Raw genomic sequence first — 57,074 nt, forward strand, 5'->3', positions numbered from 1 at the left:
ATTATTTTTCACACTACTGTACCGCAGAACAAATGTTGCAAACACAGATTTTAAAAGTCGACTCAATAAGTAACTTGACTTAGTATCTCATCAGATAGCTTGTAGAAACATTTTAAAGTTAAAACTGACCCGTATAGCAGGCCTGTGCCTGTTCCCTAATCAGCAGATAAATTACATCAACCTGCCTGAACGACCGTTGACCACAAGTACGAAGAAAACAGTTTTGAAAAGTTAAACCCCGCTTGACTCGTGACTTCTGTGCTCGCACCCATAGTCTCTTTCATCAAGCACACAATGCTGAGATAAGAAATCCAATTAAGTCGATGCCAGGCAGTCTTACTTCCCATCACCTCATACATTCTTATAAACAATAAGGCATAAAGACTTTAATACATTTCTGTCACAGATATGCAAATGGCGTGTTATTACGGAACAGAACAGCACAAAGCGTGAGTTTTGATCAGCGCTGATCGAGACCGCGGTCCGACCACGAAGAGGCACGGCAGCCATTAGCTGTGAAATGTCTTGTCTGGTGGGTTGAAGTGGAAACAATGAGGGAATGCTGCCTGAATGGCAAGAACAGCAACATAATTATCACAAACAGCTCTGGGAAGTTTCTGAGCAGAGTGGAGTAGCAGTCGTTAAGACTTTCCGGGCTTAGAGGCGTCACGATGAGGTGTTGTATCAGATTACGTCCTTCTGTCTGGTTGAACCTGCGAATCAGACTGAAGTCTTGAGATGCCATTTGAATTCACATGAAGCTCAATCTTTGCTCCCTTTGACTGGACCATTCTAACCTCAACATGCTGAGTCTAACATGTCGTCCTCTGGGATTGTCTTGTATGAACCTCCATCCATCAGCATGTTGCTGCCACCACCGTGTTTCACTGTGGAGACGGTGTGTTCAGGGCCATGCGCAGTGTTAGTTCTTTAGCGATTTGCAAATTTAGCGATTTGCATGTAGGCCCAAAGGTAGTGGTGGGTGATGCTGTAAACATGTGATCTGGATTCGATACTAAGTAACTACAGCGTCGGTTTCACCAATAAAGAGACTTTTAAAGGGGCAGTGTTATGTAAAATGGACTATTTTCAGCTTATGACTGTCATAGCTCATTGTACTAAGGAGGGATATTAAGTTTTTTTTGTAATCTCCACATCATATTTATAAAGTAATGTTTTTCATCTATGACATGATAGTTTCTCTTTTTACAGTCATCATACATTACCATGTAGGCCATTTACATACTTCAGTTTTGGTTTTTTGGCTCCAATGATTTTATTTAATTTATTTCAAATGGTTGGATGCATTATTTCAGAGGTAATGTATCCAACCATTTGGATACAATGCCAAATGTATCCAATTTGTATCCAAATGTAGTCAATGTGGACCACTGACTACAGTTTGGTCATTGTAGTCAATGGACATCAACCACATGAGCAAATGTAATTTAAATGTTGAGAGTAACTTAGATATTAGACACAAATCAAAAACAAAAGTCAGAAACATAACTACCCTCAATATTTTAATTTTAACCAGCTGCAGACTTCTGGTCTTTAAGAGACTGTGAGAGTAAATGAGATGGAAATACCTCTTCTAAAAACTCAAGATGAAATCCTGACCTTTCAACAATAGTAGCACCTTAAAGCCACAGTAAGCAATGCAAAAAAAAAAAAAAAAGTTAAAGTGTTGGAAAAGGTGTAAATAATGATAATATATCTCATTTTAAAGCTTACCAGCTGTACCATGTCTGAGCACAGAAAATGAAAGAAAATCAGTTAATGTTATGATCTGGCATACTCATCAGACTAAAAAAAATGAATTAAAAGATTTAATTAAACTTTGGCTGGCATGCGATTGCAACATTTTTTTACGAGCTGCTACTGAAGAAAGGGAGGTGGACGGGAGGAGAAGAGGAAATGAAAAGTGCAGCAGACAGATGGAACCAAATCTTGACTGGGGAGAAATAGTGGGAGATCGGGCAGATAAGGCGCCAAGTCGATGCGGTTTGTCATTGTTCTGGATTGGGCATTATTCCCTAAAAAAACAAAAAAACACTGAGGACATGGTAAGGCAGATTCAAAACAGAGACCATTTGGACTTAATTAAAAATGCAAAAGTTCCTTTACAGGTGAATAAATGGTAAATATGAACAATAAAGTCCATATTTGAGTCTCTCGTACATAAAACAAGGAGGAAATGGTGTTAAAGCCGTCGCTGTACCTGCTGTTTTCCTCCAGTGGAGCTTGTTCACGTGGTTTGTCTGTGAGAGTTATGCTGTCTAAGAATAGCCTGAGGTGTTCTAATATCTGCACCGGAGAGTGCAGTCATTAATTTTGCTCATTTGCAGCCTCTCGGTACGCTTGCTGTTTTTGTTGTTTTCCACAGCTGTGACACTTTCCGCCCCCTAACGACACTCTGAAGACAAACTTTATTGTTCCAATCGCCGCTTCACAAAGACACGGCGTAGTTTCACTACAACCTCGACGGAAAAAGAAACAAATATTCCCCGTTGTAAGAGTGTGTGTAAGGTGAGGCTTTTTAAAAATAACCTTTAAAGTGAATCCCACTAAGCTCCTTCACTCCTTGTCTTAATTACAGAGGCCAGAACACATTTAATCCCTATTTAATGAACAGGAGTCTTATAGCCACGGGAAAGAAGACACTTGTTTGAGGAAACCCCAATGTATTTTCCCATTGAACCGGTTTTTAATAAATTCGTGCAGTCGGATTATCAGCCAGTAATCAGAATTCCACATTTTCTGCACGCAGATTAATCGGTTTGGTCTGATTTTCTAAGTAGTTTCAATGCACACACGTACACGGATTACAGTGTCTTGTAGTATTCCTACCCTTAAGTTTTCATGACTTTGTCACACTACAAGCACAAATTTGGGACTTAATTTGATACACCAACACAAAGTAATGTGTGATTATGAAGAGGAAGGGATCAGGATTATATTAGTTTTACTTCACTGTGACTTTTTGTTTGTCTAATTCAGTTCTAGTTTCTAGAATGTGTTTGCTAGTTTTTATTTGTTAAATATTGTTTAGTTTTAATTTTATTTGATATAGTCGTAGTTTTTGTTTTTTCATACTTTGACCTTTTTTAATTATGCAGCTAAAATTATCATGATACAATATATATATCACGATATTCAGCAAATTATACGATTCAAGATTTTCTGAAAGATTTTAGATGGACAGAGTGAGTGTGGCTGTTCCATAGACTTGGATTTAATTAATTGAACTGATGGTGTAATACTGGTGTAATAAATGTTGTTCTTGTTATACATTTCTTATATTTTTGCTTTGTTTAAATGTTAATGTTGGCTTTGTGTATTTGTTTCTGCAGAAAAGGAACTTTTTTGTCTTATTCACTTATATTAAATAATGTAATTTATTCATTATCTAATTAATTGTAACTGTTTCATTACACCTCATTTTTAAAGTACATGTGCAACTGGGTAAAAAATGTTATGTGTGAAAGCTGCCATTTAATTCATGTGGATTTGACATAAAACTCAAAGTAAGATTTAATGTATCACAGATGAAAGCGATACTTTCTGAGGAAAAAAATATCAATAAAGATTATAGAATCGCTAAAATTACACACCCCTAAATTTTAGCATGTTTTGCTTTTATAAATGCGTGAAATAGTTCCAGTTATAGTTTACCCTCATTAATTACCATTTTTATTTCTATTACTTTTTGGTATTTTGTGTTAACCATAATAACCTTGGAAGGGATATTTTACATGTTTTTCAAAACTCTTAAAAATCGGAAGAATGTGTAGCTCAGTGTTTCTCAACCCTGGTCTTCAGCGCCACCCTGTCCTGCATGTTTTAGGTATTTCCCTTCTGCCTCACACCTGAATTGTATCTCTGGGTGATTAACAGGCTTGGTGGTCATGCAATCATTTGAATCAGCTGTTCTGGAATAGAGGCACATCTAAAACATGCAGAGCAGGGGGGCGGTGAGGACCAGGATTGAGAAACACTGGTGTAGCCCATTTTTACTGATACTCTAAAACTATAATTAAAATACAGCTGTAAATGTATTTATGAACAACATACTTTCTCCCTGAAATAATTATGTTCCCATCTATTGAAGATCTTTATTTTGCATCGCCCAACCTTTTTGTGTTCGGACCATAAAAGTAAGACATTACCACACATCCACAATTTGTTTACCATACAATTAGTTCTGCCTGCTTTGTTTAACTAATGGGGTAGCTATTTATTTAGGCCACCATAATGCGAGTGGCTTATTTAGTTTACAGGAAATAGTCGAGCCAACAAGCTGGCGCTGGATTGTTTGGGATTTGTGGAGGGTTTGTTCATGTAAGACATTTGGCTAAACGAAGGGACCATTTTGGTTTGTTTCTTTTGTTTGTTATAAGGAAAGTTTCTGACAGTAAATTTGGTTGAAATGTTTTCACTGATTCGTTCCTTTCAACACCTGCATAAAACTGAAATAAAAAGCAGAATGTTGCTGAGTGATTTTCTGATTCCCCACTTCAGGTTTTTATTTAATCCTCAACAGCGTCTTGCCTCCAACCAGTTGCTAGTTTAACTTTGTCCAGGTTGTTGTGAATAACTTTGTTTTTCATTTATTTTTTTTAAATTGAACTCAGTGTATATTTGTCAGATTTTTAAAAAGTCAGTTTGACATCCAAGGAGATGCTTCTGTTTTCTTTAACACATTTTTTTAAATCTATATTTTGCATAATAAGTAGGACAATTTGGTTTGGTCAAAAAATGCTTCTTGGCAGGAAATCCTGTGAAATTAGAAAGCCAGTTCATTAAATGGTGTCACATTTGAAATGAAAATTCATTTATTCATTTTTGGTTCGGTTCAGTCTGTGGGTTGTGCCCATTAAAACTTGGCAAACTCTCTCTGCTAATGCCAAACATATTATTCTGCCACCGACTATTTTTGGTGGTGTTTGTGGTGTTGAATGATCGGAGTTTGAAGAAAAAAGATATATTCATAACTTATAGATTAGTTAATTAAATAAACAAGAGCTTTTGGGAAGTCTCTAGTTGCATTTCCCTTACAAACATGAGCAAAACTTTGACAATATTCCGCTAATGTTGAGAAAAAAACCCCAGAATTTTGCAATTGTGACGTTTCCATTAAATAAGAAACACAATTAAATTCACACGTTAATTAGCTTGTCCGTGCTGCATCATCATCCTCCATCTACTTAAGAAAAACACACTGACTAAAATAAAATCTAGAGATATGGCATCATTTATTATTCGTCTTCTGAAACGTTTATTCGGAGAACACAGAAGACATTCGAGTTGTTGAGCCGTACAATAAATACAGAAAACAACCAGAGCTTGACAGGGTGAAGGGACCCAGTCTGGGACCAATCAGTACAATTAAAATGACCGGACACAATCGGAGAATGTGTAAAAAACTGAAAAACGAATTATTGCTTTGAAAATTTGGGGATCATAACAGTGAAATACAGACATAAACTGGTATAAAATCCCTTTCACTGGGCCTTTTTCAGATGTTTCAGGTGGTACAAAACAATCAGCAGTCTCTAGTTGTATCTTTCATTAAAAGGTTACAATAAGTGATTGAAGAAATGATTTGACATCTTTTGTAAACAGATTTCCAAATGAGAGACGGCAGAGAGCAGCTGCTGTTCCCTCTTGACGCCGTAGCACCACGAACACAGACATGAAGTGCAGCCAAGTAACGCTTCTCTCAGAGTCGACTTTTGTTCAGAACTCGTGTAAATCTGTCCCTGATGCTTCACACATCCCCCGTGCTTTAAAAAAACAAACGAACAAAAACAAAAACATGGTTGCAGTGCTTCATGTTTTGCTTGTAATCTGATTGGTCGGTCAGCTTACACATCACATTTACAGTGAGCTGCAACTCCTAGAGAGAGTGGCTACACACACACACACACAGATACGCACACGTAAACGTACATGGATGTGTGCCAACACGCTCCGTCTCTTTGGCCGGCGTGGTTCACATGTTCCATCCCAGACCGATGTGTGTGGCCAGCAGGTAACACATGGCGACCAGGCATGTCATCACCATCATGGGGAACCCCAGCCTGGAGGACAGGAAGTACAGTGGTTAAAACGCTCCAGAAAATGTACGTCATCACATTTAATAATAAAAAAAAAACAAACACACACTAATAGGCGCTCATACAGCAACACTGAGTGTTTCATATTCAGAATCTGTCAGTAGCTGTGTTTCCATTGCGCAAAAACGTCGATATTCGGCTAACGTCGAAAAAACGCAATGCCGCAGTTGGGAAGTTTCCATTAAATAAAAAATGCAAGTAAAATAAGTGAATAAGTTTGTTCACGTGATTAAAAAACATTTAAAAATTTTGCTCATTTTTACACAATTTCTGGTTTATTTTACATTACCATTGTTACTATTAATAAAGAACATCCTCTTTTAGGAACTGTAATTTGTATTCATGAAGGATCTGTTATTTCTTTTTGTGTGCCAAGACAGCAAAAAAAAAAAAAAAAACATCTGTAAGGTGGCAAATAATTTTTTTTACTGCACTTTACTAGGAAGCGTTGCAAGTTCTCTGACTTGATAGGCGAAAAAGCAGAATAGTCAAAGTCATCAAAGGTCTCAGGAATGTAAAAGCTGCTGATTAAAAGAGACGGGGCCGAGTGCCAGACTGTGTCAGGCTCAGTGTTGTTTAGCCTTCAATGGTGCTTTCCATCCCTAAACATAATGCAGTCAGAGTAGAAATGATGAAAGCAGTCTGAACGCTCCCCTGCTCTCCACCATCTTGTTAAACACAAACATTAACCTGCTCAAAATACATAATTTCAAGTTTTTTTTTCTTTTTTTTCATCCAGCAGCTTCAGGCATAAAGAACTTTCCACATCGCACAACATCTTTAAAAAACTAATCATGTTTTATCCATGCAGTAGGGTAACTTGCAGTTCTTTTATTGCCCAACTGAAGCTGGTGTCAGTTTTTATTCCTGAATTAGCGTCGTCAGTCTCACGCTGCCTCACTCGGCTGCAGATGGTTTCTCATTTGGATGTGAACCATGTCCTAGATGAACACATGGCTGCTCTCAGGGCCAGGAGTCTGGCTGCCTCCAGCCTCTGACACAGATCAGTATTGGAGGACAAAAAAAAACACACAAAAAAACCTCACAAACTTGCATCTTATGTCGGTAATTAAACATCGTGACTTTAAAGAAAAGCTGCCATATTGCAAGTTTCCATAACTAAACTGATGCAGTGGTGAGATGAGGTCTAGTCCATTACTACAGTATTTATACACCTGGAACTTTTCCGCTTTACGTCACCTTGCAACCACTAACTGTATTGGGATTTATTGGGATTTTATGTGATTGACAAACACAAAGTGGTGCATAACTGTTAAGTGGAAGGTAGGTGATTATATATTTCAGTAAAAATAATAATCTGGGAAGTGTGGCACACATTTATATTTATCCCCGGAGTCCAGAATTTTCAAAATCTTCCAGAGCTAAAAGCTGCCAGCCATTACGGTTGTGTTTATCTATTTATCTAGAGACTGATTTTTTTTTTTTTGCACATTCTATACTCATTTTATGTGGACGTCCATGTCTTTGTATGCTTGCAAAGCAAGCATACAAAGACTTGTATGAAAATATATCACTGCCTTTGATATATTTTCAAAGGAAGTGTAGGAAGCAGGAAAACTATGTGGCATTGCTGCTCTGTTGATATTTCTATTGAGCTCTGCAAATTTATGATGTCTGACAGACTTTAAAAATGTGCATCCCTAATTATTCTGATGAAGAATATTTCTGACATGGACCACCTACCAACATAAACACAACTTCGTATTCCATTTGTCCTGTGTGTGGTTAGAACAGCATGAATAGTGGGGGACATGCATAATGTTTATGCAGATTTTAGTCAATTAAAATCTTTACCTGCAGCCCACTTAGTAATGCTAACATGAGGTTATAAAAATAGCAGGAGGCATCTGTGCATGCTCATCTATTGGATGGATATGCCAGCAACAAAACAGAGATGTCCTTAGATTAAATAGAAACAGTAGAAATGTTTTACCAGGAATGAGAAGCAATAAATTAATTTATTGCTTCTCATTCCTGGTTCTTGAAACATAAGATTTAACCCTGATTCCAGTTTGAAACAGCCAGATCTACTGCTGTTTCTTAACATAAAAGTTTATTAAGAAATGCCTATTGTCCAAACTTTGGCAGAGATGCGATTATAAATGTGTTTTAGTGTTAGCATATGATCTTAACGCCACATGCTAACGTTTGAAAGGATCAGTATTATGCGTTTTCCAGGCACACCTGAACCTGATTTTACTGGAGTTTCTTTCCCGTTAAAGGGGAGTTCTTCCTCTCCACTGGCCCCCCGTGCTTATTCAGGATGATGGGAAGTAATGTCTCAATGCAATGTTTATTTTTTTCATATTTTACATGTTGCTGATTATTTGGAATTACCTTTTATCTGTGGGCTTAATGTCTGCTGCGGTTGAAATTAATCAGCTGAATTAGACCTATAGCATGTACAGAAGCATATTTTGCCCCAGAGAATTTTCTTGCTTTCTTTCTACAATTAAAATAATATGCAACATATATTAAAATTGCTTAGAAAGGTTGGAGGTAAAGAATTAAAAAAAAAAAAAAGAAACGTCAGTTGTTACAAAAAGTTAATTAAAGTTAGTAATATCACCCTACTGCTACAGCTATTTTTAAATTCCTATGGATATGGATTTCCCTTTTTAATATGCACATGGAAATGTCAAGTCATCTCATGAATTGAGAGCGGGAGACAACTGACTGGGGCATATTAGCACTGACTGTAGCAGCTGGAGGTTCATTTAAATAGAAAAAGGAAGGCAAACTTTCTCATAAGTCTGGCAAAATAAGTAGAAATACTTAGTGAATATTAATTGATTCAGCATTTGTAGAACTGAGGCAGCAAAGTTGTACAAATATGTGTAACTATTTATAGAACTATGCTGTATCTATCAACGTTCAATAGATACAAAATTTGTTCTGAAAATTCTGGTCCCTTTAAAGGTTTTCTCCAAAATAAAAAAAAATAAAAAAGAGGGAACATTTCGCAACATTTTTGGTTGTTTTTATGAGTTTAAAATGCTGTAAAAGGTCATCTCAGCTTCCTAAAGGTCATTTTAACTGGTTCCCGAGCCACGTTCCCATTGAATCTGTTGGGAAGCTTTAAGGAGCAACTGGCCGCTGTTGCAGGAGAGTCCGCAGTGTGTTTATTGATCCATAGCATAACATATGTCCTTATGCGCAACTTGTTGCTTCCTTCCATATATATATATATACATATATATATATATATATATATATATATATATATATATATATATATATATTTTTTTTTTTTTTTTTTTTTTTTTTTTTTTTTTTTTTTTTCTTCATTACAAAAACAACATGTTGAAGCAGGAGCCTCACAAGGTCAAACCTCGCCGGTTGTGGAACGAGTGTCCAGCTAAGATGGATGGAGGAGGAAATCTAAGCTGGTATCACTGTCAGACACACGAGGGTCACCTCTGCACACTGGATCCTTTTCTGCTGAGCAATAGCCATTTCCTCATCACAGGCACAGCATGAAGGGACAGAGGGCGAGGGGGGGGGGTGGTAGTTGCCACAATACAGGCACAGAGAGGAACACGGTTCACCTTGTCTGAAAACTCTCCTTTCTGCCTTGCGTACTCACATGCTGACTTAATTGCATTTGATGGGAGCTCTTTGAAAGTCCTGATGCAATCTCAAAGACTCTCTTCAGATAAACCCGAGGGATGCACTCGCTTTCACTGCGGAGGCTGCGTGACGGAGAAAAAACAAGAGCGCCGCTGCTTCCCAAAGATAATGGCCGACATGTTCTGCTCAAGAGCCGCTCCTGGTAGAAGCACGGTCCCAGACCGGACTGAGGACATCGGCAAACACGTCCAGATGATGAGAATGGAGCGTTTTAAGACACTCATTATAATTCCACTCCTTGCATTGTTTTCAGTACATTTGTGTATATGATGGAGTATCTCAGCATTACAAGAAAAAAATAAATACAATTATGGAAAGAAAGTCATAAAATTATAAGAATAAAGTCATGATAGTACCAAAATAAAGTCATATTAGAATAAAGTCAGAATATTACAAAAATAAAGTCATATTATTGCATTAATAAAGTTGTAAAATTATGTCTTTATCCTCATAATGCTACGACTTCATTCTCATATTATTCCTACTTTATTGTTGCATTTCTTTTTTATTTTCCAGCATTTATTTTCATTTGGTTGGTCTTGAAGTCATGGTTCCTCTTTGCTTTGCGCTGCACTTGCCTACCAAGATGGCGCGGCTCACTACCGGTTCAGACTGGTGGGATCTATGTATCAGCCAACAGTCCCATGGGTCCAACACACAATATTCAGCTAAATTATTATCTTTGAACTAAATTCTTACAATTATTATTCATTAATAGAATCAAATCAGTCTACGAACATCATTGTGTTGTGCTTTCCTGCAACAGGTAGGAAAGCACCTGTTGCAGTAATTCAAATGTGTTCAATCAATAACTCCACTCATCCATAATTTTCTCGAGTGGTTTTAATACAAGTAAAGCTACTTGTTTTAGTATCAAAATACTACAAGTAGTATTTCGATTAATATAGATAAATATGTTACACTTTGTTGATGTATGTTTTAGGAATAACCCAGAAGTATTTCTTCAGCACATGCGAAGATGTGCTAACGGATCAGATCGTGCCGCGATCAAGTCGTCCATTTAACCTGCCTGACACGTATTTTACTAGATAACCAAACACTTTCAGCAGCTGGACGGCGCTCCGTAGTCACTTCCCTTCCAACTGGAGTATAAGCTACACACACATCTGATGCTTTTACCGTGTTTCGTAGTTTTGAGGAGACCACCTGATACAGCACTAGTTAGTCCCAGCTGTCTGGAGGTTCGGACACACTTCTACCCCTCCCGACCCCTAACCCAAGCAGCTGTGACCCTCACTGCAGACGGCCAATTACAGGCAGCGCTGCAGCCAAGAGCAACGCTTCTATCTCGCCACTGCAAACACGACTATGATGGAGGAGGAAGAAGAACTGACAGCTCCCACGTTTTTATCACTATCAATGAGACAAAGCAGATGGCTGCTCCTATGTGCCTCCAGTAAGGAGGCGTGGGGGGAAATGGATAAAAACAGCAAACCTAAAACAGAGGGGGCACGTGTAGCGCCTGTTGGTTTTACTGCCACTGAAAAACTAAATGAACAGGAAGAAAATCAATGTATAATAAATATGTTCAGCATGAAATGATCTGGGTTACTGAGGGTAACAGTAGTTGTGTTTCCATCATCCATAAAATTGCACAAACTGAAATTATGAAGAAATTGTTTAATGGAAACATGGCAATTTTGAAAAAAAAAAAAAAAAAATTTAAACAAGTTTTTACACTGAGATTAGTTGCTATTTCGGTCGTATCAAAACTGCAATAGAAAAACTTTTTTGCATCATACGTCGTCTCACACAATCCACAGCTGGACGTTACTGCAGTCAAAAACATCGAAGAAGACGACAGGAAGTAGCAGGAGGATGGTTTGTTTTTATTTTTTTCAGCTCCACTGCAGCTCTCACAGAATCAAACTGTTCATCAAAGGTTGTGTGTCATTCAAATGTGTTGAATCCATAATTCTACCCATCCACTATGACCGGTAGAGTAGGCGGGGCTTGTTGCTCCAAAGCCTGAATAAGACACTGACGTCTCCTCTGATTGGCTAATGAGTGCTAGCGTCATGACATGTAACTCTTTACATCCGTCGCTGCCATGATTTTTACGGTCTTATCACGTGAATAAGCTCATTTACATGTGATTTTAATTTCATTCCTTATTGAATGGAAACACGGCAACGGTTAAATTGTGTTTTTTCGACGTTGGAAGAACACAGACAAAAGATTTGCGCACATTTGTAACGGAGACACAGCTGCTGTTACATTTTTCCACGTGCGTAATGATGTTTGATGTGGTTTTCAGGGAGTTAAAGTAAATCCCACTGACAGATACCAAAGTCTCACTCCAGCCACTATATCACTGTCTGTCGCTTTCCATCATTACTCGGAGCATTTTGTGGTCCCATAAGTCAAACTTTTAAAGTATTTCCAGATGGTTGCATGTTAGGCCTATTCAGACTCGTATTTATCGACCTTTCATCATTGTTGACCGCCTCTGTTTCTCTAACAGGCAAACTGCAGGTATGTCTGGCTGTTACATCAGTAGAGTGGAAATTATTAGTGAGCAGGTGGAAACTGGGGAGGCAGCCTGCTTCAGATAAAACGGCATTTTGCTTTTTATTGCAACCGTCAGCGAGCTCTCAAATCAAGCCTTCAGCGAGCCCGGCTTCACATTTTGTGGATTTCTTTTCTAAACAATAATTAGGTTTCATAAACTCCCTGAAGTACAGCAAAGAACCCAGAAGACATCCCCATTCACTCTGCTTGGTAGAAGTACGTCAAAAAGACAATTGTGGTGTTTCCATTAAGTAAGACATTAATAAGCTTGTTCATGCAGTAAGTCAGTAAAAACATGCCCATGTTTCTCCCACTACTTCCTGTCGTCTTCTTCTTCATGGTTTGCACAATGGGAATGTCGGCTTGTTGATCACATGACTCGTATTATGTGAAAAAAAAATTTCCATTGCAGATTTGCAAAATAAACAAATTTCGATACGGCCAAAAAAAAAAAAACTCATCCTAGCGCCAAAACTTTTTAGCGAAAAAAAGAGACTTTGCATATTTTCATGAGGCAAATTTATTTTCAAAATGTCAAATTATATGGTGAATGGAAACGCAGCTAACGAGAAACAGTGTTTACTCCATGCAGAGGAATCCAAAAACATTGTGCAGAAGGTGCAGGTGCTTGTTTTTGTCTTGCTTGGTTCGATCAAATGAAATACCAACACATTACCTTGAAGTTTGGAATTACAATGTGGAAAAAAATTGAAGAAGTTATTTTGTAAAATGTTGAAAATGGGATGACTCTCGGCAGGCTCAGCGATCAAAATATCACATTTTGAAAAAAACTGCAGCTTCTGCACATTGTTGGCACTTCGCACTCCGACATATGACAGATATTAATATGTAAGTACCCCCTTCAGGCAGAGTGGCCCGTGGCACAGCGTTCCCAAACAGAAAAACAAGCAACTTTTCAAGCACGGGATCAGGTTGTTAGAGGAGAAAAGCTTACTTGAAGAACTCCACAAAGGAAAAACCATATCCGTGTTGTTCGGCGATGCCTGCACACACGACGTTGGCTGACGCCCCGATCAACGTACCGTTTCCTGAAAGGATTGTTCAAAAAAATATAATCAAAGGTACATTTAACATATTTCTCCTTGTTAACAAGCATCATGTGCACCATAAGCATAAAAAGCTGGAAAAAGTCAAAGCATAACTCCTTCCATTCAAAGGTTAAAAGGGCAAAGCCAGAAAACAAGACGAGCGTCTCTAAGGTTGCGTTTTTATTAAAGAAAATGGTGCATCCTTTTAAACGTCATTCAGTAATGACACGTGGCTCCGATGCAAAATGTCTCTATTGTTTGGGCTCAACCTGCCATTTTTAAATCTGTTGGAAGTGGATTAACATTATGAAAACGTAATATGACATAAAAAATTTTATCTCCCTTTTTTTTTTGTACCAGATTCTATTTCAAATTTTAACACCAGGAAACAAAACAATTGAAATTAATTATGTGCATCTCAAATATCCAGCTGACTTGCTGGGAGGGGCTTGGAACCCGTTGACAACAGCTTCCAGTTCTGGTTAAGTTTTCCACCGTGTCTACGAAAGAAAACCTTCAATGGCTAATTACTGTTTTTAAAAATCATTGATGTCAAAAACTGATGTTTTTATCAGCACGTGACTCCAGTGTGTTAGTGTCCAAAAGGTGCTAGAGTGGGAGTGGAAGTGGACAGTAGCTCCATCAAAATCTGTCATACTGCAGTTGATTAAACTCAAACACTCTGACAGCTCCTGTTTGTCCTTCCCACCCTAACAGAGCGCCACAGCCACGAAGGGCCCAACGCCTGGCGCAGCAGAGCCTGAAGCTGCTGTACTTTGAGGACCTTGAAGCCTCTCTTTGAAAAATGAAAATAATAATGATAAAAAAAAAATAAAAAAACCAACCCTGCCTTCCCAGGGTAGAGGCACAGCTGCTGAAACTGTGGCTGTCACCTAAAGCGTCTGATGCCGGAGGTCATGCTTATAGATCCACACCTTTGAGGAAGCGGATCAAACTGTAAAGTCCCCCGCTGTCTGGGTGTTGTCACCCCGAACCACATGCGCTCCGTTCCTATTAGAGATTGATAACTCACCACCGAGGCAGGCCCCCATGGCCAAGGCAAAGATGAGAGGCTTCACAGGGAGGTTGACATCCGCATCCTGACTCAGGTTGAGGAGAACTGGGATCTGAAACGTACATTTAAAATCACTAAAACAGAAAAGTACATTTTACTTACTCCCCCTTTAAGTGAAAAAAGATCTTGATAATGTTTCTATTGACATATTTATTTACTTGGGGTTGAACGAAGATTAACATATATTTATGAGTATTTCTATGCAAATCGGTTTATTTGTAGTAGAAATCAGGTATTGCTGGAAAAAAGTTAAAAGTTTAAATGATACAAAATATGTTTCCTTGAGCAGAAATTCATCAACAAAGTTAAAACAGTAACATTAAAGGTTTGTTTTTATTCCAGTTGGCGATCTTAATGTATTGAGGGACATCGAAGGACATCGTTCACATGATGAAAGGTTTCAGAATCTTTTGTTTTCTACCAGGTGTCCTTGGAAATGTTCTGCTTTATTTTTCAACAAAACTGCACGTGACTCCAGTGTGTTAAAAACTTACTTCTGACATTACAGCAAAACACGAGGTGATACGAGAGGAAAAATGGAGACATCTTTATTGTGATTTAGTTTCAGTTTTCAGAAAGCAAAAACCATCTGTAAGATAAAACTAACTTGATTTAATTTTTCTTACAATTTTAAACTAAAGATTCGTTAACGTCAACCATCAAAGACTTATCTTTAAACTGAAACGTTTACTGGTTTTAGCCGATCGGCTGAGGAGTCAGTCTGACCAGGCCTACCATGGTGGCAGTGAAGGGAATGTTGTCGATGAGAGAAGAAGCCAGAGCGGAGACCCACATCACTAAGATGATGGCCACAGCCAGGCGCTGGTCCTCTGGCACCGCCTGGGAGAGGAAACAATCAGAGCGACGCATAACCAGTACGGTACATGGTGTTCCCAGATCAGCCAGTCTGGGAACTAAATAAACCCAGTAGGCTCATTATTTGAGTTGGAGGTCGGTTTGATTTTTGGTCCTGATGGCTCTTCCAGTTGTCTGCATTTAACCTGATGATATTTAATGTTTGAATCCTGAAATGCCAGCAGATTAACCATGAAACATTCACATCTTTCATTGGACAGCAGCTGAATATTACAATGTCAGCTGCAAATTCTGGGTTTTTCCAATGTAAAGTAAACTCGTTTGAGTGCACCGATCAATTTTAGATTGTTAGCAGTTATGCTAATACATGTTAAAAAATAAAAACATCCTGGAGCTTTGAGACACAATGTAAATGAATTTACTGAAACATGAACTTTTCTTGGATTTTGGCTTTGCGTTAAGTATGTTTGGTATCTGCTCTGGTATTTTTTAAAATACATTTAAGAATACTGTTTTTATGAAAACAGGACAAGAATGAGCAAAAAAGCAGCAAAAGTCCAAGGAAAAACTCCTACGGACAATGGGAGGGATGCGTGGTTGCAGTTACTGTGCACAATTTGGTGATGCACGTTCCACTCCCTTCTGTGACTGATTCACTAAACCAAATCAAATCAAAGTTCAAAGTGTTTTGCATAATAAAAGCACAAACCTCAATGACTGAAACATTACAGTTTTCAACGTACCGTCATTACACATCAAAATGTTGGTTAGTGTTTCATTCATCGTTGTACTAAAGCGTCTCTAAACTGGTGGTTTTCAGTCTAGATCTTAAGGAAGTCAGTGTTCCGGCTGTTTCACCATCTTTGTTCCAGATTTGTGGTGCATAGGAGCTGAATGCAGCTTTTAAATAAGTAGAACGAATAGGAATGTTTTTAAATAGCGTTATTTGTGTGGCTGTGATTGCTGTGACATGCCATCACCGCCATGCAATTACATCAAGGAGAAGCAACGAATAGTTCTTATGGTTACTTCTATCTCTATCACAATAGCACTACAAGATATCATGATAAAACTTTAAGTCTACATCGCCCACCCCATACTTCTAGGACTTCAGCAGATGTTCAGGTCTGCAAAAGTCTCTGGTTTGAATCTTCTTGAGCTTCTCTTTTCTCGCCCACCTTCAATGGGATAAAAAGAAACTATTTCTCTTTCTTTTGCTTTGCCTCCAGTTGGGCCATGACAGAAAGACCGTACGGCTCCACCTGGCACGCTGTCCATCGTTAGAGGAAACTCACCAACTTAAGGATCCGCAACGGCACACCGCCTGTCATGTGTGATTATTAGCCTCAGACAGGACCCGTGTCTAAACGTGGGCTGACGTCCCCATTACTGCTTCAATTCTCCGCTAAGAAACAACTCGCTCGCACCCGGCGCCGGGGCAAGAATATGGGTGAAAATTACCAGCGAGCTCGGTCAACCGCCGGCAGGAGCGAGAGAGATGTAAACAAAATAATTGAATTCGGAGCTTGTGTGGAGCCAAAGGATCAATATGCATAAAAATGCAATATCAAGTCACCTGTGCCCAATTATCAGTTATGCCAGCCAAACAGATACCTGAGCCACGACGGCCGAGGCGGCGAATCAAGGAGAAGGACTCACTTTTATCAGCAGCGCCGTCTGCTCTCCAATGTAGTCGATAAGCTGCAGCTGGGCTAAAGCCTGAAAAATGAAAAGGGGATCAATAATAAAGAGGGGAGAGAAAAAAAAAAGTCAGGAGAAAACAACTTAGAGGTGGGAAGAAAGAGAAGAAAAGCAATTTGGCTTCTATTAGCAGTCATTAACCAGACAGAGATAAATGCATTCTTGTTATCATAGCCGACACTGAGAATTAAATGTATATATATATCCACATATGGAAGGTAGACCTTGTGGGAGATGGTTGTCTAACACTATACAGACTTCAATGATTCCAACAAATAGTTTTGGCCACATTCGTGCCCAACAGTCGAAAAGACAAAAAACAAAAAAACAAAAAGATCCCGTTGTGTCGACAACCTTTTCCTTTCCCTACGCAGCACGGCTGGTCGGTGAAGAAAAAGGTAATTACTTTTCACAATGTGAGTTCACTGCCAAACTGCATTTAGGTCACACCCAAGCAGGCAGTCAGTGTGGCTAAGCTAACTTATGAGGCGCTTTCTTTTATCATCAGGTGAAGCTGTTTGTCAAAGATAGACTATTTAAGATTTTTCTTTTCTTAGGTATCAATGTTTGATCCCCTCTTTGGATTCTAGCAGGGATAAACAAAAACACGTTCTTTTTATTAAATGTCACACATAAGGACTTGCGTGGTCACTACCTCCATTAAAACAAAGAGGCCTGCAAAGAACAGTAGAGTGGCCCACTCCACCCGGTGCAGGATGATCTCAAAGTCCTGGACGTCGGCCAGAACTAAGAGCCAGAGGGCCCCCAGGATGGCGATCCAACCTGGCAGAGAGAGAGAGAGAGAGAGAGAGAAAAAGAGAGAGAGAGACATCACCTGATGATCATCTGCAACTATGACAAAATCTCCACCCAAGGCAAATTTTACTTTTAAAATTATGATGATAAGAATGTAACTTCTGAATATATTTATACTTCTTAGACTTTTTCTGTCTGTAATCTCAAACATCAGTGTATTTTATTGGGATTTTATTTGGCGAACCAACATGAAGTGGGAAGCTCTGTATTGAGGCCGTCAGAATCAATACTTTGCAGAACCACATTTTGCTATGGCAAGAGCTACCCGTCTTAGTGGTCCTTGTGGGACGACTAAGTAGTGTCCAGACTGAAGCAATCGTCAATTTGTAAGGTAGGGTAAGGGAATTTTATCTATATAGCACATTTTCAGCAACAAGGCAATTCAAAGTGCTTGGGTCTTTGCAAAACAGTCCCAGTTCAGTTAGTTTAGACAGAGAGCGTTTGGAAATGTACATTTTCAAGCATCTAATTCTCTAATTTTTTTAGACTTTAGGACAAAACTTTGACTATGTCACTCTGCATGTCATTCAACACATTCCCCTTTTCAGTCAAAATCACAAATCAAATTAGAGTCACAAAAACAAATGTGCTTAATGGAAACATGTCAATTTTGAAAACACGTTTTTGCTTAAAAAAAAAAAAAAAGATTGATTTTCAGCTGTATCAAAATTTGTTTAATTTGCAAAACCTCTTTCGTATCATCCAAGTCATGTGATCAACGACCTGACATTACTACCGGCGGAAAACACAAAAAAGATGACAGGAAGTGGTAGGAGGATCATGGCACAACGTAATCTGATGTCTTGCTGCATGAACAAACTTATTCACGTGTGATTTTAATTGCGTTTCTTATTGTGTTTCCTCGACAGCAAAAATATTGATAAAGTTTTGCTCACATTTGTAATGGAAAACACCAGTTGACTGTCTGGTGATACTTTTAGGTATATTAGCAAGGAATTTTGCTACATTTTGCTACTTCCACCACCATGTTCCCCTTTGGGAAGGGTGCGTTCAATGACGTGCAGTGTTAGTTGTTTGGCACAAACAATATTTTGCAAGTTCCATTTTGGTTTAATATTAAAGGAATAACTAAAGGGAACGGAATACAAATTCATACAAATTCATCCAACATGTTGGTAAAAACAGGTGAACTTTTTTTTTTACTCCTTATAATTTTGTACTGTTTTATGTTGGTCTGTGTGGAAAATTATCCTTTCTTTATTTAGGTTCTTGATGTATGAGGCTGAAGAAGAGTCAGTGAGCTGAAGTCATGATTTCCATTATTATGACTAAAATACAGCTTTGTGCTCTCTCTCTCTGTGTGTGTGTGTGTGTGTGTGTGCGTGTGCGTGTGCGTGTGTGTGTGTGTGTGTGTGTGTGTGTGTGTGCGTGCGTGTGTGTGTGTGTGTGTGTGCGTGCGTGTGTGTGTGTGTGTGTGTGTGTGTGTGTGTGTGTGTGTGTGTGTGTGTGTGTGGGTGTGCGCGCGCGCGTGTACCACCATGCAAATAGCTAAGAGACAGAGGAAAACACAGAATTATTTATTCTCAACATCTGTCACCTAAAATCTCAATAAAACCAATGAAGTTTGTGGTTTGAACAATGAAGTGTAAATATCTGATCACAAGAGAAATGTTGCTTTTGAAGCATCAAATTGTTTTTAGAACATAGACCTGCGTCTGTCCTTTGTTATGACGTGTATTCACAATGATTCGCACTTTTCCAGAGATAATAAAAGGTTTTAAAGAAAGCATGCCAAAAGCAATCCAGAATGTCGCCATGGTTTTAACACTCTTTCAAGTTACGCTACATAAATTACTTCCTTCATGCAATGCTAACTCGTTCCGATTAAATGAAATAAAAACACCAACATGTTCTAAGCTGGAGCACATGAGCTGGTGCCGATAGAGAGCGTTTCTGGAAAGAGGAATGGATGTGCATCCACTCGGAGAAAATTTGATTAAACAGGTAAGCAGCAGTAATTGGACTGGCTCAGACCTTTGGGAACAGCTTTCACAACTGAAGGGACGTAGAGAGGAGGAGGAGGGCAAACTACGAAAGCGACAGAGTGAGGATAGAGGGGACGTAGTTAATACTGTACAGACTAGAATGTAAAAACTCAATGGTACTCTGAGGCATTTTTATAAGAATCAGCCTTAGCTAACCACAGCCGTTAGTCACTGCCACAGTTCAACAGCACAAGGGAGAAAATGTATTTCTTTTGTCTCCAAATGTCTCGCAAAAGCGGAGAGTTCCAGTGAAAATGTCACAGAGAATTATGTAATGGCAAATGATTGAATGAATTATCCTGACGACCACGATTTACCTAAAACACCAGCAGCGCTGTTTTCGTCTCCCATTAACTCCTAATAGCAGCCAAATGTCACATCCAGTGTCACAGTATATGAGGCCAAAGTATACGGAGCTTTTTCTCTTATACACATCTAAAGAACTGCTGCAGGACTGAACCCATCAGATGCTTCAGCATAAACAGGGACTGAAAGGCTCCCACCGCTGTTGATCAGAACTTTAACAGTTCACTCATGTTCCGCTTGTTGGGTTGTTTTGTTTTTTTGAAGATTAAACAGGATAAATTGGGCCAATAAATTAGTGGAAGTAGATGGAGCCACATCTACTTCCACGGTGTCTCTTGGATATATCCAAGAGACACCGAACTGTGTGTATTGATGGTGAATTTACTTTGTTTTAGCTGTAGTCGTTGATGATTTATTTGATTGACATGTATTGTAGTTATTTATTTATTTATTTTTTTGTACAGAAACTGTGATTATTTAGATGGGAAACCGCAGTAGCTGGCAGTGTGCCAGTCACCGTCTTCCTGTGTGAAAGGGTTCAGGATTCAGGTTAGAGATTAGGGTTGATCCAAACCCCTCGAGTCTGAGTGACTGTCTGGAAAAAGAAGAAATATTATGAGTGCATTTTTACAGATGCACTGTGGTGTCCAATGTTTTGGCCACAGCGGAAAAAGTCATCAAGTTAAAAGTATTTGTGCTTCACAACAATTTTTTTTTTCATTATTAGTACTGCAAAACATTTTGCGATTATTTTTTTTATGCTCAACAACAAACTAAACATGCAATCATTTTATGAAACCAACAGTCTTGTTTATGTGGGAAGGTCAAATTATTTTTGTTTTATGAAAGAAGTCTGTACCTCAGCAGAGGAATAAACATCAGAATTTGAGTCATTTTTCTCCAAAAATGCTCGCTTGATTGAGCAAAATTTTGTAATTAAAGTAAACAAATTTAAGCACACCCAGCTCTGCTTTTACTTAAAGATTGGTGGATATTTGAGGTCTTTTTACTATGAAATTATATTTGATTTGGACATCAAGTCTGTAATAAAATCTATCTGTAGAGAATGCAAAAAGCATGATTATAAAAAGATGACAACTTAGGTGCGAGGTGGAAGCTTGGAAACTGCAGCTCAGAGGAGGAGCTGCGTCTCGAAGGCGGAGCTAAGTCCTCCAAGACGTTTTGAACAGCTGAATGGTTGCCATGGAGATTAAAGGATTTCTCAAACATATGGGAAAGAATCAAGGGAACACTCCAGGTGTGTTTTTGATAAAAAGTAAAGATAAAAAGTTGTTTTATCCTTATAAAGCACAATAATTCATAAAACTTGAACAATCCTTTTAATGCTATCTTCTGTACACAACCAGGAGTCAGCATGAGAGAACCCAGAAAATTCCAACTAAAATAGATTTGAGGACCGTCTGAATGGCTTATCGTTTATGAGCAATATTATGAGAAATAATGAAAGAAATACAATAAATTAAGATAAAGAAGAGCAAGGGGGCAGATGCTCCTTCTAGAGCCTAGAACTGTTTAAATAGAAGAATCTAACATCAAATGCTGTACAGATTAATAAAATAGAATAGTAAAGCGTTTATTTTTTGCACTTGGTCCATTCCAAGCACAGTGGTGGCAACGCAAACATGGCAATTTCAGTAGATCTGACTCCCCGCACCGGAGTTGAATCACTTGGTGAAGAATCAAGCAGCAATTAAATCCTAACATGTCAAGCTAATGACATTTTAATGAGACTTAATTCTGAAGGAGCGTGTGAACGAACAGGCCGGGCCGACCTGCAGCTGCAGTCAAGCCTGACTCTGACCGGCGGCGCGCCTGCAGTGAGCGATGTGTGTTTGAACGGGCGCCGGCCCCCCTCCACGTGCGACAGGAAACGCAGTGCAGCGGGGTCGCTCCCGTTTGATGAATGTCACCCAAACAGTGGCTGTAATTAACTCGGCGCAGCCGCCAAGGCAGACACAGACACCTGACGTCGTGCAGAAAACTGCGTGTGGCTAACAGCAGAAACATATTTGTGTCGTCTTTGACTTGGATGGTGTTTGCTGGAACATGAATGAAACTGATAATGCTCTAATTAAGTGCAGTGTAAATGTAGTAATGCTTTGGCGTGTTACATTTGATTTTAAAAAATGTGCTTTCAATGTGGCTGAATCAGTAATTTGACTTTTTAAGAATTTACAAAACTGTTTCACAAAAAGTGTAAAAGAAAATAATTTATGTAAATTTGTATGAATTCCTCTGTCTATAATTGCACTCTAAGGAAGTGAACTTTAAGACCATTTTTTAAGCATATTAAAAATGCTTTTGTTGAAGTGCAACAATAATTTCCTGCTGATAATTGCACTGAGACGTTTTGACTCTTATGTTTTTCACTCACATTATTTGCTGATTCTTTCTGCCCCTGTCGCTCATTCTGATCTGAGTAAGAAAGCTTTTGTTCACTCTGCTCCCTCTTCTTGGAACAAGAAACTTCTAGACGGATTAAATTCTTCTTCTTTAGTGTTTTTACATCCAAACTAAATGTTCTTGAGGCCGATTCAATGGCATGTACCTGTTTTTCATAGCTCGACATTTTTCCTTCAGCTGTTTCAGTTTGTCTTGTCTTGTGTTTGTTGCTGCCTCTCGGTTAGAACTCCCTTGAAAAAGAAGTATTTGATCTCAGTGGATTTTTATCCGTTAAAGGTTAAATAAAAATAGCAAACTTTATTTTAATATCACCACCTTCCTAAAATAATATATTAAATAAAATCTTATTTTATTTTTAGTTTTTTGCCTAAAACATCATATGGAAAGAAAGAAGTGGTGTTTTGTTTTTTTGTTTTTTTTAACTAAAATTACTTTTAGTAAAAAAAAAAAAAAAAAAAATGCCAGGCCATTATTTTAAGAAGGCAACAAAATAGTGGATCTAGCAAAAAAAATTTTTAGTAGCACCCCACATAGTTTTTTTTTTCTCATTTGCAGAGTGAAGCATGGTGGTGGCAGCATCATGGTGTGGGGAGGTTTCTCAACAACATCAGGAACAGCTCACCTTTTCATGGCTGAAACAGACGTAAGACTGGGTTGGAAATTTATCTCTTCAGCAGTGCAACAGTCCTTAACATGCAGCTGTGCTAAATGGGACTAGTTTAGCTAGGAATGGCCCAGTCAAAGTCCAGAGCTAAATCAAACAGAGTCTGGGTGTGACTGGGATGGGAAAATTTTATTTTCAATATGAGCAACGCTGAAGAGTAAAAACAAAAAAAAAGTTCACAGAGATGTACTTAATTAAAACAAAATATACATATTGATGTTAATTTTCATGGACGATTTTCACTTTCCACGCCACAAACACAGTTTCATCAACTTCATGGAAACTACAAAAGGCTTCATTTTGACTGTGATGAGTCATTTTCTTACTCAACTTTAGAACCCGACAGGCGTGTTGCTACGCTAACGCTAAGCTCTGCTATAGCTCCAATAATGACCCAAAACACTGGTGATTACAATCATGCGCATGTCAAACAGAAGTAAAAACCTACAGCAGCCACTTTGACTCATTAGGCTTTAATCTTTTCAGGTGTTTGTGGTGAAAACACGCCTGTGATAAACTCATTAAAAGAGGCTTATTTGTAAAGGTCTGACTCAGAAAGGTGCTTAAGAGTCTGACAGACCCAACTCCAGCCGACCCAGGCCGCTTCTAATTTGAGTGCAGTTTAGAAAAAATACGCTGAAAGATTAAAAGAAAGTGGGCTGCATATTTTATTTAAAATTATTTTCAAATGTAACAAATTTTAAGCTGCCTTTCTGATCTCTGGGGACATTGTGTACACCTGAACAAGATGGGATCAAACAAATGAAAAAATATAGATGTATTCAAGTATGTTGAAGCCGCTGTCAAAGTGACTGTTTCCTCTCTCACAGTGCGTTTTCCTCCGTATCAAAAGTTGTGTTACTTTAGTTTAGATGTGGGGGGGAAAAGTATCAACTCCTTGTATGTTTATTCAGCTCATTAGTTCATTTTGATGATGAATATTTGGTGTAAAATTTCCTGGGCCAGCTTTCATCAGCCTCTAATCTGACTGAAGGTGAATTATCTGTGGTGTACAGATTCTCCCAATTAGTCAAATCATTTTAAGGTGAACCGATCAGGAAGTACGCAAAGCTGCTTTCAGCTGAAGTCACTCCAAGCGTACAGCATGCTGAGATGAAGTGAGCGAATCTTTGTCAGTGCAAACTGAGCGTTTGCATAACATAGCATGAGCTGAAGTGATCTTATTATCTGGTCATTGTGATGACATTTGCGTAGCTTTTAGGCATACACTCACCATATATATATATATATACATATATATATATATATATATATATATATATATATATATATATATATATATATATATATGTATATATATATATATATACATACAACCCCTTTAAATCAGACCATTCTCTAAATAATATAGATATTTATAAATATAACATAAATATAGAGATTTATATTATAAATATATTATAATACTCAGTTTGTGCTCTTGCTTAAACTGAGCATCTTAAACCGATGCTCAGTTCAAGTTCCAGGAAGTCATCTTCACCACATTCAGATGCCAGAGAGTTTTCCTGTCGTGTGATTGGCTGACCACACATATTGCATGTGAAAGTGTGTAGATAAAGTGTTTCAGACTGAATACACAGAAGGTTCAACATGAAATTATATTTCAAAGTAGCCTTTTGCAACATCTCATCCTGAAGCATGTTAAGAATCATGCTCTGCAGAGGATTTTTGTCAAGATTATGGTTTGAAAACAAAACATCAAAGTTCACGTTTTGGTAGAATTTGTCAGTAAAGGCGAGAGTAGGCCTGATGAAGACAGTGCAGCACTTACCCAGCTCTAGATGAATGCTGGGAACAAAGGAGTTGAGAAAGAACATGAAGATCACCACACCAAGGATGGAGGCACATTTCACCAACAGAACCGTGTCTGTTATTCTGTGCTGTGGAGTAAAAAAAACGAAAAAAAAAAGAAAAAAAGATATATTTATATAATGCATATTTTCCTTGGCTTTGAAAAGCTGATTTTTATCACAGATCTGATGGTATTTGTCTCAAGTGAACTTTCAAAGACTCGGCCCACTTCATTACTCAGATAGCATCAATGCACAACTCCTACAGACAGAGAAATATTACTGAAGGGAAAAATCAAAACGCCACCTTCTTCTGCAGCTCCTGAATGTTTTGTTCCCAGTTTTTATCCTCCTGAGAAATTTGCCTGTTTGAAAAAAATAACAGAAGTCGTGTTAATCTAGAGAGAAAAATTAAAATAATTGAATGGCATGTGACTATACTAACAACTATACTGACTGAATTTTGTGTATATTTTATGGATGTGAGAAACTTTAAAATGAGATATGTTTGGATTTCAGACAAAAAATTACGGACAAAACAAACAAACAAAAAACAAACAAGTTCTGTGATATGTGATAAATGCAATTTTGAGAGTGACACAGAAGAGCAGTGAGGGCTTTTCATTTAACCTCTGGAAGGTTTTCATCATCTTGTGGAGCAGATTTTCCAGGTTGAGCACTTTTTGCATCAGGAGGCATTTCACAGCTGTCTCCTCCCGGCTGGCCGGGTTAATGCGCTGAGCCGTTTGCCTCCAGACCAGGATCTCATGCTTCAGTTCTGGAGTTAGAGGACAAACAGACACATTTAGGGGAGGCAAAACACAAAAAGGCATCAATGCACAACTCCTACAGAGATGTACGGAGGACCAAAAGCACCAAAAGTCAATGAATTAAAGCTACATTCAATGTTAGATTAAATATATCCGACTATCTTGATAGTGTAAAATGAAAATAAATAAGAATAGCAAAAGGGTATTCTTATTTATTTACATCACATATGGAGAACCAAAAGTACCAAAAATCAACTAATTAAAGATGCATTAAATATCAGGTTAAATATATCCAACTGTCTTGAAGGTATAAAATGTAAATAAATAACAATTAGCTTTTCCAATTTGATTCTTCTGACTGCAAGTCATATTAACGATCTGGAGTGGCACTGAACTCTGCTCTACATGTAATCTCAATCTGTTGTAATTGTTGGATGTTTCTTTGGTTTATTATGTTTTTAATGCAGTGTTTCTTTGAAAATGGAAAGCAAAACCATACGACTTAAGAGAAAGTTGTTTAAATAATGATATATTATGCTAAAAAGATTACCTACATATGGTAAAATTCCCATGTTTTTACCTTTTACTCCATACAAGTGAAGTGTGTGTGTGTGTGCATGTGGGTGTGTGTGCGCGTGTGTGTGTGTGTGATTAGTAATGTGCTTTGTAATAATTAAATATGCAATTTATTTTTACATGAAGTGGCTTACTTGAGTAAAAAAATCATTTCTGTATGTTTATACCCCTATTTACTAGTAAGTTAAACTTAAAAGACAAAACATATGAAAAGTGAAGTGCTTTGTGTCTAACACTTTCTGTGGAAGAATTAAATCAGTCACTGAAATTCTAAATACAATTCAATTTCTTGTTTCACGGCGCCTACTGCAGCACATCATGAAGGTTCTGTACTTGTTTAAAACTTTATTCAGCTTGAACCACGATTAAATAAAGCGTTAAATATGTAATGATTCATCTTTTAGGACCGGGATTCTGTCTTCAACAGAGCTTGAACTGAGCTGAATTTTTCACGATTTGCACTTCACAGCAACACAGCCATAAAGTTCAGTACATTCACAGGGTAAAACGGCCGACAGCTGAGACCGAATGAGAAGACACTGGTGGTCAATATGCTACACTGTCCCCCATAGAGGGACTAATGCAGCATATTGACCAGCCTGGGGACAGCCAACGCTGAAACAAAGATACAGCCTCAGGGTGCTGGACTCTCATGCGAGCATCAGAGGGAGACATCTTTTTTCAGAAGGTTGCTAGGTGACCTAAACAGGATCTAAGTGGAGGAGTTAAAAAAAAAACAAAAAAACTTCCTGTAAGCAAATCCACACAATTACTAGGAGTGGCAGGGGGGCTGGAGCCGATTTACCCACATGCTGAATGTCAAGCTGGCGGAGAATCCGGAGAGTCCACGGGGTTGGGATTTACAGATGGGTTATAGGGTCCGAATGGGACGGGCCCCTCATGAGTGGGAACGGCTTCTTTTAGCTCAGTGTGGAAGCAAACAGTCGGCCTGCCTCTCCTTTAATGAGAGAGCTGAGGTGACCACAGGAAAGCCTGGTGGTCTCCACTTTAATCATCCCCTGGTGGGATTCTCTCAAAGCAGGGAAGAATTGTTAAAAAAAAAAAAATCTCCCACAAATGTCTGTTTTATTAGCGTCCCCATTATGTGAGTCCAAAGGGCCTTGAATGGAGAGGATTACGGCACAAGAAAATATAGATTCCTGGATGGAAGACAAAATCATTCTGCAAAGCAAATATACTCTGTGCTCCTAATTCCTTTTAAATGAGCCTCCTCTGACTCCGGACAGCAGGTCTTCAGGGACGGACGAACGCATCCGCTGCCGGATAATTAAAAGGATACATAAAAACAAGTGCGGTGCAGCGCATTAGAAGAGTTGCTGTTCAGACAGCAGGACAATAAGAGAGGCGAGTTACGTGCTGATCTCAGGCTGCACTTTGGGCGAGCGAATCGTTTGTTACCACCAGCTAGTGGGAATGATGAACAGCTGAGCGTCAGAGTGAAAAGGCTCTTCTGACTGCGGCCTGGCGGTGCCCTGGACAGCGCCGTGAGGTCACCAGACCCCACTGAGGGCGGTGAGCCGAGGTAAAAGACGCAAACAATGTTCGACACCAGCTGCTGACGCTGCGGTCAGCTTCTTTTTCATGAGGATACAACAGCAGTGTTTGAAAATGGTTTTTAAATTACATCTAGGACATTTTTCAAAGTTCGTTGCACTGCAATCACAAATTATACCATATTTTGAATTAGTTTCATTAATTCTGTTTACTTGAGTGACGCTTCCTTCCACTTCACAATTTAACTTATTTGTGTTGGTCTGTTACATAAAAAGCCAGTAAGACACATTGAATTTAAGAGTCAAAAAGTTTAAGGGCTGTGTTTATGTGTTTATGCGACACTGTCGCTGCAAACTTAAAAAAATAAATAAATAAAAATTATCTGCTGCATGTAGCATAAAAAAACACCTTCTCTTGTGGAAACCTGTCATAATAACATCTATTAGTTTGTCACAAATACTGAAAAAACAAACCTAAACCAGACTAACAGCTGAATATATCATATTATTTTAGCAGTTGAAACTACTGCAGAAACTCAGAAGCAGCAGCGTTCCTTTGAGGTTACTGCCCTCAACTCAGAGCCCATCAAACTATTTCTGTGGTCCAAATCAGTGACTCACCAACTATTTCAATGGATTCTTTGTTGTAAAGTTTTTTGTTCCAGTAGAGCATCCTGAGGAAAGGGAAGGAGGTGAGGAGGACGAGGCATATTCCAAGAAACATGTAGCCTGTGAAGCTGGCAAAGTCTATTCCCTGCAACACGACAAGAAAGGGAAAAAAACAAACAAAAAAGAAACGGTTAGGATTTCACAAATCTCTCCTGGTGCCACGAACTGAGTCCTGCAATCAGTTGTAGCACATAAAAAAATACTGATGATGTATGAGAAGAGCGGGGGGAAAAAAGAGAGTCCAGAGTAAAGGGTTTTATCCATCTGAGTGACTTTTCAAATATGTCCATGTCAGGTCAAGTCAAGTTCATCCTCGTAGCACAAAAGCAAAACAGGAAACCTGCTGTTTTTAGTTGGTCTACTCTGAATACTTATAATCCGAAATATTTAAAACTGGTTAATAGTGACACCTGCAGGATCCAAGTGGAAAATGAGATCATCAGGCATAAATCAAATGGGACGTATTGGAGGATCTGCCAGCCGTCTCACATGAGGCTCATGACGATGTGTCACACAGCCTCTCACTGTGTCACCTTACTGCTTCACTCCTGTAACAAAAGCTGCTCTCTGTCTCCTGAGATCTGAGGGTGAAAACCCTAAATAGTATTTCTGGTTTAGTTTCTAGTGCAAATACCTTAGTAGACTTGAAATAAGACAAAGCTAACTTACAAGTAACTTTTCAGCACAATATAAGAGCTGTGGCTCTGTAGGGTGAGTAACTTATTTGTTGTTGCAGGACACTTAACCCCAACCCGCCTACTGATTTGCATATCGGTGTGTAACTGTGTGCGAATGGATGGATGTAAAGCGCTTTGAGTGGTCAAAATGATTGAAAAAGCGCTTTATAACTTCAGTCCGTTTACCATTTTAGTACTGATGAAAAAGAACCAGTTCAGAGTGAAAGAATCTGCCAGGGACATTTTAGATTATAGATATTTTAGATTATAATATGGGAAAAAATGTCTTGTTCCACTGGCAGTGAACTTCACTTATAACCAGTAGCTTTTTCACCAATATTAAGAAAGTATTGACTTAAAAGGCACCTATTTCTTGCTGAAGAGTTACTGTTGTGAGTTAGTTTTGTTTTATTTCAAGTGTACTAAGATACAGATCGTATCTGTAAGATTTAACGTTTTGCAGTGTGGGAATTTTTTTGTTTTTATATGAAAGTTAAAAAAAACACTAACGAGCCCACGTATCCTGCAGTTACATTTCTCCCAACACAAGGCCGGCCCAAGGCATATGTGAGCTAAGTGGCTGCTTAGAGCCCCCCCACATCAACAGGGGGCCCCCAGGAGCACCAAACTAGCATGATAGATAAATATACATACATTTTAAATAACATTGAATATTGCAAACTAAATGCTGTTACAGATGGGGAAACAACTTCTGTATTGTTTTTATAAATAATAAGGATTCATCTCTTCCTGTTGATGGCTGCTGCCACTGTTGGGGAAACATAAGATACTAAATTTAGGGTTTATCAGCTGATCTTAGTAGTTAAAATAAAATGGCACACTTAAATACAACTCTGCATTTCAAAATCTAAATGATTTCTTTGTTCTTTTTTTTACTTCGTTACTCCTTTAAGGTTAAAATCAATAGTCATAATGGCACTGGTATAATGCATGCTAATTACAAATGATGCTAACAACGGTAGGTGTGTCACACACATAGACATGTGGTATGTCCTCCCAACCCCCCTCCAAAACAAAAGCAGTTTAGGGCCCCAAAAAGGCTGGGACCGCCCCTGTCCATCCCCACCCAGTGAAACCACTGGATGCTGAGCCACAAGCAGAGCTTATCAGAGTCCAGACATGACGGAACGAGCATGCCGCTGCTCCTCGCCTGCCGCGCTTACACCTGGGAAAGAACAAGTCCCACAGCGGACCACGAACGCCGCGGCGCACCGGAGCCAACCACACACCGTCACACACGCAAAGGGCCAAAATGTCACACGCTCTGGACTGACGCCAAACCAAGCAGCTGGCAAAATGTCACGTCTTCCAGGGCTGCAGCACAGCGGACCTCTGAGTGTAAAATGCAGAGCGGTGTGGTTTACAAAGAGCCAACAGGTCCGTGGCATTTTCCAACAGTGACAAACTGCTGATTGACTCAGTGGGACTTTCTGATGCGGTTTTAAAAACAACTTTTCCTCTGCAGATCTCAGAGTCACTACGAGCCCTCTGCACTCAATCAATATAACAAATAAGCAGATTACACTCTGATTTACACTTAGCACCAGAAGTGACAGCATCTCCAGTAATCAGAGACGGGTCCTGAGGATGTGCCACTCGCAGGCCACTCCAACCCTCGCTGAACGTCAAGCACACAGAGTTTATCAGGGGAAAGCGATTCGCTTAAAGGCGTCGCCACGTAAAGGAACGGAAACCGTCAGCAGGAGAGTGTCGACCTCGATCTGTTTGAGTGTGTTTTATTTGAATTTTATTGTACAGAGCAGAAAGCAAAAGAGCGTGGCATCCATTTTGTATTTCCCCTCTCGGTTTCGGTGCTTTTGAAGAAGCAGCTGGAACCGTTCTGCTCTGTAAACCAGTTTAAAGATTGAAATTTTAACTTTTGCCTGATCTTTTTTGCAAAATGGTTCCAATTCAGTCAGACTGAATAGAGGGCGTCTCTAAACATCAATTTGAGTCTCACCACACATTCTCGGTTTGATTTGGATCTGAACTTAGACTAGGCCATTCTCACCCAGTCTAACATCTAGTGCAGATTTTCGTCCAACACTGTCCTGTATTTAGCTTCACCCCTTTTCCTGTCAGCTCTGACCAGCTTCTTGTCCCTGGCTAAAGAAAACACCTGCAATCTACCTGTGATAGACAGCAGGTGTGCAATCTATCACAGGTAGATTGCTATCAGGTGTGAAAACAGTCTTAGTTTACCTTCCCTGCTTTTTTATTCAGTAGAGTTGCAAACCTCAGTTACAGTTCCTGGTTTATTCAGCTTTCTGCCTCTTGATCACATCCGGTTTCTGACTCTGTCTGCTCATTTTCAGCCATGCTTTGGTTCGACTCGACCCCGCTGTACTTTCCTCTAATGTCACCCGTGTCGGTGTTTGAACCTGCCTCTGAAACGACGGGGACTAGTTCACTTAACTCAGCAGAGTAAACAGAAACTGAAAGCTGATTGAAAATGTGACACGAAAGTGTTACATTTACACCGAACGGGTTCGTCATTCCCCAACCCTGAACCATCTGCACGGATAAATCAGCAATTTCCCTTTCACCATGTCACACGCACACACACACGCACACACACACACACACGCACACACACACACACACACACACACAAGACATAAAGCAGTTCTCCCAGAGTGTTTGGTTTATGTGTCAGATTACGCTGAGCCGAGCTGCTGGGTTGTTTCAGTGTTTTGTGTTTAAGCTCACAGAGCTGTGAAAGTGCCTACTTCTCTGCGCAGGCCCTGGTTGGACACGATAATCACGTTGGGTGGATCTCCGACAGCTGTGGCGGCCCCTCCAATGTTGGTGAAGATTACTTCTGCAATCAGGACATGTCTGGGGTCTAGATTAAGCACCTCACACAACCTGCAAAATCACCAGAGAACGGAGCTTGATTAGATTGCGTGGAGCAGCGGACGGCAGCCCAGAAATAAAAAAAAAAACAAAAACGGAAATGTAAAGATGAAAGCGTTACGTCCTTCATGTTCACACTGTTTCAAAGCTGAGGAACCAGGACACGGATATTTGAGCGTTGTTTATGTTGGGACCCTCTATGATCAGCTCATTCTGAAAAACTCCCTGCTGAGGCGGAAGGTGTAACTAATGATTATTTTAGAAATCGACTATTATATCCAGTGTTCTGATGATTAATCGGAAAAAAAAAACAAAAAACTGGTGCATTCTGAAAACTGTTCATTTAACCACTCAAGCCTTTTTTCACACACTATTAGAAATACATTAAAAGACACATTTAAAAAATGCAATTACTTTTTTGAAGAAAGACATGATGCAATAAAATGTAATAACAATGCCATTGCTTTAGTGTATGCTTGATCATTTGTAGCAAAAAAATGCATCTGCAGTTAAAAAAATATTATTTACTAAACTCTTGAGTACTTTTTAGATTAATAAATGGAAAGCAAAAGGTGCTTTAAGAAGAGATTTTTTTTTTACAAAGTTTGAACCAGATGAAGCTAAAAAAGAGAAGTTTTTCATCGTAAATGCAAAATGTCTATATTTTTGTAAAACTTTTTTGCAGTTACTGCTCTGAGTAAGTCGGGTTTTTTTCATCAGCCTTTTTATTGAGTCTGTATTTTTCAGTTTACGATTAATTGATTACTAAATTAGTCGAGAATTATTTCAATAATTGATTTATCGCAATTAATCCAATTAATCGTTTCACCCGTGGGTACTTAAAACTTATTTGTTGTTGCAGGACATGTTTTCATTTTAAGAGACAATTTAAAACTTCATGCATGAAGGATAAGCTTTTTTTTACTTGTTCCTATGCTCTACCTGATGGTGACAGGAGTGAAAAGCATCATGGTCGTCACATTATCCAGGAAGGCAGACAGGATGGCAGCAATCAGACACAGGATGATGATCATAGGCCACACCCTCCCTCTGGACAACTGGTAGGCCTGAAGAAATATCACAATGAGACAAGGTTAATGCAATATGTTAACTAATAATGGATTATTCTGCTATGACTAGTAGCCCAGTTATGTTAAATTATCACATTTCACACATAAGAATCACAAAAAGCTTCACAAAAACAAAGTTTGAACCATAAAATATGATTAAATAGTTTAAAAAAAAACACACTCAAATCAGACAGTAAATTAAAATATGCCAAAAATAATATTAGCAAGCTGTTAATGAAATGTATTGAATAAGAATGTCTTCATCTGCACCTTTGTGGAGGGTTAAAAATGACACAGTTAAGGAAATAAATATATCATTAAATAATTAATTTTATATATCATGAAATTAACTTTCGACACAGATAACCTGAGCAAATGCAAAAGGCATTTTCCAAAACATGATTTCATTTCTAAAAAGGGAACAATTACCCAAACCAAACCCCGACTAAAACCCGAACCCTAATTGCTGGGTTGTAAGTTTAAAAAGAAAAAGAAAAAGCAGAAGAAACTTTTTAACAACAGCTTTTGTTTTTGCAGCTATTTTCAAAGACATCACCATGCCACATGGTAAAAGGTAAAAAAAAAAATTTTAAAAATGCAAAAACACTGATGCACTTAAATGTCAGCAGCTCTGAATGGACTCCATATTGATTGATTGTGTTGGTTATCTTCATTAACACAATAACCATTTCTAATTGTCCTCATTATTCCATGAACTCACCTTCACCGCACAATAATCAAAGAAGCCTGTCTCTGAAAAAATGGCCACCAGCACCATCTGTGAGGAAAAAGGTCACACCGCTTAAAAAAACCAACAACGTCACCTTCAGTTTTTTTTAATGCAGTCGCCATGGATGATAAATTGATGCGAGCTTAATAAGTGCTGAAAGACAAAAATATATGTAATCAGGAAAAGGGTAACTGTGTGGCAGCTCCAATGGATTCCAATTTAAATAAAATCCCAATTTTTATTTATTTATTTTTAATACCAGTTTCCGTCTGAGCTGAACTGTGACAACCTTTAAATTCTCCATAAAAGACGTCTTGATGCATTTTGTGAATCTCACCATGCCAAACAGCAGAGCCAGCGTCTCGTAGTCGATCCACTCCACCACAGTGACCAGGCTGGGCCTCTGTGAATAAAACACACTAAAGATCATTCAGTCTGATCCAGTGTTTGACTGGCTTTCACCAACCAGCATCAGATTATGTCAATAAAAAGCTGGAGGTCTTTGGTATTTGTATTACCAAAGACCTCCAGTGGAAAGCATTTTACTTTACAACCATTCAATGACCAGCAGTTGTAGATCTCCCAAGCAGGTTTTAGGTTTCACTGAGTTTTACCTCAACAAGGTGGCTGATCTGAAGGCCTATAAGAGACTTACATCACCAATGATGGCCAGGGCGGCTAAAGCTTCTAACGATCCCAACATGGCAGCCAGAGTGCGGTGCACAATCTGAAAATTGAAAAGATGCGCACCTTAAGACATGCACAGTGTTAACGGTTTAGCAACATGTATTTCAAACAGAGGAAATTGACCTTTCTTACCCAAGAATGTTGCTTGGTTTAGTGAGCAGCTGCTAATAAATGTTTATTGCTAAAAATAAACCATCTAAAGTTTTGTATTGCGTGTTTGCAGAAATATTTCACAGTCAGTGGGGTGATGGGCTCCTCCTTTATGATCTGAACAGCCTAATCAGTTTCAGGAACTAAAGTCTTAAACCATGTCAGGTGAATTATGCTGAAGTTGGCATCTTAATGGGTGTGTCACAGTTTTATATTTGAGGGTTAATTAAAGAGTTATTTAAGTTTTTTTGGACCTTACTTGATCAAAATCTAAAACAACTGATTAAACCTAAACTGATTATTGATAGGGTTAGGTAGTAAGGGTAAGCAACCATGTAAGTTAGGGTGAGTAAGGGTTAGGTTACATGTTGATCCACTGCACTTGACCAACATGTTTTAAACATTATTTGAGATTTATGAAGCCTTTATTGAATTTATGAAAATAATAATTGCCTAATGAATCAGGCCTGAGCTTAATTTTTTATGAAAATGCGATTTCTTATCTTAAAAACATTCATGCCAATTAGTGTCTTTTCCAGAATAGATTTCCGTAAGAGGAACTATTTTGGTTAAGAACTGATACTGATATATTTAATGTTGTTGTTGTTTTGCAGCCTCTTATAATTTGTTTTGTGCTGGATACCAGTTAGTCATTGTGTGGCTCTCAAGGACAAACAGCAGCAGAAGATCGCTTCTCAAAGTCGTCTTCCTTTAACAGCATCCATCATGACAGCCAAGCAGGGTGCGTCAGACGATGAAGCAGACAGCTTGTGAGGAATGGCTGGAAAGCAGTAAACTAAACCACCTCTTTATTTAACGTCGTGTTTTCAAAAACAAAGATCTGCCACCTTTACTTCCTGTTTTTTTTTTTTTTACTTGCACAACAGTGAAAAATGTTCCCCATGTCTGGTTTTTAATAGACTGATTTAGATTTTTGTGTTTACCTAAGACAAAACCTCAAGACACAAAATAAACGCAATGTAAATACAGCAAAAATGTGTCCTGTTATCATACATGTCGTAAAAAAATCATTTTAAATTTAATTTAAATATAGAACACACATTTTAACATTGATATTACTGCCTCTATAAAAACTTTAAATATCTTTACTGTAATATTCACAGTCTTTAATCCGAATCCTCCTGAATACTCCAAATTAAACTGAACCTTATTAAGCTTTATTAATGATAAAAATCTACAGACAGTCTGAAAACTGTCTGTCTGGACAGATCTGTTGAAATAATGAATGAGGAGAAGAAGAAGAACAAAAGCTTTTCTCTTTCTCTTGTCACGGCAGATAAAATGGAAATGTGTCTCTTTACGTCGGTCTTCCATGAATGTTTTAATAGAGAACCCAGTTAGTGTCCAATTACCAACACCAGTGGATTCCTTTTGTGATGTCCCGAATGACAAAGCAGCGCGGGCTCTCTCATTAAGACGGTCGCGTCAGGCCGAGACAAAACCCGAGACCTGATGGGGATAATAAAGCAGCGGCTCGGCGAAAACGCACAGCCATCTGCATGGCACAAAGGCAGAGACTTTAAAAGAGAGTGGACGCGTCATTAACACCGACGGCGTCTGTGCGGATCATAACTGCGCTGTCATCTTCCTCTCCTTCCCTCTTCCTGTCCTCCCTGGAACAGCTGTGTGAGTTCACGCCCTGCCAGGATCAGGGAGACGGCCTCGTTTTAATTAAATCCAAAAGCAGACTGACAATGGGGAGGGGGAAAGAAAAAAATGACTGATGCACATGTGGGAAAGTCAAAGTGTCTGTGGGAGAAACAAGTGAACGGTGCCAAGAGGTTATCGTCTGTTTCCCAACACACAAACATGCATGCCTGCTCCCCCCCTGACTAAACACGTCCTGCAAAAACAAAAACATTATTTTGCTGCCAATATGTAATTTATGGGAAGCATTAACTCTAATAACTGTATGATAACCCAGTCAATACGTTTTGCTTTTCATTGATGCCAAGAAAGGATTGAAAATGTTTTTGTTTTTACCAATAAAAGATTTGAAAAATCTGAAATTTTAGCTTAAAGAGTCTGTTTAGTGCAACATAATTGAGTTGAGTTTTAACCCATTCAAACCTCCAGTATCCAACTTTTACTAAAACTTTTTATTTTTTTATTTTTTTACATATTAGTTAAAACTGTCACTATGTCGTAACAGTTTGTCATGAGACAGATAATCTGTGAAAAGATCGATCTCCTCCACCTCCTTCCTGAGCTAATACTGGGTCTGAAGAAACACACCACTCCCAACCAAAAACAACCAATCAGAGCCAGGAGGCGGGCCTTAGCGCTGTCAATCAATTTCGTGTACTCACTTCTCAGCCTGCTAATGGTGAAGAAACCACTTACCGCTACAGAGAAACTGTTTATCCACCATCATGGGTGGCCATGCTAACCAGCTGAGCTTTCTGAGTGAGTGAGACTGATGTAACTTTAACTTTCTTTTTGTCCCGTTGCCCCTTCCTGGATGTGCTGCCCTGGGCAAAAAGCCATACGATGCATTTAAAAAACTGCTACTGGACACTGGTGTAAGACCACTTTTTTTTTTTTTTTTTATTTTACTTTAAAAAGGTTCCTCTGTGGTTCAGTGATCTTTTCTTTTCTTTGTGCACAAAAGAAAGAAAACCTTAGCAACTAAGTCATCAGTAGAGGGAGCTGTTCTCTCACACAGTTCTCCTAAACTACAACAAATGTCCACTTGTAATCAGTTCTTTGCTGCTGTTACATTACCATGAGTCACATTGGTGTTGACCGTAGTCAGACAAGTGTGTGTGTGTGTGAGTAGACAAGTGACCAATAGAGCTTCCCTTGCTATTTTTGACTAATAAGCTAAAAGTAAGAATGGCCACAGCCTGAGTGTAACGCCGTATTAACTCCTTTAGAGACGAGTAGTGCTTCCAGGATGTTTCTGAGAGGACTGCATTGTTGACAAGACCACAACTGCATGATGGAAATACCTGGAGCAATTTGAAACTCCATAAGTATTGAAGCGTCATGCCAGCTTTTATTTTACTTAATGTAATTTAAAGCTGAAGCCAGACTTTTCTGTAAAATCAAATTAATTTTCCCACCAAACGGAACAAAATGCCAGAGATTTTTTTTAAAAATTTTGCTACTTTGTTGTACATCATTACTTAGAAAAGTAAAATCTTCACATAAAACAATGCAACTGATTAGGGCTGAAGTGATTAATTGGATTAATCGTGATTAATCTGATTAATCATAATTAATCATATTTAACTGATTATTTTTGTAGTCAATAAATCGTCAACTGGAGTACACAGACTCAGAAAAAGGACTTTTGGAGAAAAAAACCAACATATTCAAAGCAGTAATTAAGCCAAAACTGTAAAAGAAAAATACATTTTGCATTTTAGATAAATTGTCGATTAGGGCCACATAAAAAACAGTAAATGTCTCTCTAGACAGAAGCACAGGTGTGTTCCTGCCGCTGCTGTAACGTTTTGAGTGTTATAAATACTTCAGGATGTCATTCTGCAAACTGTGCCACAGACAGAGGACAAAAACCCGTTCATCACCGGCAGCATAGCAGGCCATTTACCTCAAAGATGATGAGAACATAGACCCCGGCCAGGATGATTCCCGCGATAGCCACCTGCGTCTCCTTCGTAACGTAGAGCGATTGGTGGGTCATGGACAGAGGCACCACGTCGTTATCCTGCAGGAAGGCCTGGATCGTGATGACGATGGGGTCACTGGGTGCGGAAATGAAACGGCACAGCAGCAAAGAAAATGGAGGATCATTTTCTTTTATTGCATGTTTCCATAAATGTGGCTGCAGGCTGTTTTTCAAGGTCAGGTGCAAGTATACAGCAATTTCTTAAAAGGAGCATAAAAGTCATTATTGTCATGTTAAAGATAGCCTCTCCAGAAAGAGGAGCATTAAAATGTCAGAGCATCGTGCTCTGAAAATGTCAGTGAGTTTTATTTGAATTTTATGTAACAGGCTAAACACCAAGCAGCGCATCATTTGCTAGAGAAAATGTGACACGTCTGTGGAACTTCTCACAAGTAAAATCTGAAAAGTGTAATGAGTCTCCAGCTCCTTTAGTCAACACTGCGTAAAACAGCCTTTATACATTTTAAGAATAAAATTCTTGCCAATTCTTCTTCTACAAAAGCAGGTCAAGTTCTATCAGAGTGAATGGAGGATGGGCACAAATATCAATTTTCTTGTCTTGCCACAAATTCGACTTCGGATTAAGGTCAGAACAGCTGAACTCCGCTCCCGTCTTAAAGATTGCTTTGTGTTTGGCTCCATCCATCTTCCCATCAGCCCTCACCAGCTCACAGGGTGAGAGCCGCTCTGTTGCCCCAGACCAGCTCTTCAGCTCTCGTTTGACTCAGGAAAAGGTACCAGTGCCGTGGAAGACATCCTGCCTTGCTGCAGGACAAAAGAAAGTTCTGCACAGGTTTCCTCTATTTACAAGACTACAGACTCGTCGCCATGACGTCTCGCATAAAGTTAGAGAGACTCCTATTGGCTCGTCTGGGAAAGCAAATAAGTACATATCGGGACGCCGTGTAGTTTGTTTTCTATAGCGGAGTTGTATGGAAGCTTTTGCAATCCACAGTAAATCTTCTTGTTACCTGCTGAGCATCTCAAAGGTTCTCGTTGACACTTTCTGGTCACTTCGTTCAGGATGAAGGGGAATGGTCCAGTTATGAGTCACCTGGTAACAAACAGCAGAGCAAATAATTAAAATGTTCATAAATCATGATCATAAGTATTATTTATCCGAGTACTGTTAAGGTGAAAATCACTCAGTTAATTGGGAAACTTGCACAAGACGAGAGCAGACAGTGTCAGGATCGCTACGTCAAAGTATCAGCTCTGACTTACAGAGCTCAATACATATATTTTTATGGTCAATGATAAAAGCATAATAATATTTACAAGACCAACTGTGACAGCTGTGTGTAATCCGACATTACACACGGCTCATCACCATAACTGAGACCAAGACAGAACATAAATCACAAGTCAAGATTATTTGTACGGGACGTTTCAGCAGCAGCGCAGTTCAAAGTGCTTTACGTAATAAGAGCGTCATACGGTAACCGATTATGAAACGAACGATAAACATTACATTTTGTCAAATGTCATCATCAAAATCGCCAAAACGCATCAAATTGATCAATGTGTCACCTACTACTAATCAAAGGCGACTCTGAACAGATGGGAGTTTAGTGTTGATTTAAAAGAACTGGATAAGTTCAGATAGTAATGAAACCAAAGTTTAGTAGATAACATTTTCAAATGACATAAACCAATATGGCCAATATGGCCAATATGGCCAATATGGCCAATATGGCCACTCTGACCTGCTGAGTCCTCCTCCTCCGTTGCCCCGGCTCCTCGGCCTGCTCCACCTGGATCAGGACGAACTCCTGGGAGACGGAGTCCGCGGCCCTTCCTGCAAAAGGCCCCGCCACTTGTAACTTCAACAAGGCATTATCCCGAAAGTCTGTCACGTTCATGGCTGAGAGATGGGCACCGTCAAGAGAAAAATGCAAACACTCTGCTGACAGTAAATCCTTTGTAGGATGAAAACGTCCACCATGCCCCGTGTGCTGAGCGGCACGCTTGTCCTCTTCACTGGCGTTTCTATAAAGTTCTGTTCGATATTTGACGTGCTTATTTCTTTCTGACTGAAGAATGTAACAGCAGCGAGTGTCTTCAGCGCACAGGGACACGGCGATGGTGGCGGGTCAGAGACTGACGTACGGAGGCCTCAGTCTTCTAAGTGGCCGCCACAAGTTCAAGTCCTTCCACCCTTTTCTTCCCCCTTCTCTCACAACCCAATTTCCTGTCAATTCACTGTCAAATAAAGATCAAAAAGTCCTTTAAAAAAGCGTCTACTGAAAAGCAGAAAGGATACAGAAGCTGTCTGTCGGAGAGACTGCCAGCATCCTCCAGGGGTTGTCCCGATCCGGGTACATACTGAAGAACAGCTGAGACCAGATGAAAACCATCAGCAGCATGAGTCAGGCACAAAAAAATAGTTGCAAATTGCAAGTTATTTTAACTGAGTTAATAGATATTGTGAAATGTGACACCAGATATCTAAGGGATCTGTAAGTCCAGTCTGCGAGGGCCGGTGTCCTGCAACCTTTAGATGTGCCTCTAGTCCAGTACACCTGAATTAAACGGCTGAATCTCCTCCTCAGTTTTTTATATGCAGTACAGTCCTCCAGAGTCCTGCTGGTGACCTAGTTATTCGATTCAGGTGTGTTGAAGCAAAGACACGTCTAAAGGTCCCTTGAGGACTGAAGTCATAGACCCTCGCTCTCAAAACTAGACGTAAAACATGATCATGTCATGACGACAAATCTATGAGATTACGCTGCTACCGGATTCCTCCACACTGCAGTTAAGACACACACACTTTTTTTTTTTGCTTCATCACTTGTAATGGAGACCTCTACCCACACTCTGGTGGATTTTAAATAGTTTGGTAAGGTCCCAGTCTGGTGTGAAGGCAACAGGGATCATGGCTAATTTCTCATTTTCTGAGTCAGAAGTGCCAAGCAGGGCCAGCTCATAGCTACAAAGGATGTGTTTTAAGAGAAACAAGAAGTTTATTCAAAGCAAGAGTTTAAGTTAACCAGTTGTTTGGCTGCTTTAGGTCAATCAAATTTAGGTCACTGAAAGGTGTTTTTGAAGAGATTCAAATCACCTTTCAGTGACCGTGCTATGCTAGGCTAATTATCTCCCAGGATTCGCTGCAGATCTCAACCAATGGAATGATGTCAATGAAACGTTTTAAAATACAAGCAAATAAGAGCTGAAAGGATTACAAAGGATTACAGAACATTTGTTTACAGTTCGCTGCTTTAGTCTCCTTGAAATTACTTTTTTTTTTTTTAGCTAACTTACACTGGAGAGAACAACAATCGTAAATATAGCCACAACCTTGGACACTCTGAGGCAGCATCTGGAGAGAAAACAAAGACAGGACATAGAAATAAATGATGTGTAAGCCTGCTGTATGTCAGTGGCTTCAAACCCTGTAGATTTGACTTCATAATATAATGTGTCAGAATAATAAATGATGTGAGAAGAGATGGGGAGTCGTACTTTATACTGCTGGCGAGTCTGAAGCTGCGGTTGAGGTTTTCCAGCGTCTCGTACTTTTCCGAGGAGTTGGAGCGCGACAGGCTGGCCACCTCACTGCCCAGGCGGTAACGTCTCTCTCTGTCCATGCAGCAGTTGTCCCACGGCTCCTCTGCTCCAACGAAGCTGGGCTCATGTACTGTCATGTACGTAATACTTAAAGAACAATAAGCCCAAACCAGTCACCAAACATTCAGTCCCACAGACAAGAAAAGGACAGTTCTGGGATCAGAAACCCAAGGACGTAGCTTTTTTTTTTTTAAATGCAGTCACATTTGTTAAAATGCCAAGTATTTGTCATGTAAAATGTACAACTGTAACTAAAATATATATATATAATATATAGAAGGAAATTTAAAACAAAATGCAGCGATAACCTGGTTGCATAATTGTGCTTTGTTGATGCACTTTTTGATTCAATTTCTGCATTCAACCTGCACAGTTTGGACTCTTTCTCATGATTTGACATCTCCCGTCCACAGCGCCACACATTTAGTGTCCAATTTAGGTCCGGAGACATTTTTTGGTAAAGGAATTCAGTGGCTGACTTGGATATGAGTTTGGACTATCTCTGACTATTGCCAAAAACGAATAAGGTATTTGGTCAAAACCTTGTCTGTTGTCTTCACGATTAAAGCTGTTCCCCAGGCTTGTAACACTGCATTCAGATGATGGGAAGAGGAAAAACACAAAGCTGTGTCCTAATAAGTCGGCTTGCTGGCATGGCAAAAGTTGAAGTTGCTGAACCTTTCACAGGATTTCTTAATTTACTACGGCTTTCTCCGCTGTTACTGATGCCACACAAACCTCCATGTAGGGCTAATATATGGAAATCTCAGGTAAATATCCAAAAACGAAGGGCAGATGAACCGCTCACCTGTCATCTTGGGAGAATCGCAGCAGAGGCGACCGTTCTGTAAGGTTGGCTGAACTGACTTTTCCTCTGAGAAAGTTGACAGCGTTGAAGTTGTTCCTGAAACTAATAGAGCAAAAGGGCACAGTGAGGTGAAATACCCTGAATTACAGCTGAGTTGACTTAAACAGCACAAGACAAACTCTCTTTGCTGGCTAGTGGCTTAACGCCAAACAAACAGATCAGAAAACAGTTGGTTCTTAACCTGCTGGGCTATCGCAACCTCACACACTATTACAATATCTACTGTTTGTTTAACGGGATTATTTAAAATGTGTGTTTGTACCTGTCTAATAATCTCAACACTTAAATTGCATGTTAGAGATGCTGGCAGTTGCCTGGTACAACAATCCAGCTTAAGAAGATTTAGCATTTTGGTAAATGGATGATTTCCGAGGTTTCTAAGCCAAACAAACATGGCCGACATTATCCCACACCTAGCCTGTCTTCTTCTATTAGTGCCAAAAAAGGAAAGAAAGAAACACACACACACACACACACACACACACACACACACGCACACACACACACACACACGTTTGTGTTGCTATCTTTGTGGGGACTTTCCATTGACTTCCATTCATTTCTACAGCCTAAACCTTACCTTTACCCTTTTCCTAACCCTAACCATCACATACCTAACCCTAACCCTAACCAAAACTCAATTCATACCTTAGCCCTAACTCTGACCCCTGACCCAAAAACAGGGTTTCCCCTTGTGGGGACCAGGCTCCGGTCCCCACAACGTAGTATATGTCAGGAAAATCATCCCCACAAGGTATTACAAACAAACGCACACACACACGCACACGCACACACACGCACGCACACACACACACACGCACACACACACACACACACACACACTCCCTGCCATTCCTGTAATGTAAAAGAAAATGCAGTTTATCAGACTCAGCCACTTTTTGTCCTGTGGTCCAGTTCTGATCCTCACAATGACAGAGGTCACCGTGGATACCCTCAAAGGTCCACACCTCTGCCACCCCATATGTAACAAATAATAAAAAATAATATATAACTTTAGCAGTTTGAGCTTCAACCTTCCCTCCGTCCAGAACTTTTACAGGTAAAGGGTCGGGAACAGGGCAGCTAACACCTCTGCAGACCACACACATCCTGGACACAGCCCGTTTTAATTTTTGCCTGCAGATCAGTGCTATGCTACTCACATTTTTTGAAAAAACTGGCACTAATTCCACCATGTCGTCCTCTTTTGTAAAAACACTGTATATATATGTATCCATATTTACAAGAAAGAAAAAAAAACTTTCTTCATTGAGAGCAAAGTGGAACCAAACTCAAATTCTTCATTTGTGCTCACAAGCTTGGATAATAAAGCCGATTCCAATCCAGCCTGATCTTACAATCACATCCTACTGGGGTAGCATGTGTAAACTTACTAAACATAAAAACACATTATGTAAGTTTGATTTATATGCATCTATGAGTCTTAGCCTCTTATCCTCACTTTACATGTTCATTTGTTGCCCAACATATCCCACCCAATAGCAGGTGCTATGATCAGTCGATACACTGTCCTAATTCCTCTGACATTCATTGGTTGTCATTTAATAAGAGTTGGATAAAAACTTGGACATACTTTTGGTAGCTAATGCCTGTTTGTTTTAGGGTTATTTAAAAAATTGAACACTTTACAATTTCAAAAATTTGTGAATGTGTAAATTTCAACTTTACACAATTGAACACCTTACAATTTAGTATCAGAGATTCTAGTTTGAGGCCTGGTCATTGAGGTTGTTTAACATCCACTTATTCGAGTCTCTAAACATTTTCTACTGTATTTTTAGTTCCACAAATGTATTTCGGTGATTGTTTGGCATTACAATAAGGAGTATAAACCTGACATTTAGTTATATTTATCCGCCCTGCTCATGTCGCTGGCATCCACTCCGGTAGGCGTTACTGACTGCGCTGCAGACACTACGGTTCTTTGTGTTTGAAGGTTGTGGGATAGAGAACTAGATTACATTTGGCCAGGTCTGCCCCATTAATCTCCCGCCGACACACTTGCACAACTACAGAGAGATTTAGCAAAAGTCTACAAATGTTTCCTCCCCTCGGATGTCCACCAACATCAGAGGATTTGCCTCAGGTTGGTACTGTGTCTCTCTGCAGAGCTCCACGGGAACAAATCGGGAGCCAGAAGACGACAGCAAATAGGCAGCAGGAGCTAAAAGCACAGCAAATACTGGACAGGAGACAGAAACAAACATGTAATCAAGCAACTGTTTCCTGCCAAGTGAGTCTGATTGAACAACTGCTGCCAGCGGAGCGCCGGCTGAAAACGTTCACAGCGCTTTCAGGGTTCTGTGTGTTTTGTTATTTTCTTGATTTGCTGAATTCTTTGCTGTGGACAAACTAAGAGTTGCATTTCATTTCAAAACCTTTTTTTTCCCTCTCTCTGACTCGTCCTTTGGGAGTTTCTTACATACTGTTTGGTAGAATTAGACAATGATGTGACCTCTAGTGAACCTACAAGGAACATTTGGAAGATAATCTGGAGTGACGGATGTTTGGTTTAGCGAAAACACAAATGGACGTCTGTGAAAGCAAGATACGATTCAAGTTTGTGATTGGAAAAAAGGGAAAGCAGAACACTGAAGTTGTAGGGAGTAGATGTGCTGACGGTTTAAAGAAAGCGTTCAAAGTAACAGGAAGTGAAGAAGAAAGGTGAATAAGACAGAGCTGATGATGAAGGTCAGGAGGGAGGCTAACTTCATCACATCTCCTGCAGATTCTCTGAGTTGCAGGATTCCTGAAGTACAGGTGCTGGTCATAAAATTAGAATATTGTGATAAAGTTCATTATTTTCCATAATGTCATGATAAAAATTAAATTGTCATATATTTTAGATTCATTGCACACCAACTGAAATATTTCAGGTCTTTTATTGTTTTAATTTTGATGATTTTGGCAAACAGCTCATGAAAACCCAAAATCCCTGTCTCAAAAAATTAGAATATTATGAAAAGGTTCTCTGAACGAGCAATAAAAACAATCATCTGAATCAACAAAGTAACTCTAAACACCTGAAAAAGATTCCTGAGGCCTTTAAAAACTCCCAGCCTGGTTCATTACTCAAAACCGCAATCATGGGTCAGACTGCTGACCTGACTGCTGTCCAGAAGGCCATCACTGACATCCTCAAGCAAGAGGGTGAGAAACGGAAAGAAATTTCTGAACGAATCGGCTGTTTGCAGAGTGTTATATCAAGGCACCTCAGTGGGAAGTCAGTAGGAAGGAAAAAGTGTGGCAGAAAACGCTGCACAACGAGAAGAGGTGACCGGACCCTGAGGAAGATTGTGGAGAAGGGCCGATTCCAGACCTTGGGGGAAGCAGTGGACTGAGTCTGGAGTAGAATCATCCAGAGCCACTGTGCACAGGCGTGTGCAGGAAATGGGCTACAGGTGCCGCATTCCCCAGGTCAAAGGTCAAGCCACTTTTGAACCAGAAACAGCGGCAGAAGCGCCTGACCTGGGCTACAGAGAAGCAGCACTTTGGACCACTGTTGTTCAGTGGTCCAAAGTACTTTTTTCGGATGAAAGCAAACTTTGCATGTCATTCGGAAATCAAAGTGCCAGACTCTGGAGGAAGACTGGGGAGAAGGAAATGCCAAAATGCCAGAAGTCCAGTGTCAAGTACCCACAGTCAGTGATGGTCTGGGTGCCATGTCAGCTGCTGGTGTTGGTCCACTGGGTTTTATCAAGGGCAGGATCAATGCAGCAGCTATCAGAAGATTTTGGAGCACTTCATGCTTCCATCTGCTGAAAAGTTTTATGGAGATGAAAATTTAATTTGGTCTGGAATCAGCCCTTCTCCACAATCTTCCTCAGGGTCCGGTCACCTCTTCTCGTTGTGCAGCGTTTTCTGCCACACTTTTTCCTTCCTACTGACTTCCCACTGAGGTGCCTTGATATAACACTCTGCAAACAGCCGATTCGTTCAGAAATTTCTTTCCGTTTCTCACCCTCTTGCTTGAGGATGTCAGTGATGGCCTTCTGGACAGCAGTCAGGTCAGCAATCTGACCCATGATTGCGGTTTTGAGTAATGGACCAGGCTGGGAGTTTTTAAAGGCCTCAGGAATCTTTTGCAGGTGTTTAGAGTTACTTTGTTGATTCAGATGATTATTTTTATTGCTCGTTCAGAGAACCTTTTCATAATATTCTAATTTTTTGAGACAGGGATTTTGGGTTTTCAAGAGCTGTTTGCCAAAATCATCAAAATTAAAACAATAAAAGACCTGAAATATTTCAGTTGGTGTGCAATGAATCTAAAATATATGACAATTTAATTTTTATCATGACATTATGGAAAATAATGAACTTTATCACAATATTCTAATTTTATGACCAGCACCTGTATTTCTTTGCTTCAAGGTCACATGATGCACCAGATGTTTCTGTCTGTCTTCACATTTGAATGAATATTTTCATTGTTACTGAGAACAAACTTGTAAGTTCACCGTGTGTTAATCACTTGTCCTTGTAAGGCAGTTTTTGTACATAAACTGAGTTTGTAGAAATAGATGTTTGGTGTAACATGGTGGATTTGATCATATTAAGTTGAGAGCACTGTTAACGCTTACTCATTTTTGAGCCTTAGGATTTTTTTCCTGTCATGTTTCAGTGCTTTCCTGACCCATAACCTGACATCTTGTCAGAAGCAATTATTTCCCAGCACTACCCTTTGTTGCTTTTACACCTCAAACAGGAAACTCTGGGCGGTCAACACAAACCAGGCTTCTGTATTCTGTTGTCATTTAATGTTTTTTATTCTCTTATCCTGTTCTGTTTGACTCCAGAACTAATTCACATTTCTGCATGTGTGACATTTTTGTTTGGTTAAAGCGTGTTTGTTCAGGCACATTCCAGTGCATCTGATTATTTGAAATAATAAAGATTCAAATGCACCTGTCTGTCGAGAAGGCACACTGGTATCGTTTGTACTTCGAATTAGTTCACAAATTCCTCAGTATAATCCCGATGACGTCACGGCCTCGGGCTTCAGATTAGCTCTTTTCCGCCCAGGGAGTTTTCCTGGGATAGAAATCCACCTTCACACACATTTCTTTCTGTGTGAATGTTCATAGATCTCAAGGAATGTTGAATTATTATTCTTTTTTATGTTCACTCATCCCCGCGGGATTTAAAGATTTACATTTGACCTAGTAGGAGGTCAACTGTAATGTTTTTCTGCATGTGTAATTTGAAATCTTGTTACGTCTCTAATCCAGTGAGAAGAAAGAGAGGCCTTTAATCTTGTTAGCTTTTTTCTCCAAGAAATGAAGCAAATGAGAGCAGGAAACACGCTCCTTTAGAGACGGGCACGGTGCATTCCTTTTAATACAAAGGTTTCAAATTTTTCTCCAAATATCTACATTGAACCTGGCAACTTTTTCACTGTTTCTGATTTTCTTGAGGCATAAAAAAGGTAGGGAAAAAAATTAGTAAAAAAAAAAAAAACGGGGGTTTTTAGAGTTTTTTTCTAGGTGATCAGTTGTAATTTTCTCCAAATACAAATTGTTATTTGGAAATTACATCACTAGTATTAGTCTTTAGGGGGATACTTGATGTGGAAGGAGGAACTGGATATTCCTGAGTTGCTTTTTTGTCTGTCTGCCATATTGGATTTACCAAAATTTTTCTGGCAATTTCAGTGGATGGCCAGTAGTTGGCGGCGTGTTGCACGATGCACTGGTGTCCACTTCCGTGGTCTATGAAATCCACAAGAAACACAAAAAAATGTTTTTTCGATAGCTGTCCACTGTACTGACCGCTATGCGTGAAAGGGCTAGAGTTTACGTCAGCTGCCAGCCAGCTACAGAGAGAGAGCAGAAAGCGGTGCGGCCACAAACCCGTTCTCCTGCCGAACCGGAACCAGGTCCTCAGCATGGATGACGCACTGTCCTGCAGGCTGCAGCTTCTGGGTGTCTCCTCTCTCTGAGATCCCCTGCAGCAAGCGCAGCTCCCCAAAGTTCCCTGCCACGGCCTCCGGCGACCTCAGAGCGCTCCTGCCCTGATGGCCCGCGGCCGAAGTCTGAGACATTTCAATCTCCAGGTTGCTTTTGTTCTCCAGATACATTCTGAGGCCTGAGGAGAGGAGAAGGAAGGAGAGGTTATCCCCGTTTTACTTGATGAAAAATGCAGCTCCTTCAGTTGATGTGGCTGGCTGACGTCATAAGAAAAGAGTTGAACAGATTTGTGACAAAAAGGAAAACAAGGCATGTTTAAAAAATGTTTTTAAAGAGGTTTTTAACAAGTTCACCTAGTTAGGACTAGGACTGTGTAATGTTATCGATTCGATGATATTTATCGATATTTTTTCCTCAGAAAGTATCAATTTTTCATCCGTGTGTATCAATACATTAAATCTTACTTTGAGTTTTATGTCAAATCCACATGAATTAAATGACAGCTGTCACAAATTACATTTTTTACCCAGTTGCACATGTACTTTAAAAATTACATGTAATGAAACAACCAGTTACAATTAATTAAATAATGAAATGAAATAGATCAATTACATTATCTAATATAAGTGAATAAGACAAAAAAGGTTCCTTTTCTGCACAATTAACATTTAAACAAAGCAAACGTATAACAAATGTAGAACCAAAACCACATTTATTACACCAGTATTACCCCATCAGTTCAATTAATTCAATCCAAGTCTATGGAACAGTCACACTCACTCTGTCCATCTAAAATCTTTCAGAAAATCTTAAAAATAAATAGAATCATATCGTTCGCTGAATATCGTGATATATACCATATCACATATCGTGTTGTATCATGTGATTAGTTTATCGCTACAGCCCTATTTAGGACCCAACCCAGTAAAATGCACTGAAGATTAATTTTGTAATGCAACAACATATTTTAAACGCTGCGAGGCGTGAATACTGACATAAAGTCTGCAGGACACCGGCTGACTTATCCAAGAAGAACAAAGCCACTGATTGCTGCCACAGTGACTCCATCAGAGTTGCATGATTTAACTAGAAAGAGTGCAGACCAGAATAACAAGAAACAATGAGGAGAGGCCCCGAAGGCTTCGTGGAGTAAGAAGATTCTGCAGTCAGGTGCTACGTTGCTGCAGCTTCACTGCCAGCAGTCATATGATCCACTGCATGAATGAAGACGACGAAGGCCAGGAGCGTTTCTGCCTGAAAAGTTTCCTCTTCAATTCTACAATTAGATTTTAATTTCTTGCCACTAAGCAGAACTCAATGTACCAGGAATAATTGCTGGATAATTTTGGTAATATTGGTGCACTCCTATCTATTAGACCTTTCCACATTTTGTCATGGAAAAAGTGCACAACACAAAGTAATGCATATTCATGAAACTGAAGGTTTGGTCTCCCCAAAAATTTCAAGAAATAAAAATCTGAAAAGAAACAAATTTGGCCCGTCGGCACAAATGACCCGTGAACACATACGTGATGCAGACAGACACTTTTTAAAAGTTATTAGGGACATTTTTAATGGCAAATGAATTTCCTCTGAAAATGTTAAATAAGTTGCTACAATGCTAAACATTTTTTATTAACTAATAAAACCTAGACAATAAACAGGATGAGGTAGATCCAGCAGATTTAGGAGCGATCAATTATTAAACTTGTCTGACTGCAGCAAGAGGAAAGACTGGCTCGTGTTTTGCTCTTGTGGATGAAAATAAAGCCTAGAAATTATAAACCAACGAAATAGAAAACAACCAGCCCGTGAACATTTAATAAACTGGATTTAAAAAAAAATCTTACACATCTTCTTTGTTTCAGCTCTACAGTCATTTAGATGCTTTTATTTTTGTCACAAACCTGACTAAATGTTTGTTTCATTCACATATTCATCATTTTGTTATTGGGATTTTATTGTTGTTGTTTTTTTAATGTGGCACACGAGGCAAAAATGTTGTAAAGCACTGGTGTAGATCAAAGCATTTTCATGTGTCAAAATGGCCTAGTTAAAGTCTAATCCAGTTGAGTAAGTTCAGTCAGTTCGATCTGACTGAGCCGCTGACTCTACTGAAGAAAAGCCTCCCCACAGCATGATGCTGACACCACCAAGGAATCTCAGTGCTACACTTTGTTTTTTTTTTAATCAAGCATCATTTTCCTTCTAACTCACAACGGCTTTGTGATCATTTGGTACTTAAAATAAAAATAAAGGTTATTGAAGTTTGTGAATGTCAGGAGCTGATGTCACTTGGTTTTATTCCAACTTCTTAAAAGAAAAAGTTTGAATTTTAGGGGAAATGTATATAAACTGTATGTAGCAGGTTGATATATATCTATGTTGATACATTTATGCTCAAAAATAAAACAGGGGAAAAGGCGTTATGACAGAAAACAAAGAGTGAAGCTATGAGAACGAAAGCAGCCTTCTAAAAGAACAAAGCCACATGAAACCAGCAGGATTACTGCTCATGTGAAAGGCAGCAGGAGTTCACATGACATTTAGGCTCCTTATGCAGTGAGCTGAAAGTGCTGTCAAAAATAATAATACAGCTGGACTACAGCCGAAAACAAGCAAAGATCCCAACTAACACAACCTTCACAGTCAATTTTCCCAATTATCCAAACAATCAAAATGAACACATCCATGATGTCGGATCCGACTGTTCCTGGAAGCAGCTCCTGCTGTCAGTCCAGCCCCGTGCAACGCGGGAAGCGCTTCGTTGTTCCCGGAGGACAATGACGGGCTTGTTGGGCTCCGGGCCCCGCAGGCTCCGGGTGACGTCAAAAACCAAACTGCTTTCTTTTCGGTTTTTCCAGCTCCGTTCACAGCAATTAAAAGACTGCAGGCTGAAAGCGAACTGAACCTGAAAGCGGGACTAATCGGCAGGTTCCTGCAACATAATCTGTCAGCAATGCTCTGCAAAACGATGGATGTCATTTGTTTAACAGAAACTAATTTGATGGGTGGTGGAAAGAGTCGTTTATTCAAAGCTGTAAAGGCATTTCTCTGTGTTTTCCACAACGCTGCGTTCAAGGTTCACTCAGATTTTGATGAAGTAAAACAGATGAACTTACCTGGAGAGATGCAAAAAAAAAGTGGCTCTGGATGATGTTGAAGGCCCAGGTAGCAACGATGTGTTGGATCCCAATATATATATATATATATATATATATATGTATATATATATATAAAAAAAAAAATCTGCTGCAAAACTTTACTTCTCAGTAATCCAAATTATTTAAAACTTTTAGTTGGGTTATTACTTTTTTTTTTTTTTGCTGGGGGTGGGATGAGGAGGCTGCAGGAACGTCGGAGCACAGAGGCGTGGTTGAAAACAAGAGAAGGTGAGGAGTTTCTTCTCTCCTGCGCTCTCCCCAGCGAAAGAGGGCGACGCTCCTGAGCCCTCTGAGGGCGGCGGGGCCGGTGGAGGGGGCCGGGTGGGGGCGGTGGGGAGTGGGTGGCGCAGAGTCTGAGCAGCTTTAAAAGGAAACTTTCCACTCAGGAAACTAGTAGTAAAAAGTACTAGATCAACTGAAAGGTTATTTCACTTAAAACTTTGGAAAAATGTCTCATCAGTGAAATAATCGACCAGTGGAACTGGTAATTTATTGATTTTATCAATATTATGGACTTATTGCCTCTTGTATCTTGTTGAAAAGTTACTTTGGAGTTAGTTTTGTCTTAATTCAAGTATATTAAGATGTTTGTACTGGAAACTAGACTAAAATACTTAGTAAGATTTTGTGTTTTTGCAGTGTAGAGAGAAACCTAAATCAGCTTCTACACACTGCAACAAGTAACTTTTAAACAAGATAGAAGCTTGTTTTAAGTCTATAGTTCCTTATTATTGATGAAAAAGGATTAGTTCCAATAAATTCACTTATAACAAGACAATATTCATGTGTTGTAAGTGAACTAATTTGCCAATGGAGCTATTACTTTTTCATGAATACGGAATTATAGACTTAAAACAAGCTTCTATCTTGCTGAAAAGTTAGTTTTGTGTTATTTTAAGTGCACTAAGATATTTGCATTAGAAACTGGACCAAAAATTACTTTGTAAGATTTTGTATTTTTGCGCAGTGCAGTGCCTTGCAAAAACTTTTTTTTTTTTTCACACCACTTTAACTCTCCACACCTGGCTATAATAGAGCTTCAATGTATTTTGTTGGGATTTTTATGGGAAAAAGTAAACTAGTGCATAGTTGTGAACAGAGGTGGATATATTATATATATCTGGCAACAATTGTACTCAAGTAAAAAGTAGCCATCCAAGAAATCACTGAAGTGACTAAAAGTATCAAAACATCAGTCATTTCAATATTTAAAAATGACGTCAGACGGAACAAAATAGAAATTATGTGGAAATCGTTGTACTTAAAGACCAAAATGTAAATAATTCATATACCATAACAAAATACTCATTTTTCCAAATCTAATGTTTTTCAATGCAAAACTTATGAATCTGACAAAATAGGTGGGTGTGTGTGTGTGTGTTCAAAACCATGTACCAGTTTTTCTCCACTTCGCATTTCACAAGAGATCCCCCCCCCACCCCCATGTTGTCAGCTGAAGCAGACAAACAGAACCTGAGGAATGAGACGTTATCAGAACCAAAACCTTTCCCCCACAGATCAGCGGCGAAAGCTACATTTCCATTTGCTCTGCCTGCTGAAATGATGTTTCCAGTCGGAGGAGCTCGCAGCGTCCGCCTCCCTCGCTCTCAGAAACCAGTGGAGACGAGATTTCCGACTGACTGGAGTCACCTGGTCTGGAGCGAGGGCCGGCTGAGACAGAGCGAGATTAAAGCCGCGCATAAGAGATGTCCAGGGGGGCTGACCGCACTCTGGTCTTGTGGGCGGATGTGAGAGTTATCAAGGAGAAAAGAGAAATCACATGGAAAAACACGGCCTGGAGCAAAGAATGATCAAAGCTGTCTGAAGTCAGGATCAGCTGGATTCTTCGTTTTTTCTTATTTTATCGATCATATGGGAAAGGCGTTTCTTTTGTTGTTGCTTCTTTTTTGTTTTTTTACAAATATAGGCTGGAATAGCTTTTATTTGTTAAAAATATATATTTTCTCGGTGAGAGTAGAAGAGGCTTGGAGAGAGCCATCTAGCACCATCTTACAGTGTTAAAGCAGATTTAAAGTCAGAAAATATCCCACTACTCACCTAGGAAAACTTTTTTTTTTTTTTTTATCTCAAAACTCAAAGAAGATTTTTACTAAAATGTGTCAAATTCAGCAACCCAAGACCAAGATGGACACTGAAAAACTTTACATATTTTGCTGCTCTGTGATGGTTGTTGATCTGCAGCAGGGTTTCCCCACAGTGTATTATAAGTGTATTATTGTTTGTCACTGCATTGTGTGACAGAATCCACAAGAAATTGTTGTAAACGAGGGTCCCCGCCTCCAGGCTCTAATATCTGAGCAACCAGAGTAACGCCGTCTGTAATAACTCCAGGGGGAAAGGTCACCAAATCCTCAAGGAATGCAAATGATTTTAAAGCCAAATCGAGCCGCCATAAAAACGTTTCTCTTCTGTTTCTCGTGACTCGGCCGAGGTTTTCAAGATCCAATAATGAGCGAACACAAACGCTCTTAAAGGAAATTCTTACGGACTGAAACGCTACGCAGGGTTTTTAGGAGGAGTTTTTTTATTTGACCTGTGACCTTTTGCCTTCTCGGCTCCAGAGCGAGGCGCAGGTCTGATGTCACACAGGTAATCAGAGGGAATTTCTTTAATCCCACAGCGCTAAAACCCCCACTTGTCCCACTCCCACCTTCTGGTCTAGAACAAAAGGCAGTCACTTCTAAAATCCCAGCTATGTCAGATAACAGAGATTAGAACCAAAAATGTATGACATCGTCAAAGTTGGAAGACTATTTTCGATTATAAAATCATGTCTAATCTGGAGTACCATGTTTGACAGAATCATTTAGACCCCATAATCCAGGATATAAATCTCGCTTTTGATCACTATTGGTGTCAATTTGCTTTGCACTGGCCTTTCCAAACTAATGCTGAGGGTGACGCAGGTATTACACAACTTAATATTTCCGTCCTTATTAGGGAACTATATTGGGATTCATTTTGCTTCTTAGATACTTAGTACTTTTTCTTAGTTTAGGTTGTTCTGCATCCTGGCAATTTCTGACATGAAATAGTGCCATCTGTCATGGGATATCTTATGTCAACTTGGAGTTATTAGAGGAGCTTTTTATAGCTGCTGTAATTGAGAGTCGTTTTCAATGTAAGCAAATAAATAAAATCTATTAGGAGCTAATTTGATTTGATCAGATTTACAGACTTCATGAGTCTGTAAATCCTCATTTGGATGCAAGAATATAAAGTGAATAAATAATGTGTGGGCTTTGAGTGGTTTTATGACCACAATTCATGATTGTGGTCATAAAAGGTTCAAAAAGAAAGTGAGAGGGATAATTACCTTGTAATTACATAATTACAAAGAGTGTGTATTGACTGGTGAGTTGACTTGGACTTTCAGTTCCTTTCAGTCATTAATTTCATAAGCCTATAAATACGTTTCACCACATTAGAAATGGATAAACTCATAAAGGATATGAAGTGACACAAAGAGTATCTCGTTTTTGCCTTTTTTGTCATTTAATTGCTCCAGATCATCCAAAAATGTTGATAGGAGGAAAGGGAGAAGGTAGATTAGCTAAAAAACTTTTCCTCGCCATAGTAACAAATACAGCAAAAACAAAACAAAAAAAAGAAAAAAAATTATATATATATATATATATATATATATATATATATATAAAAAAAATTCCCCTCTCACCCTCTGTGGGTGGTCTCTTTCATCCTCTGAGCTCGGGTCCTCTACCAGAGGCCTGGGAGCTTGAGGGTTCTGCGCAGTATCTTGGCTGTGCCTAGAACTGCACATTTCTGGACTGAGATGTCTGATGTTGTTCCTGGGATCTGTTTGAGCCACTGCTCCAGTTTGGGGGTGACTGCCCCGAGGGCCCCTATGACCACAGGCACCACTGTGGTCTTCACCTTCCAGGCCTTCTCCAGTTCCTCTCTGAGGCCCTGGTATTTCTCCAGTTTCTCATGCTCCTTTTTCCTGATGTTGTGGTCACTTGGTATTGCTACATCCACCACAACGGCTTTCCTCTGTTCTTTATCCACCACCACAATGTCCGGTTGGTTCGCCATTACCATCTTGTCTGTCTGGATCTGGAAGTCCCACAGGATCTTAGCTCGGTCATTCTCCACCACCTTTGGGGGTGTTCCCCACTTTGACCTCGGGGCTTCCAGTCCATATTCGGCACAGATGTTCCTGTACACTATGCCCGCCACTTGGTTATGTCGTTCCATGTATGCTTTCCCTGCCAGCATCTTGCACCCTGCTGTTATGTGCTGGACTGTCTCAGAGGCCTCCTTGCACAACCTACACCTTGGGTCTTGTCTGGTGTGGTAGATCTGAGCCTCTATTGCTCTGGTGTTTAGTGCCTGTTCCTGGGCGGCCAGGATGAGGGCCTCTGTGCTGTCCTTGAGTCCAGCTTTCTCCAGCCATTGGTAGGATTTCCTGATATCAGCCACTTCAGTTATTTGTCGGTGGTACATCCCATGTAGGGGCTTGTCTTCCCATGATGGTTCCTCCAGCACCTCGTCCTCTGTTCCCCATTGTCTGAGACATTCGCTGAGCACATCGTCCATTGAGGCTTTGTCCTTGATGTATTTATGGATCTTGGATGTTTCATCCTGGACAGTGGCTCTCACACTCACTAGTCCTCTGCCTCCTTCCTTACGGCTTGTGTACAGTCTCAGGGTGCTGGATTTGGGGTGGAACCCTCCATGCATGGTTAGCAGCTTCCGAGTCTTAACGTCCGTGGCCTTTATCTCTTCCATTGGCCAGCTAATTATTCCGGCAGGGTATCTGATTACTGGTAAGGCATAGCTGTTTATTGCACGGATCTTGTTCTTGCCATTGAGCTGGCTTCTCAGGACTTGCCTTATTCGTTGGAGGTATTTGGCTGTGGCTCCTTTCCTTGTGACCTCATCGAGGTTGCCATTTGCTTGTGGTATTCCCAGGTACTTGTAGCTGTGCTCTATGTCTGCTATTGTTCCCTCTGGGAGTGAGACCCCTTCTGTGTGGATGACCTTCCCTCTCTTTGTAACCATCCGGCCACACTTCTCTAGTCCGAATGACATCCCAATGTCAGTGCTGTAGATCCTGGTGGTGTGGATCAGTGAGTCGATGTCTCGCTCGTTCTTGGCGTACAGCTTGATGTCATCCATGTAGAGGAGGTGACTGATTGTGGCCCCATTCTTGAGTCGGTAT

General features: G+C 39.6%; 1 protein-coding gene and 1 long non-coding RNA gene across 2 annotated transcripts; both read right to left on the minus strand.

The window, feature by feature from the left end:
- Positions 1-1,816: 1,816 nt before the first annotated feature.
- LOC106914754 (uncharacterized) lies at positions 1,817-2,544 on the minus strand. Its single transcript, XR_001417667.2, has 2 exons — positions 2,222-2,544; positions 1,817-2,036 (listed from the first exon to the last, which is right to left on the minus strand). It is a non-coding gene; the product is annotated as an uncharacterized LOC106914754 (long non-coding RNA).
- Positions 2,545-5,233: 2,689 nt separating this feature from the next.
- On the minus strand, positions 5,234-48,914 carry oca2 (oculocutaneous albinism II). Its single transcript, XM_088005146.1, has 23 exons — positions 48,651-48,914; positions 42,721-42,822; positions 41,808-41,999; positions 41,607-41,664; positions 40,609-40,681; positions 40,052-40,209; positions 39,317-39,399; positions 38,268-38,421; positions 34,509-34,580; positions 34,191-34,256; positions 33,845-33,901; positions 32,996-33,120; positions 31,927-32,065; positions 28,452-28,584; positions 25,601-25,748; positions 25,278-25,335; positions 24,952-25,060; positions 17,599-17,726; positions 16,902-16,961; positions 15,162-15,266; positions 14,385-14,478; positions 13,258-13,351; positions 5,234-6,083 (listed from the first exon to the last, which is right to left on the minus strand). Exons 1-23 carry the CDS (start codon positions 48,875-48,877, stop codon positions 5,996-5,998), a joined length of 2,523 nt encoding a protein of 840 aa, XP_087861272.1. The 5' UTR covers positions 48,878-48,914; the 3' UTR covers positions 5,234-5,995.
- Between the last annotated feature and the right edge of the window lie 8,160 nt (positions 48,915-57,074).

The sequence above is a fragment of the Poecilia mexicana genome, unplaced genomic scaffold (genome assembly GCF_051168715.1).
Source record: "Poecilia mexicana isolate PSO_F unplaced genomic scaffold, ASM5116871v1 scaffold_4, whole genome shotgun sequence".
Classification (NCBI taxonomy): domain Eukaryota; kingdom Metazoa; phylum Chordata; class Actinopteri; order Cyprinodontiformes; family Poeciliidae; genus Poecilia; species Poecilia mexicana.

What these genes read in the sequence shown, in the direction of transcription:
- oca2 (XM_088005146.1), bottom strand. Translation starts at nt 48,877, where the DNA reads ATGTATCTGGAGAACAAAAGCAACCTGGAGATTGAAATGTCTCAGACT. An exon ending in ACCTTTGAGATGCTCAGCAG is followed by an intron (nt 38,422 to 39,316) that starts GTAACAAGAAGA and finishes TTCCGCACCCAG; the next exon opens with TGACCCCATCGTCATCACGA. An exon ending in GCCTCTTTGTTTTAATGGAG is followed by an intron (nt 16,962 to 17,598) that starts GTAGTGACCACG and finishes TTCATTTTTCAG; the next exon opens with GCTTTAGCCCAGCTGCAGCT.